Genomic DNA, 72089 nt, shown 5'->3' on the forward strand with positions numbered 1-72089 from the left:
TTGATGTATAAACTCAAGTTTAAACTTTTAAACAAATGGATAATTGTAATTGATTATGTTTCCTATTGATAATCATTTGAATTTTTAGATTTTATCATAGTATATATTATCTTTTCAATTTAATTTATATAGCTATACTTCTCTTCCAACATTAAAATTGTAACTAAATGATTTTATAAACATTGGGTTCCTGGTACTTCGGCAACATACTATTCTTCTATTGCAACCAGTCAGCCGGATGAGGTATGACACCTGATACTTTATTGAATGATATTAATTATTGGTGATTAATACAATTTTGTTTCCAAATAATAGCATAAATGATACATGATCATTTTGTTTCAATTAATAATATTTGTGAAAAATAAGAATGCATGCAATCATCAATGTTGTTGAGTCATTCAACTTCCTACATGCAGCATTGACAATATTCGAGTTCCAAAAAGTATGATTGTTGAAGAATTACATGGAATCTTTTATACTGTTGCTGGACATCTTTAGTGTAATAAATGAAAATCAACATTATAATACAGCATATTTCTGGTGTCAATAATGTAATCTATTTCTGCAGGATGACAGTATAGTGCTAACTCTCTGTGACACCAGTGAAGTTTAACAGGTACATTTTAAAATCAACTATTGTTAAAATGTTATATTTACTTAGAATGGTCGACTAAATCTTTAAATCTTTTACTAAAATATTCTTCAAGTGATTTACCTTTTCTGTGTTCTATGGATAACTTATGGTTGAAAGTCAACAATCAAACAACTTTACTTGTGAAAGTGTAATCTTTGTGATCAAAGAAGTTATCATTAAATTGTCTAACTTGTATCCAAGTTTCAATGAATGTGTTGTTATGTACAAGAAGTCTACTACTGAAGCAGTTGAGATGGAAGAGACACATGAACCAAAAGTATGCTAAGTAATACTGATAGTTATCCTTTATCATCTATTGTACCTTTAATGTAACTTAGATTGTGTGTGAAGTGTTTTTCATACTGAATGTTCTTGTTGTAATTGTATTTATGCTTCATGAAATGGATGAGTGTTATGGCTGTTTGTGACATCTTGTGAATGCTCTGTTACAGGTGAGTGATGAAATCAGCAACTCAAGATTGGCTGTAGTAAAGCACACTCGGAAAACAAGGGTAAATACCCTCAAGGTTGTCCAGTTTTTTTCAAAGTGGTTGTTTAGAAATTGTTTAATTGATATTACATTGTAGGTTAATATTCATATGTTCAGTAAGTGTGAAAGAAAGAATGCTTGTGTTTTTAATGTATTAGAGGCCTAGAAAGAAGAAGAGCAGGATGTCTCAGACTACACCACTAACAAATGATGTGGCTTGCCAAACCAATGTCAGTTGGGAGCAACTAATATTTGAAGTTGAGAATGCTCATCCCAAGGTACAGAGTTGGGATGCTGATGTCCAGTGGCCGGAATTTGAACTGAATATCACCTGTGAACCATGGAAAGTAATGATGGATCATTGTTACATCACACAATGCTTACAAGAACTGACAGACAACACAGAAGATGTTTTGTCATTCATTGAAGATCCTCTCACACAATCCACGCCCTGCAAACAATTTGAATCAAAGAAAGGCATCATTTTCCCTGTTACCTCAATACATTCAGAAAGTCTTGAAATATCACAGATTGAAATCACTGAAGCATCTTCTGAATTGATAGATGACTATGTTCATGACCCTGCCTTTACTATTCCCAGTGCAGAGGACTTATCCACCACCATAAAGTCGCAAACCACTGTACTGTAGGACAATTGGCTAAGGTAGCCAAGATACCTTTTATTTGACAGCTGCCTGCTATAGATTATACAAATGATTAAATGCAACTATAGGACACGTAGAAGGATTTCTGGAGAGCCATTGGTGAATTTTACCCAAGCAGACAAAGGCACCAACCTGAAGATCAATGGTAGCTGTGTCCACCAACATAACACAATTTCGTGGTCCACACAATCCATTTTTGGAAAAGTGCTTACTGGAAATGTACTTTGTTTTTCTGCTCTGTTATTCAGTGGATCAACGTTTATTAAAATTCCAAGTTTCTGTAAATTTGTAGGTCTTGAGTTCCTTTTTAAAACGGCATACTACAAATATCAGAGAAAGTTATTTTTCTGAGCTATTAGCCAGGCATGCAATTTCTAACAGCAGGGTAGAGGGGTCTGCTCCTGCAGAATCCCAGTCAACTCTTGCAGCATCTCGCCAGCATTTGCTGCTCCGCTTGCATCTGTCAGTATTCGAAACTCCCAGGTTCCTTGCTCCTGATCCTGCCTCCGCCTATCATCAACACCTGCAGTGCATGATGGCGGGGTGCTCCTCATGATTCTGGTGAGCCACTTTGTGGCAGTACTTGAAGGTGTAATCCATATGCTTCTGATGTTCTTCCTCGTCCTAGTCCTTCTTAGTTAGTTGGTCTCATCACTATGACAATAATACCTATGTTTGCTCTCTAAGGAAGCATTGGAGGTGGAGTGTGGGACTAGGGAATGTGTGGGAGTAATGGGATTTCCAGGGCTGCACCCCAAGTGGTTGTCCTTCTGCCCCGAGGCGGTGTTGCTCCCCATGAGTTCCTCCCACATTAAACTGCCCCTAGGGGAACTATAGAGGAAGCAGTCACACCTCCCTAGCCTCATGGGAAGGGGCTCCCACTTGGGGAGAAGTGACGACACCTTGTGACTCACCACAATCCCCAGAAGAAAAGCCATCAGGACACAGCTCTATGACCAGCCTTATCCTACATGACCAGAAAAAAATCATGCCACAGTGGCAGACAGGCAAGCAGCAGGTGTCTGGGGGTCCCTATGGCTGCTGGGCCCTGGTGAGCCACACACACTGCCCATGCCTCGGTGTGGCCCAGAGCACAGCTCTGTGTGGTGTCCATGCCTCACACTGCTCCAAGCTGCAGCTGCTGCAGTGGGTCAGAGCGGGGTGGGACAGGGCGCCTGGAGACCATGAAAATGGCAGCGCTGTGTGGTATAAATCACAATGGGCCTCATTACGACCCTGGCGGAAAGGGGGTTACGCCGGCGTAATGCATGGCGTACCTTTCCGCCCGACTACGAGTTCCCGTAGCGCCATGGTGATTTTTACGCCTGCTTTTTGCAAGCGGAAAAATCCATGGCGCTACGGGACTCGTTGTTAATTACGCCACCCATTATACCCTATGGGGCAGGGTAAATGGGGATTGGGGACTTACCGCCCCGCCAAGGTCGGAATGGGGCGGTAAGTCCGCCAACCCCCATGGCGGAGTTGGCAGCTTTGCGCCATGGACCATGGTGCAAATTGCACCATGGTCCTCCGCCAGGGTCGTAATGAGGGCCAATGACATAACATGGACAGTTTCTGGTGTGCTCCTGCTCAAATGGCAACGTAATTGGCAGAGGGACACCAAGCACCAAGCAGCCCCCTCCCAGTATGCCACTAGTTACTATTGTATTAAAGTCACATAAACCATGGATATAATTGTCATTGTTACTTTAGAACATTGAATTGGGTTGAAAGAAGTTAGTCGTTATTGATTGTACCCAAATAAATTTGATTCTGAAGAAAAGCTATAATCTGTTTGCATTGTAAAACTAGCTGACCGGATGAACACATTGATTAAGAATGTGTTTATCTATAGTAAAACAATATTTGCTGCTTTTGAAGAGTGAAAATATGTTCTTATTTTTACTGCACTGTTTGCAATTGAAACTGGAAGATAATAAAAGTTCATTTTTGTGGTATTTGTTCCCGAAAACGAAACCTTCCTTTGGCAATGTGACCACACAGTCTCTGTTATTTGTCTCTGAATGCCTTGTACTAACAATTTCAAGGACACAATGTGGCGAGTAACGAGATAGAAATCACTACAATGAAACATAACGTACACAAGTGAAGTTTCTATTCATAAGAGCTGTCAAATGAGAAGGTGCTTTTACTTTACATTGCTAGAATGAAAAATCAGCAAATTCTGTAGGTAACCTTTAAGTATTATCAAAATATATATGCAATTATATGGACATTGTAAATGTACATTTTACTGAAAATTTAATGAATTAAAATGTTGATTTATTGTCTAACTTATTTTTCAAATTAGGTACTGAAATATATTTTTGCTTTCCCAAATGTACATAGTTACCTCATTGGGATGTGCATGTGCCATGGTTATAATCTTTTCGTGTATGGGTTCTTTAACCAGAACTGTACAATAACTATCAATAACGGAACGGCAAAATCCATATTCTACGATGTTTGTGAGGCACCAGTTTGACCATTTGCATTGCCAGTGATCCGGAGCAACATGCCAGCCTTTAAAGTATGAAGACGTGAGGATGGCAAATGTTGCATTTCGACGTGAAAGGATAATTCAGAACAGGACTGAAAGACTTATCCTTGGTCTCAAGCGCAGGGACTGTATCTCTCCAGTCCTGAAATCTCTCCACTAGCTCCTGGTAGCTGCAAGGATCAAGTTCAAGACCCTTTCCATTGTCCACAAGGCTTTCTGTGGCCGGGCCTGCACTACATCCAATACACCTTCCTTCTCAAGACCTTTGCTCAGCTACCTCCAACTCTCTAATGGTTAATGCTTCTCCAGGTAGAGAGTGGGGGGAAGATCCCTCTCCTCTGCAGGTGCCTCCCTCTGGAATGACCTCCCTGCCCCTCTCTTTTTTATTTCTATTTCTGGCCCTCCCTGTCCCTCTCAAACTTGAGCTGGACCAGCTGAAGTTCCGGATGCAGCTCAAAACTTTTCTCTTCTCCTATGCGTTCTCTCTTTCCCTCCCAATCTGACCTACCTGACCTACTTGTCTGCTGTATCGACTGGTTGCTTGGCTACCCTAAGAGTCTCACTGGTTACCAGGCTCTTTCTTGACAGTCACCCTTGCACTGCCTCTGGGTCTATCATGCACTTAGTGGCTGTAACTGTAACCCTCTCTTGTTCTCCTTTCACAGCCCAGAGCCGTACTACCCTGGCTACACTTACTCAGAGCATTGCTGCCCTGTTTTCCCCTCCCCTCTCCCTTGCACTCCCCCTTGCCCTTCTCGTTCTCACACTTTCACGATCTGAATGACACAAGGCCTAATAAGATAATTTGTCTTGTCCTCCCTTTGTCTTCCCTCCACTGTCTTGTCGCACCTTGAAACACTTGTGTACAGGTGCGTTATAAATGACTTATGTACATGGCGTACATGTGCTTTTATAATAAATAGATGATAGAACACAATTGCATTCGATTTTAACACATATAACTTTGACTTGACAACTCAAGTACAAGGATTAAAAGATCGATGAACGCAATTTGAAAGATTTGATGGACTGTAACAGTCGACCTAAACATTGGAACTATGCCTTGCAGTAAACATGTTCTTGCTCTCATTATGTTCACAAAGGTTTTCAGTGATTCCTTGGATGTAATCTTCTATTTTTAACCTAAATTAAAAAATATAACAGCCAGGGATGTCATTTTACCAAAATGCCAGGGGTAGCGGAAGTGACATCACACAACCCTTTGTGAAAACAAAATCAAAATATCGAGGCTGAGTACCCCAAAAGGAAATACACCGAACACGGGTTACAAAGGAACATACAAAGTACTTTATTTTATACTGAACAGTTTTCCAAGAAAAGAAACAGATAGCTATCGGCCCTCAGTACAACACAACAAACTCCAGCGTGGTTCAGTGTGTTCAGTCAGAGACGCTGTACATTAGAATTCATTGCTCTTTTATATTATTTGCGAACACGATGTCCAACCCGACTTCGGGTTAATATTCCTCTAATACATTACTGATCTAGGGTTCATGCCGAGTTTGCATATCCACATGTAACTGGTTTGCTTTTAAGACATATATCAACAAGCCTACACGGCAACTGTGTTTTCTGGGATTTCCCATACAGGTCTTCTCAAACATTAATACAATGTAGCTAAACAAGTGTTCTACGTTCAGTATTTGAATGCATTGTTCTTAACATATTGGTCGTGGATTAGTTTCATTGCACAAGCAATCCTTTACACACAGGTCAACGAAGGACAAGGTCTCAGTTCACGACCTCAATAAGTGGCCTGCAGGCAAGTTACATATTAGCTACTTGCAGAGGTCAAGACGGCCATGTTGTATTTCGGAATGATATCGTCCACCATTTTAACTCACAGGGTGACTTTACAAAAGCAAACCTAAAGTGGCGGATTGACCTAAAATGGCGGCTTACATTGATTTTAAGGTCAGGACCTTGCAACATGGATTTCTTCGCAAGTGACTTACAAGCAGCTTGGCGTAGGCCAATATACATATATTCATTGCAAATAGGAGGCACAATATAATTTCTCATTTGACAAGCCCTCCTTTTGGCCTATGCCAAGTGCTAAACTACTTCGGATCTCCTTGCAAATAACTCCATGCATCATCGTCCATGCACCCTGAATCGCTGTCAGAAATATATATTGCCATTAGGTCATTCGCTAAAATTTCTTTCAACACATATTCTTTGGAAGTTTTATCTGGGGCATACACTTTATGTCCTATCGTATCTATCGCTTGTGCGCAATATCCCCCAAGCATGGATCATATACTAGGTAGACACTTCTAACCCCAAGATCGCAAGAAGTCCCAGAACCAAGCGCTAAGATCCCAGTTTCCCTCGGGAACATGCACTTCTGAACTAAGGACGTGCAGATTCTGTATTGCCTTGAAGATAGTAGGGGAGGAATCTGGCTCGAAAACACAGCAAGCAGACCCCACTAATTTACACACTGCACCACGTTCAGCCAGAATAACATCTAATGCCATCCGGTTCTGAAGTGCTACTAGTCTTATCGCTTTCTGTTCTAATGTCATATTATAGAGTATGTCCGTGGTCCGGTTGATGGTTCTCTCCAGTATTCTCGCTAGTCTTCTGATATCTTTGGAATTCGCTATCATCCCCCAAAATGGCACAACTGATTTTGCTATATCTTCCAAGATTTGTGCTGGAGTGCCACTGTTCTCGTCCCACCGTGGACGGGCCTTTGAAACTTCTATTGTACTAGCTATAAACACCCCAGGTAACAGGATCCCTAAATAACAGGTTCCCTGCCAATCCCTGGGCAACCATGGAAATGCTACATTACCGCAAACAAAAAGTAGACAGGTTCGCCTACATACAAAGGTCTGTTTTCCCCAGTCAAATTTGCAACGTTGGCAAAACCTTTAAAATCTCCCATTGACTGAGTACCATTCCTCTGTATGCAAAAAGAAACTGAATTGGGGCTATGGTTAACAGTGTAAGAAGGAGGCATGGCATCCTTATTGCCTATCAGAGCCATCTTGAAGGAAATCAAAGATTGGAAAGGACGGGACAGTCTGTCGGAAGGCCTAATAGAAGCAACGTTAGGTTTACTCCTGTTTGCGAAAAGCGAGCATCCCAGGGTAGTCAAAACACGTTTCTCAAAACTATTCAAATTAGTGCCATCAAAGTTCCCTGAGATGCTATTGTTCCAACGGCCAAAGAACAGTGCTCTAAGAGAAGCATAACAAGCAGTTGTCAAAGGTAAAGGATGAATATACCAACCTAGCCCCTTATCCCCATGTTGCGGTAAATTTGAGCAGACCCAACAGTTAGACTTATTAAAAATGGCATGCATAGCTTTCATGATAAGTAGCAGAGTATTATTGTGGTACCTTTGTCTATGCTAAGAGTCCCTAGGGGAAAGAGTATGCAAATGTACAAAGGGAGCAGGAACAGTAGGTACATTTTCAGTAGGCAACAGGGATTCTAAAGGATGCGTTTCCTCGAGGAACCACAATCCTAAGACAGTGACTATTATAAACCCAAATATCATTATAAAACACAGCAATACGTTTTCGGGGGCCAGGTGCATTGTCCATTGTCCCGGTTGGTCACACCATCATTTACAAGTCCCATACGAGCGGTAGCGGTGGCAGGCATTGTAGTCTTCAAACGGAAACCCCCAATGTTCGTTGCTGGCGACCTCCCGGCCGTGTGACTTCTTAGTCCTTCCACAACCCTAGCCAACAGAATCCCCTTTCTCAAATTTGGGCAAAAGGCAAGCCCTCGATGATCCTTTCCTTCTCCGACTGCACAGCCGAACCGTGCCGTAAGTCTATCAGATGCACAGCATAACCGTGCCGTAAGTCTATTTTCTCAGACACAGATTGTACCTTGCTTTTCCCGGTACTGATTGATCCAGAAACAATGTGTCGTCACTTCCCATTGGAAGCAATGTATCAGAGACAAGTGAAGATGCCGAATTTGAAACAGCAGTTTCCGGATGCAAAACTTCTGGAGAGTGTGGAGACAAAATGGCTGCTTCCCCAAGCCTCACAGGCTCAGAAAGATTCTCCGACACACTCTCGGCGCTATTTACTGCTTTGGGATCATTGGTTGCAGCGTTAGCGAGGGGTTCTATTTCTTCTGTATCGTGTGGCACAGGGCGAGGAAGTTTCTTGACGTGTGACGCGTGGATCCAGTTCTTTCTTCCAGAAACCCGCACCGCTGTTTGGGTGACCAACAGGACTTGGAATGGGGCCCGCCAGCGAGGTGCAAGGCAGGAAGAGCGCTCAAATGCCTTGATTAGCACCCAGATTCGAGGCCGTATGCTGTGGCCCGGGCCCTCATATCGCACAGGTAAAGCCTCTCGTACCTGGTGATAAATCAAATACAGGTTTGTAGTCAACTGGCTGCAATAATCTGAAAACAATACATTTTCAACATTTCTTAACGATCTGCATTTAGGAAGGTTCCAAATATCGGCAGGTCTCCCCATTACCACCTCAAATGGAGAGAGCCCAGTCTTAGTTTGAGGGGTTGTACGCATGGCTAATAACATGATCGGTAAGGCGTCCGGCCATTTTAATTTAGTGCCGGCACACATCTTAGCGAGCTTGTTCTTGATGATACCGTTGTGTCTTTCTACTAGTTCAGCGCTCTTAGCGTGTCTGGCCGAATGGAACCGTTTGTCGATCTGCAATGCCGCACATATCTGCAGAATTACAGCAGCGACAAAATGTGGACCATTGTCCGACCCGATGACTCTTGGTAGCCAGAACCGTGGGAAGTACTCCTTTAACATGGTTTTCGCAGTAGGCATGGCTGTAGCATCTTTGACAGGCAAGGCCTCAACCCATTTTCTAAAAGCACAGATGACCACCAGCACATACTTCTTATTGTTGCATCGTTCCATTTCAATAAAATCAAAGTGGATAACTTCAAAGGGGACAGAAGGTGGCCCAAAACTTCCCCTTGGAGTTGCTGTCCCCTTTCCCACATTGTGTTGTAGGCAAATCATGCAATCCTGGACATAGCGCTGGGCAATTTTCGAAATGTTGTAATTTACCCAAACTTTCTCTAACATTTTCATTACTTTCTGGGCACATACATGCGTAGGACTATGGGCCATGATGACCATCATCATTATATACGTGTCAGGGAGTAGCCATTTCCCTTCAACTATGTCCACCCAACACCCGTCATCATCAAGTTTCCCTAAGCCTTCAGCCCACCTCTTGGATTCTTCTAACGTGGCATCAGCTTGGATATCCTATACAGACCCAACACCCTCGTCCATTGCATAGGCATTTACAGTCTTCCTCCAAACATACATCTCCGTAAGGGGATCAGTAGCAGTTTGTCTAGCTATCTGATCAGGGAAAGCATTCCCTTTTCCTATGTCATCTGTAATCTTTCGATGTGCTGCACATTTCATAATGGCTAACTGAATAGGGAGCGCAAGCGCTGAGAGCAGTTGTACTATTAGGGAGCCATGTTGGATCTTGGTACCATGTGAAGTCAAGAACCCTCTCTCTGACCAAGTCTCCCAAAGTTGTGAACCACCCCAAAGGCATACTGACTATCAGTATATAAGTTTAGTGCAAGCCCTTCGGAAAGTTCACAAGCTCGGGTCAATGCTATAATGTCTGCGGCCTGCGCAGAGTTAAGCGTGATTCTCTTGGTTTCCACGACCGTGCTTAATGTGGTGATTGCATAAGCAGCTGTGGATGTACCATCCGCACGTTTAAAGCAGGAGCCATCACAAAACAGCTCTCCTTGAGGATTATCTAAAGGAGCGTCTTTCAAATCAATTCTACCCTTTGTCTCTTGTTCGGTAGTGTACAGACAGTCATGTGACTCTTCATCGCCGCAAGTAGTATCTTGCGGGAAAGGTAGGAGTTCAGCCGGATTAAGAACACAAAACCTCATAATTTGAATGTGACGAGCAAACAAGATCAATTCATATCTCGTCAACCGTGTGGAAGTGAGGTGTTGCGTTTAGGTTTGGTTCAGTAGAACATCTACAGAGTGAGGCACATCAGGGTTAGATCATGGCCTAGGACCATTCCCTCACTCTTTTTTACAGACGCAGCAGCAGCAACGACAGCTCGCAAACATCTTGGCAAAGCGCATGCTACAGGATCAAGGGTGGAAGAAAAGTAACCGCGCGGCCTATTCTTCCCTCAATGTTCCTGCATTAATACAGCCAAAGCACATCCATCACATGCATGCACAAACAACACAAAGGCCTTTTCATAGTTTGATGTGCCCAAAACTGGTGCAGAGCATAATGCAGTTTTGAGCAAAGCAAATGATTGCTGGTGTTCTGCACTCCACGGCAATGGCGAAGAAATGCCCTTCTTTGCCAAAGCCAACATCGGTTTGATCACTAGTGAAACATTTGGGATCCACAACCTACAGTAAGAAGACATACCTATCAAGGATCTAACTTCCTTCTGTGTATTTGGGACAGACATGCCAGAAATGTGTTTTTAACGTTCAGGGGTCAATCTTCTTCCCTCCTTTCACAGGAGATAGCCTAAATAGGCGACCTCCTGGCAACAATATTGAAACTTTTTAAGCGAAGCTTAGTGACCATGCTTAGCTAGATGGATAAGTAATAACACAGTGCCCTCTTTACAGGCGCTCTCAGAGTCAGCAGCTAAAAGCAAGTCATCAACATATTGAAGCAATGTACAAGTAGAGGGCAATTCAAGGGTATCAAGCTGTTCTTTCAAAGCCCTACTATAGATGCTAGGACTCTCTGTGTACCCTTGAGGTGCACGAGTAAATGTGAACGAGCGTCCCCCTAAGGTAAACGCGAACAAGTATCTACTATCCTTGTGTATAGGAATACTAAAGAAAGTATTCTTTAGATCCACAACACTAAAGTAAGTAGCTGTAGCTGGAATCATGGTTAATATTGTCGTCACATCAGGCACAATTGGAAATTGTGGAGCAGAGACTTTATTAATGGCACGTAGATCAATTATGAAACGGAATGGAATTGCATTATCGCCTTTCTTGTACACGGGTAAAATCGGACTATTGCACAAACTTCCTGAAATTTCCTCAATCACCCTGCGATGCACAAAATCGGAAACAATGCATTTCAAAGCTTGCTCGCCCTCAACTGAAATCTTATACTGGGGAATGCGTGGCAGCTCAATTCCATGTTTCAAAACTATCTTAACAGGCTCAATCTGTAAAACACTGACATCGTTGTCGTCAACAGCCCAGAAGCTCTCTGGTACATTAATGAATTCTGGCGGCAAAGGTTTAGTCAAGAATTGCGAGACAGAAAGTTGCTGTGGTGAAATCGTCAAGCGCACTCCATCAGAAGAACAATACATTACTGCATTTAATTCCCTTAATAGGTTCAACCCCAGCAAATTCTCTCCACAATTCGAAGTCAACAGAAATGGACAGTGGTCCGTAAAGGGACCCAAAGAAATAGGTACCGGCGATGTTTCCTATTTCCCAGCACCATTTCAACATAGGGACCTTTCTGATTGACGGGAATAGGTATAGGTTCCAAACCCTGCTTCGGGCAATCCTATTGAAACAGAATATCATCAAAAGGAAGATCTTCAGATAGATATGCAGCAGAAGGATGATCAAATATGTTCCTAGTGTCCACACTCGAAGTCTGATTATCCTGCGAAAAAGGTTGCTGAGGATCCTTTGAAAAACTGACCTCTACCAGGGCGCCCTACACCCGGGCGACCTCTGGATCATCTACCCATATTCCCAAATGTGTTGTTCGACCTCTTTCGAAGGATGGGGCATTGTGCATGCCAATGACCCTCTTGACGACAATAGGCACACTGGTTAATGTTCACATTACCCAAGGGCACATTCCCTTGCGGGACATACTGACCTCTAATCTGCGAACGACCTCCTCTGGGGCCTCTAACAATTTGCTGTAATAGTACTTTAGTCTTTAAATCACCTTTTCGTTTTTCAACTCTATCTTTTTCATTATTGACACGATTCTCCTAGTACTTAGCCATGTGCAGTACTTCTGAGGGACTTCGCCTGCCAAGCCCTCTCAGAAGACATAATTTGTGACTGGATCTCAGGCAGCAATCCACGCACAAATTTGTCCACAAATAACCTTTTCCCAGACTCTGTGCCTAAGTCTTGTCCGCTGAAATCAGAGAATACCTGTTCGAACCGATTAAAGAACTCGGTAGCACCCTCAGACTTCCCTTGGACACAGGCCGTAAGTTTGTCCCAAATAATTCTTTTCTCAGGAATTATGGTTTTCAATTTTGTAATGATTCTATCAGGCAAGGTTAGTATCACCTGAGGCGGTCTTTCACCAGCTGGCCTTTCTCCATCGAGTCTAGTTATATTCACCCATTTATCTCCCAACCCTGGCACATCGTCTGTAGTCCTAACTTGTTTCCACAAATCTACGGGCAGGAGTACAGGAAATAACAAATCGATATCGCCTAAGGTGAACACTGAGGACTGCAAGACGGACTCTATTTCTTTATAGAATCCTGTCAGATTTTTCCTAATATCAGGAATAGATTGTCTAATAGTATTCACTTCCTGTCTTGAGAACGGGACATGGACAAACTGTGAGACATAATGTGCAGGAATGTCCACAGCGACTATACCTCGTGCAGCAACGGCCGCAATCTCAACCTTCGGGGCAAATGTGGGAGGAACCTCTCTCATAGGCAACTGACAAGTAGTTGACTCCGAACGCTTACTGAGCAACAGAGCTAAGTCAAGCGCTAAAGCAGTCGAAGAAGTGTCAAGTGAAAAAGCTCTCATAAATACTCAATAACTCTGTGGGACAACTAATCTTTCTTTTTACACAATCATCCTGTAGGTACTCTATCTTTACCTGTATCACTTCCCTATGCATTTCTGGCATATACTGACTATATGTGTCCTATACCTCAACTGGAGTTATCGACATATCTGAAATCCATCTAAGCGCGTCCTTCGTACAAATTCGTGCTTCCTCAGATATCGATTTTCAACAAGGAAGGAACTGTTTCTGTACATACATACTTTCCCCCTCATCATCCTCATTCTGTAACCTTTCCAACTCTTTTCTATACTCAAATAACCTCTCGACATGCTCATCTACTTTCTCCATAGTGTCTCTTGAAAACGCTAAAGTATTTAGATTCCTTAACCCCTGTGGGAGATCTGTTTGATTCAATTTGCCCCACATTACACATAAATGAATCCCTAAACCTTCAATAAAAACATTTTTCTCAGCAAAATTATCCATATTATAAAGTGTGGCAAAAACATAAGCTTGATCATCCCTCTCCATACAATGTTTAGCCCATGCAATCAACTCACGTTTCTTCTCTGGTGGTACAGTATTGCGAGTGACAACCTTCGACCCCGCACCTTGATCGATACAAGCGGCACAGGACCACTTGGAAGAGAGGGGGCAGGCAAATTCAATGGAGGTACTGTTACAGGTGCGATAAGAAGAGGTAGAGGAGCTGGAGGAAGAGGAACATTAGGAGGAGAGGGAACAACGAGAACAACAGCAGGTAGAGCAGGAATAGCAGGAGGAAGAGGCAAAGCAGCAGGAAGAGGAACATACGGAGGTGGCGCAGAGGCACCAGGCCTTCGTTCCTTTAACAATTTGTCTATGAATTTGTCAGAAACATGAAGGTCTTTAGAAGGATACATTTTCTGAATTCCAAGTGAGAAAGCCCTATCCATATTCCTAGTCGATTCAGAATGTTTATCTTGGTCATACAATAATGCTTTTTCGCCGTTCGTCTTATGACAGCGCGCATGTTTTTCTCTACTTTTAAGTTGCTGCAACGCTTCTTTTTTCCAATTCTGCAAAACATCAAATGCTGCAGGTCTAGCCTTTTTCTTTAATAGAATTGACTCTAAATACTCAATACGAGGGATTTCAAAACTACCATTGATTGGCCACTGAAGTTCAGAGACATGTCTGGTTTGTCTGTGCCAAATATCATTAAATACTATACTTCCAATGCCATGCTTACAGTACATAGTACACGCCGGCGACCCCTCCTGTAGTGCGGGATGGCTAAATTCCAAAGATTTTCTATCGCTGCTGAACAACGCCCTGAAGCAGGTAGACAATTTCCCAGGCATATCAAATTATTGGTGTTACCTGGTCAATAATTGTGTCTGCAGATACAATACGCCAAAATCAAATGATCAGGATTATATTAAGAGTCAGGTCAGAACTCACCTGATCAAGCCTAAGGAGGTCCGATCGGATTTCAAAGAATCTTACCTCATGTGTGGTGATTTCGGCAAATCTGCCCGCCTCGATAAGTGGACGCTCGTCAAGATGCCGTTCTCGGACCACAAGCTAATCGTCCAGGGATCGGGTCGTGCAGCGCTGCTGAGGTGTCGCGTCTTGTTCAGTGGGGCCCCTTTTTGTGACACCGTCCGATCCCGGTCCGATAGCAAGGGTCAACCTTCGATAATCCGGCATCAATCTTGAGGGTCCCTATTCGGGTACCAACTGTGAAAACAATATCAAAATATCGAGGCTGAGTACCCAAAAGGAAATACACTGAACACGGGTTACAAAGGAACATACAAAGTACTTTATTTTATACTGAACAGTTTTCCAAGAAAAGAAACGGATAGCTATCGGCCCTCAGTACAACACAACAAACTCCAGCGTGATTCAGTGTGTTCAGTCAGAGACGCTGTACATTAGAATTCATTGCTCTTTTATACTATTTGCGAACACGATGTCCAACCCGACTTCGGGTTTATATTCCTCTAATACATTACTGATCTAGGGTTCATGCTGAGTTTGCATATCCACATGTAACTGGTTTGCTTTTAATACATATATCAACAAGCCTACACAGCAACTGTGTATTCTGGGATTTCCCATGCAAGTCTTCTCAAACATTAATACAATGTAATTAAACAAGTGTTCTACGTTCAGTATTTGAATACATTGTTCTTAACATATTGGTCGCGGATTAGTTTTATTGCACGAGTAATCCTTTACGCACAGGTCAACGAAGGACAAGGTCTCAGTTCATGACCTCAACAAGTGGCCTGCAGGCAAGTTACATATTAGCTACATGCAGAGGTCAAGACGGCCATGTTGTATTTCGGAATGACATCATCCACCATTTTAACTCACAGGGTGACTTTACAAAAGCGAACCTAAAATGGCGTATTGACCTAAAATGGCAGCTTACATTGATTTTAAGGTCAGGACCTTGCAACACGGATTTCTTTGCAAGTGACTTACAAGCAGCTTGGCGTAGGCCAATATACATATATTCATTGCAAATAGGAGGCACGATATAATTTCTCATTTGACACCTTGACTTCTGATAACATCAAATGAAGTGATGTCATTTGACCCAAACCCAAAGTGATATCACGAAAAGCGAAGGAACACAACCTTTCACCCCTTGACAAAACAGGAAGGGGCATCACATAGCATTGTTCGTAGGTACCCAGCGAAAAATATGGTTACGATATCACTATAGTGTGATATACATTTCATTCAACAATGGATCACCATATGTATAATTAATATCAGTGCATATAGGCCCATATTACCAAATGACTGAATGCAAGCAGATACGCAAGGCCAAATGACAATGATGTTTTATAATAACGCACTTACGCTTGAGTGTTTTATATAGGACAAATATATATACAATATCACCCAACCTCTGTTGGTACTCATTTATTGACATGAGAAGGATGAAAAGCTGAGATGAGGTGTTTAATAACAGACTTAATCAGGCACCCACCCCCTAAAGTGTGCCTGAAATAAACTTTTAATGAGTCTACCAATTATTGTATAGAATTCCAGAAAGACAAATGATTTGTTGTTCCTATTCTTTCTTATTTAGGGTCACTGCTCAAAGTTTTTTAGGTCTAGCAAGGGAGACCACAGGTGTCACAACTGCGACCCCCAAATGATGTCCTTGATAAAAGATTGATAAAGTCCTGACTAGTAGTATTTTGATAAGTGTAAGTTGCTTTCTTCTTTTTGTGAAACGAAAGTCACATTTTCTGCTGGGTTCATGTATTGATCTTCTGGGATTTGCGTTCAGTAACGTGATGACGTATGTGATGCCAAGGTACATTTGGCTATGCTCTGCACCAATGTCCTGAGAAGAGGTGTAGCATATCGGTTTGACATGTCGCGGGTCACCTTAAGAGGCGGATGATCTGATTTACTGCTGCAAGAGCACTTGAATTTAGGGCGTTGGATCAAGGGATAAGACTATGACAAGATGGCGATTTCCGAGCCGTGAGTTTCGCATCTGTAAATGTGAGAAAACTGAAGGTAAGATACAGATCAATCAATATATGTTCAAAAATACATGCCTGCTTCACTGATCTATTGGGCCAAAAAAGTCCTGAGAGAACTTCCCCATGTAGTACTCTTTTGGATGTGATGGGATGAACCTGTGGCTTATTTTCATCACCTGCATGGTGAAGGTAACACCACTGCCATTTTGAAGGAATAACTGCCTGTTTTTGGTGGTACTTCAGCAGTATTTCACTTTGTAATACGGTGGAATTACTGTTGCATTTTATGGTGGTAATTCTGCTGATGGAATTGGCAATGGAGGAATTACGACTGGTTATTCTGGTGAAATCTTCCCTGATGATAATTACGCTGTCAAAATTACTGCCGGAAGAAATTCTGCCTGTTTGGTCAGCTTGTAATTTAACGGTGCAGTAAAAGTGGCTATAATGGAATTACTGCCACTTTGTTGCCTCACCGCCAAACTCGGAATGAGCCCCGTAGTATGCTAAAAATCTTATTATTGAATGTTTTCACATTTTTTTTTCTCATGCATTCTTTTTAATTGAAGAACACCATGCTGATTTACAATTAGACATGTAAGCACAGAGCTAGGATAACCAGTGTGTGTGAAGAGCCATATAGAGAAGAAATAATGGAACAAAAGGACATGTGTGTTTAACAAACTAGTCACTGGTGTAAAAATATTGAACTAAATTAACTGGTCACTCATGGTGAATTGGAAAAGGTTAAATATTTGCCAAAATATGTATCCATTTGTTCAAAGTAAAAATGTGGGTGATGTGGTAAGTTTGCAGAACTCTCTGTCTTGTTGGTTTGGCCTCTAACTCATATGTATTCTGCAGAGTGGAAGAAGTGGGACCCTGCAGGTTCGTCACCAGCACCAAACCACTGTTTGACTTCCTTAAAAGGGACTAAAACACCACTACCAGCAGTAACCAAAAACCTAACTCCAAAACAGGGACATTCTGTATGAGCCCCACCAACAGCAACCCTAAAGTCAACACCCACACGAGAGCACTTTGGGGAATCTATACTCGGTACTGATCAAATAGGAAATGTAAAAAACAGTTCTCTGTTTTAGCAATGATCATGCTGAATTTGTGACCCCCTCATACGTAAAAGTCCCCAAATTTACCAACTCAGAACGAGGAAGAATCAAAACTGCATGACATTCAGTTAAGAAGAAACATAGCAGAGGACCACTGGTGAAACTACCAAGGGAAAAAGAATGCTACGGACCGCAGCCAAGCTCCAGGAGAGAATCCAAGATGGCAATGATGTTGCGACATGAATATAAAGCTGCAGAGAGAATATGTCAAACATATGTATTAATTTACCAATACAGATGGAGAAGGTAAGGCCTTAACAACTCCAGCCTATCACAGAGCTTATGCAAATAAGAAAAGTTCTTGAAGGACTCTAGAGTAGGCTTTCTAAACTCAGAAGGGAAGGAACAGAATGAGTGAACAGAATGAGGAACAAAATCAGTGGGAGCAGCATGCTGTAGCAGAAGAATAGGTTGGTTGTCACTTCCTGCCAAATCAGAGAACAGCCACTTTGCTGCTGGGGGAACATCAAGCTACTCAAGCCCTGATTCAAGGGTGCAAGACTGCCAAAGGTCCAGCAAGGGCCTAACCACTGATGATTAGGAAGCAAGTTATAGAGAGCGCCGACCAAATGAATCCTGAGAAGTCAGATCATGAAGCCTACTAACAAAGTGAACAATGAGAAACTGTTCCTAGAGAGACCTCACAAAAACAACCCTGAGAAATCAGGTCACAAAAATACCTAACAAATGGAATCCTGATGAGCAGGTCATGCAGAGACCTTAGCAATCGAATCCTGAGAAGCCAGGTAAGGATGAGTACTGACCCAAGTAAACCAAAGAAACAAGGTCTGGGAAGGCCAATCCAAGCATATGCGGAGAACCAAGGTCATGGAGAGACCTGAATCTTCAAATGCCAAAAAAGTAAAGTTTGAGGAAGAAAGACCTGTCCTGGAGTTTAATGTCTGGGAAAGGACTATTTGTTCAAGAGAGATACCAGAAGTTGGAGATAAATCCAACAACAGTGCAAAGTGTGCTGATGACCAAACCGGTTTAAGATGGCTGATAATAAAGCCTAAGAAGCCAGAAGTCTGACAGAAGGAGACTGAAAGGAGGAAGAACAACTGAGGTTCCAGACTGAGTAAGCCCCAGGGGAGCACTCCCAAGTGAAAACTTTCTTTTATGCTTTATAAAATATGAATATGGATTAGCCTGGAGGCTAAGGGCTTATTTAGTATAAGTTTGGAACTTCAGATGGCCATCTACTTTGGACATTGTGGTGTAGGCTAGGGGCCCCTTGAGGTACAAGGCCTTGTTTGTTTGCTTATTTTAATTCTATAACGATTTAAGTGAAAGCACTTTTACAATAAATTAATTAAATGGAACACAACAAGGAATGATGGCATAATAGCACAGATAAGACAGGAAAGCAAGAACAAGAGCAAAAGATAACCAAACAGAATGAAAAATGAACATGATCATCCAGAAGAGAAATATGATGAAGGTCCAACGAGTGAACATTGCAGGACACAATAAAGTCACCCCATCCCCATAAATCTGATCACCAGATTGTGGTTGGGAGGCAAATTCTAAAACAGTCATTAATATAAGGCAGCTAACTGGAGAACTAAGATGAACACAAGCAAGTTGATACCAAGCTCAAATCCACAGTCCACCTGGGCTGTGCCTTTCAGTTACCCCAAAATGCCATATAAAGACAAATCCCAGAAGGGACTTCATCACTTCTGCCTCCAGGCTCCTCACTACATGCCCAAATAACCAGATTTCAGGCTCCTCACTACATGCTCCATTGTAGTTCCTACCATGCTAAGCACCAGCCGCCAGATAGCATAGAGTCCCGGTGCCTCCACAGTCCATGGAACAGGACATACTCCAGCTACAGCTCCAAGCCGATCGATCCACTATGGCTGAGTGGCTCCAACAGCACCACATCAGCATTGGTCCAATGCGTGACCAACCCGAGCTGACAGGACCACAGGGCATCACCAACAATTCCACAGCATGAATCAGGCAACACAGCACCATCAACACAGCTCTTCCAATGGCGCCTCCAACGGTTCCACCATGCACAGTGCCTCACGCAGTTCTTCTTGTAAGGTTAGGTTTGAACTTTTATGATTTGGTGGAACACCACTGCAGGTTTTGAACACCAGAGATAAATATACCATTTTGAATTGACACATAGGGGACACTGTCTTATTGTAGGAACTCTGTAGTTCCGCTATGTGTTTTTTATCCAATCCATTCTCCAATATATCTCAGAATAAAAACTTGTTTGACCCACTTTTCTTGCCTCACTTGCACAATTTCAATGATGTTCCTATAGTGGTGAAAGCATTTTCACATGTTTTGGATGGCTAAAGAGGACAGCCTTCTTGCCACTCTTGTTTCCCCACCACGTTATCAACCAAACACTGACATGGACATGATTTTATTCTGTTTCTTCCTTGATTTTGGCGATGTGTCTTTATACCAGCCTTTGTTATATGCTTCTTCAAATATGGGCAATAAGCTTTACAACCTTTGGAACTTTCATTAAACCCCACCTGCCTTTGGCAATATTTGTTGGTTTTAAATTGCCTTATTTTTACTTTCTTTAGGCTAGGCAATGTCTGTCTGTGCACGGCTTTAAAGAAGTACCCCCTCTTGTTGCTGGGTCCTCAATAAACTTGTATGTTTAAAGACACAGTCATTTGGTTTTGGAAAATAATGTTTTCTTTGGTTTCTGATAGTTTGATATCCAACATTGCTTTCAATGTCACTTTTCATACGCAAGTATTTTCTATGCTGAAAACCCTGCATTTAGCACGCAAGTGGTCTGGGAGCGCACCAATGTCACTTTCAGCTAGTGTACTCACCGGGTGAGGCGTGCGCGTACGATTCCCTTGTTGCTCACAGGTCGTATGCTTCATTAGCTCCTCTTGACACGGCAATCTGCTACGTTTAGTCCACTTTCTCCCATGCCACTAGTGAACAGAGCTCTCTTGGTGCCAGAGGCTTCCTGGTGCTCACTGGGCACTGGGGACAGTCTCTTGGGGAATAAAGCTTTCTGCACTTTCGCTTTCTGCTGGGCATCCTCTGTAAATAAGACACCTGCAGGCAAGACCCTCTCAGGACCGGCTACTGTTCTCTGCTAACAGTGGTCCCACCATCTTCTCCCTCCTCCAGTTTCTGCATCGGCTGCTTAAACTGCTCACACTGCTCTTCCTGCTAACTAATGGCCTTCACCTGAGGGGACCTTTTAAGCCCTCCCCAGGCGTGGGTCATTCCTATCAACAAGCTGACAGTTTCTGCAGTTGTGTTCCTCTTTAGTCCTATACCTTGTCGCAGTAGTTCGGGAATTATGGGACTTGAAGTCCCTAATGACAAAGTTAGTTTTTTTCACTTGATTTTCAGTCTCCAACTCATGTCTGTTCCTCATAATATTCATTAAAGGAATATCAATATGATCAATCACAGGACTGGATTGTATAGAAAAATACAGTTCTTTAGAGTTTGAATTATTAATCGCAGACTTCCTTTCACTGTACGTTTGGGAGCTAGGGGAGCTTCTAGCTTTATAAGGTACCAGGGTTTATAAGGGTTTTTATTTCTCTCAATGCCTAAGGGTTTCTGATTGTTTTTACCCAAATTAAGGATGTTCAACTTGTGGAACAAGAAGATTGCTATGGCAACAAGCCATTACATTCTTTGGCATTGAGGCGCTATCCTCCCTAGAGTATGACAAATGCTGCTTTCTCCCCCCACGGAGTCCTTTTATTCCCCCTGGGCCCTTTCTCCTTCCCGGTGATCCTCCCGCAAAACACCACCCCCAAGGTCAGGATTAGAAAGTGTCTGCCTTTCTCTGGCCACCTGGGAGGAGACTTTAGGCACAGTTTTAGTGAGGAGTCTATAGGATGCATCACAAGAGACAGAAGAAGCTGAAGTTATTTGATTGGGTCAGGTGTTTGTAGGCTGATTAGAGGATTGGGGTGTAAGAGTGGGGCACTGTGATGTTCTGTTTCTATAGAAACAGGCCTCTAGGGGATACTCTGTCTTGGCGGTTGTTTACCACAATTAGTACAGACTGCTACAAGGAGTATTGGGAACAGGATATGTTGGCTTTAAGCCAATGAATGTTTGGATTGAGTAATTTCAATTAGAGATGGAAAGATACACATCTATATCACAATTTAAACCCATCCATTCCCCCCGCCATGTATTGGTTCAGCCACCATACCTTTCCAGCTCAATGTTCTCTTTACATTGAAGTGCAATAATATGCATACATGCCTATGTCCTGGGCTCCCACTAATAACAATATACATGGCAGATTGCAATGGCTGTGAACAACCCTGCAAGTAATGTACTTGTCACAGGCTCATTATGACATCACTCCTGCCTTTCAGTAAGGACATTACATGACTATCGTGACTGTAATTAGTTATTACATTTGAGTTGTAACATCACACTCTTCATCCAGCACACAGCAGAATGTCAGCTGTCAGTGTAGCACTTAAAGAGGTGACAAGCCTTTCAAATTCCCTTTTTCTAAAACATCTCTCTGTGACTCTCTGTCATTAATTGATTAGCAACTATTTATGGATGGATGTTTATTGTGTGCACTGCTGGAGTTTAACAAGGGCGGGCAAAGCATCTAGCTGCATGTTATCATTAGTTTTACAAACAAAAACCATTTTGGGATGGAGTCAGGTATTTACAAATATGAAGTCTCTTTATTGTTACAGGGTTGGCATAGGAAAAGGAGGTATGGAGCTATTGTATGTAAATCCTTTCATGTAGCTCTCCCATCCTGCCTGTCCCCAACTGCCACTGTTGGAACCTTGAGAGAACATCAGGTTCCAGCCCAGGTAACATTCTGTGGTTTGCATTGATATACCAATGCATGCCCCATGCTACAGATGTTTTCTAATAAACAGTCTAAACTCTCTCTGCAATACATTACAAGATGCCTAAAAGTGATTTTTTTAATCCAAACAAATTATATATTGATTATACGTACCAAGAGCTGAAATATCTCTTACATTAGAATAAGCAAAGTGGGGAGGTATTGAAGAGAATGACAGAGTGTGTGGCTATGTCTTGTAAGGTACAAAATAGCCCACCCACATGTAGAAAGGATATTACAATTCACCTTATAAAAGAACTTGGCCTTCAGCTTTCATCCTCTGTTTGGTCACCGAACTCTGCCGTGACTTGTAATGTTCTAATAACATACAGTAGGTGTTACGTTAGCCCACATCTATTTAACAAGTATCAAACTATTGAACACCTTATTTTCATATCGAGGATATTAAGTAGTGCTAGAAGGCATATCAATCACACTCATATAGAACTGCTTTGGATACTAACAATATACAGGGTGTCCTAACCATTAAAGCGGAATAACAGGACCTGTGATGTAACCATGCCTAATTGGGAAAAGATGTAATGCACAATGATGCAGCATTACCTGCAACTGATTGCACAGCTATGTGGGAAGAAGAAACACTGGGCCTCGATATGCGTTCGACAATGTGGCCAAAAACTGTGGTCATGTTGTGGTAACAGAATTACCATTGCATTACTGCCGCATTACAGCACCGCCGAACTATAGGTTTGGAGGAAGGGTGGAGGAAAAACCTCCAGCAAAATGCTGCATGCAATTCCACCATCCTACTATCAAAGAAATTGCCAATTTCGGTGGAATTATTGCCGGCGGAATTACCGCCTATGGTCATTCCACCAAAATCCCCATGGAGTCTTATGGACTCCATAAATGGGGACTAAGACTGCAATACTGACACTTGTAACCCAACAGTAATTTCACCAGACCAAGTGGTGGAAATGGTAAATCCATTTGGTGGTATCTAGGCAGATTTACCACTGAGATACCACCAAACTCACACATGAGCCGAGTCTTCAGTTCAGAGATAATGAAGTATGTGCAGAGCAAGGATCAATTTTGTTAACACATTATAGTTTTGTTTGCCACAAGATGGATTCCTCTTTTTGAAATCCTTTCTTAACAGGAGCAGAGGAGTACAACTTAGGGGAGGCTGGTAAAACCTTAGCAAGCTTGAGTATGGGACACAGCCTACCTTTTGCTCTGGACTAATAAAAATGCATGACTGAGTAGCCCAGTTCCATGACTGGTGGACCCACAATTATACTGAAAGCCCCCTTTCCTGTGGGCTGACTTCAACTATCAGTCTGACTCTTGAAAGTTGCTTTTTGTAGTCAGAACGCCAAGAGACTTTGGTTGGTGGCTGTCAGTCAACCCTATGGTTTTCATCAGAAGTATTACACACTCATGGCAGTTTCCTAATTCTTTGCTCATAGCATGCTTTTCTGAGTCATATAAAAATGATTTATTAGGACCCACTTATTTTTGTGTCTTTGCAGTAAGGACCCTAGAATGATATAGCACCAACCGCCCAGAGCACTGACAATAGCCAGTCAATACTTTGGAGGTGGGAACTGATTGGGTGGCTTGTCAGATGAGCAAGAGGCCTTGGAAAGGATATAGTGGTGTGTGGCCAAGTGCATTCGAGTGCATTCGGCAGAGCAGTGACTCTAAAGCAAGTGTGCGTGGTCAAATGCATTTGGCAACCTGCTGATGGCTCGCGGCTCGTGAAATTGTTAATCTTATTTGAGAAACGTTATGACTATCATTATTGTGTTCTCGTTTAACTGCTATTAATAGCCCATATCTCGCTGTGTGCCGCATCTGCTATGACAGGAAGACAAAATAAACCCTATCATTTATGTAATGTCTCTCGCTCTCTACAGCCTAAAGAGGTGTCAGGTAATATTATCCCCACCAAAAATATCGCCGTACATATGGTCGTCGGGAACGGCCATAGGTGATATTTTTGGTGGGGATAATTTTAGGGGTAAATGGATGGGGGGCTTGCGGGGGTGTCCCCTGATCCCTTTTAAAATATATGGGGGTTGCCGGGGTGTCCCCCGCAGGTTCCATGGGGTAATATCACCGCAAAAATATAGCGAAATTTTTGTATGGCGATATTTTTGCGGCGATATTATCACATGGAACCCCTAAAGACACAGCTAAATCAAAAAGATTTGCCGGCACAAATACCAAATGCACTAGTGCGGATGGCATAATAAATAATATGGACTTGAAATGGGGGGAAACACTGAATGTTTCTGTACAAGGCAGAATGAGCTGTTGCGTCATTCTGATTAGGCAATCAAGCCAGAGACTCTGGCCATTCCCCAAGCTCTGGCATTTCTCAGCCGATTGATAACAATTCCTTGCTGAACCCATGTTTTACTCTACAGAGTGGATTGATTGTCCTCCTGCCTTCTGTTCCTCAATTTATTGTACTGATGCAAGGTCAAATATTACAGGTTCTGATTTAACAGCGACCCGAATATGAACAGATATTCAGGTGGATCAAATCACGAATCCAGCCTCAGTAGTGAGGCAGTATGCGGCGAATCATTTGGAAAGACAAACTCTTTACTTTTACTTAAGGTTATCCTTGTGGCATGTGCAGAAATCCATTAAGAACAAAGGGAATTATAGAAAATTGCATCAAAAATTCTTGACTCTGTTGTTAAACAGCCTACATTAATGAATGAGAACCCCATGAAGGATACCAACTATTTTGGCTAAAATCCAAAACGCATCGAGGCTACTTATAGAAACTCAAAATTATTCTGTTGAGCAAGGAAATCAACCAGTTATGGTGGATTCATCACTTAATGTGTAACCTTTGGTTGAAGTGGAAGACATATCTGTGGTTAATACATCTTCATCAAGGACAAAAAAAAAAAAACCTAAGACACATCGTAGAAAGGGCATGAGGAAACATTAAGCTATGGACTGTAAGAAATTAAAACAAAAACTTACAATATGAATCAATAAAAAAGTAAGAATAAAAAGAAGAATTATTATGCTTTGGCTGTTTAATTACGCCACATGTCACCTTCCTCTCCACGATCATAATTATGAAATCATTGAGCTACCTGACAACAAGAAAAAGTAAAAGAAAAGATGTATCCGCTCTTATAGAGTACAATACTCCCACTCATCGTCATATATTATTGAGACTAACATTCCTACTGAGAAAGTAGATTTGGTTGAGACTACCTCAACTCAAGAAAAGATCACCAGTAATAATAAAGATACAGGCTACTGGGGTTAGGAATGCAATATCTCCAAGTAGTCGACATTTTATGAATAAAGATAATTTACAGACAATGATAATAAAGGACTCATTTGCTACTAATATGAGTCTGTTTTTAAACAGAGGAAACATTTTGAGTTTATTTTATCAAATTCCCAAATTAAGGGTTATTACATCTAAAGACTCAGAATTTGTATTGTTACCAGACTTGTGTAGTGAGACTAACTGGGCATGTGTATAATTTTATTCACCCTTTAGAATAGATCTTATTTTTACCATTTGCTCATTTCCTTTGAAAGCTGAGCTTTGAAATGGAAATAAGCAGTATTAATCTGCCTTCGTTGATAATCAGTCAATACCCAATAAGCCGTTATTTAGTCATATAAGAACAACAACTTATCGAAGTAGTAGAAAGATACATGTAGTGTAGACTAATAGCACCAGCAGCCGACGTCTAAGTAGCTGTCACAATTGGTCATGGTTACCCTCTGCACTTCTTACCAATAGGAAATGAAATACTGATAGCTATTGCCCCTTTCATCTGTTTTCTTCACCATGGTATTGTGGAATGCAATAGGTTACTTTTCTCATTTGACATTTCACTTTTCTCTTTTGACATTTCTCACTCATTTTTCAAGTGATGCCATAACCTGGGTACAATCCTTCCTTGCAAACCGGACAATGAGAGTCTTCTCCCCCCTAGTCAGCCGCTGATCCCACACAAGTTTCATGCGGTGTCCCTCAAGGATCATGTGTATCTCTGACGATGTATAACATCTTTACTAAGCCCTTGTTTTACAAGTTGGACAGATTGGGTATCATCTACACTAATTACGCAGATGACACTCAAATCCTTATCCCCCTTTCGGGCAACTTCTTGGAAGACACGGCCTTAGTAAATAAGATATATCTCCTCATTCAGGCATGCATGGCATCTCACGGCCTCTGCTTGAATGACGACAAAACTGAGTTACTGATCCTCGGCTCGGAGCTGGCCATCAAAAAACTTGACCCAAATTATGCCTCATTCAACATCGACAATAATGTCATCAAAGTGATGCCTGCAGTAAAAACCCTCGGGGTCTATCTCGACTTAGCGCTCACCTTCAAGAAACAAACTAATTCACTAGCATCTTCCACTGCATATACTTGTAAATTGATCCGAGCATGCAGACCATTTCTAACTGAGACTAGTTGCATTACATTAACTAATGCACTCATCATATCCAAGTTAGATTACTGTAATGCCCTATATGCAGGATCTAACAAGTATATCCTTGATAAACTCCAAACTCTCCAAAACAACGCTATTAGAGTAGCTTTAAATATTCCTAATAGAGCGCATATCTCCACCTCTAGGAAAAATATCCACTGGCTAAAAATCAAAGACAGGATTACCCTCAAAACACTCTCCCTTACCTCCAAATGTCTTAACAATATAGCTCCCCCTTACCTGGTAAACATAGTCAACAAGAGATCCTCTAACCGCCCTACTCGAATGACTAACGCCTATACGTTAATGGTGCCTAGATATAAAAAGAGTACAGCTGGCGGCTCCAGTTTTCCGGTCATAGCTGCGCAAACTTGGAACAAACTCCCCCTGGATCTTAGAATGGACCAACCTTACCATAGCGTCAGGCGGAAAGTCCTCACCTGGATACGTTCCAACGACACTTAGCTTACCGTTCCATTGCCACCTGCTCTAGAGACCCAGATGCCTGTAACTATATGATCTGATTAACCAACCTGAACTGTTGTTTTTGCATTTTCTTGTACATGCAACTTTGTTAGTAATATAAACTGTATAACTGTATTTTTCCTGTAACCAAGTTCTCAAGTATCCTTGTACTGTCTGCGCCCAGCTACCCTTCGGGTTTGGTTTTGTGCTATACCAAATAAATAAACAAACAAACAAACAATACAGATGGACATCACATATTGACCTCTTGTGATATGTTTGTATTACATGGCACTTGGTTCAATATTGCTTTAGATGGATATACTATTGTTAGCAGGCACACTACTAGACATACTATGGCTAGACCTTCAGGGGGTTTAATTATAGGAACAGAATTGCACTACCAATTTACTGAATACTTACCATTCATCCATTCTCCAAATGTTTTATGTGCCACACTGTGTAGTGATGAGTATTTCAATTTAACAAAAATCATTTTCATTGTGAATGTTAATGGCACTCCAAGTGTTGAAAGGATTGCCTCCATTATATTACTAGAATTTTGATAGAGTGAGATTGAACTGATCCTAGTAATGAGGTCATTTTATGTGGTGATTTTAATTCTTACTTTGAAATTGCCAAATTGAGAAGTAAGGAAATCAATACCCTTAATGATACTCTGATTAGAACCCTGTTTAAATCTCAGCAAAGAATGCTGGGGAGTAAATGGTTACAATTTCTGGAGGGCTATGGCCTTGATTATATAAATAATTTGATTTCAACCAAACAAAATAAGAATTACACCTGGACAAATAGCCGATCCTCCAGTAGAATCGATTGTATTTTAACATCCAATAATATTAAGGATATTATTCATTCCTTTAACACCATACATAATGAATATAATGATAATTCTATATTAGCGTTGACTGTTAACCTAAAAATAGCAGGCACCCATTCTAAACTGATCAGTAATTATACAGTAAATTCTCAAGGAAATAGAAAAGTCTCTAACAAATGTAATAGTTATAATTACAATAACAGATAAAAGTATGATAAGGGTTTTATTACAGAAGCAAAGTTTACAGGTTCTGACACTCATTAACATATAAACTTCCAAATGTAAGGAACTGGCTTATTTACTCAAGGGGATTGCCATCACAAAAATGGGTATGAATCTGACATCTGATCCTGCCATTGCTGGTAAAATTAGAGCATTGAAGTATAATAGTCAAACTATTACGCAAACACATAAATTGGGTCCTTGTGAAAAAACACGTGTGATTAAGAATTTGAAAACTAGGTACAAAAATTGGATTATTAACTATAGAGTCTCTATAAGAACTGTGCAATGGCAGATTCATACCAACAATAGCAAGAGGTTTTGGCAAATGTATCATCAACATTCTAGTTGCTTGAATGAAAAAAGTAAATGTGTGGTGGAAGCAAGCTGGTCTAAACATATACGATCATTTCATTATGTTGAAAATTACTTTTCTTATAGTTTCAAAGGTCGTTTTGACAATTGCGTACCTTAGGAGTACACTTTAGAAGCTCATAATGTTTGTGAGACTATCAGAAAAATAAAGCCCTGCAGGGCACCTGGCCTGACCGGTTTGGCAAATGCAGTCTTAAAAAAAGCATTGCATTTGTAGTCTCATATTTTGAATGCACTCTTTCGTAAAGTCTCAAATGAAAGTAGAATACCGAACTCTTGGCAACAATCTACAGTGATAGGAGTTCACAAAAAGGGAGCCCAAGATGACACCACACATTTTTTACTGGCCATAACTAATTTGCCACGCAAAATATTTTGTAATATCCTCTTGGATGAAATCTGAGCCTGGATTAGAAATTTTAAAAAATCTCGATAAGCACCAGAAAGGTTCAGAAAGCGTATTGGTACAACTTATAAAATTTGGACGCTCCAATCTTTGATGGGGTCAACTCCAGGCACCAATCTTTATTTGACTTGTATTGACTATTCAGCAGCGTTCGATTGTGTTCATTGTTGTACACTATGGGCAAAGCTACAAAATTGCAACCTTCCGCCTTCTATTCTGAATCATACAAAACAGCTGCATCAATGTATTATAGTGTGAATTATACTTAATAATGGCAAATTGTCTGCTCCTATCAACACCAATAATTGTCTAAAACAGAGGGGTGTTTTACCACCTGTTTTATATAAATTATATGTGGCAAAAATGAAGATTGCCTTAACTCACTCTAATAACGTCCTCCCGCATACTGACAATCATTTTGTCACTTCTATGCAGATAATACTGCCATCTTGGATAGGACCAACATTGGCTTACAAAGAGTATTACATGCATTAAATAAATACTCAGAAGACAATTTCCTCAAGATTACCTACTCAAGAATGTTTTATGGTATATTAACTCTTATCCTATAGAGGTGGTTGATAATTTAATTTAGGTGTACCTCTTGGTACTACGCTTAGTAGTTTACATCTGGAAAATTGTATCTTTCCTAAATCCTTGAGCAAATTCAGAGTACCTAAAAACATTCTTTCATACTAAAGGGGGCATTTCCATAGAAGGCTTATTGTAAATGTAGCCTATTATTGTCACTGGCATCACATACGGAATGGAATGCTTACCTGAGAGCCAACTTCGCTGGACAAAATAATTGGAGGGGAAACTAAAGCTTGGAGGGGAAACTATGGTGTTCTGAAGTAGGCTTACCCCCTCTCTTCCAGTGGAGGCCATTTGGATGGAATAAGTCTAACATCTTCTTCCACCTTAATAAAAGTCAGAAAAGATCATCTATATTTGAAGATTTTCGTGGACCATGATAATGATTATTCATTGTTCAGTCTTTTTTCCAGGCTGATCAAAAATTGTGAATTGTCCAATTGTACTGTTAGAGTATGTGTACGTGCTTGCCACACATTCCTCAAGGATATTGATTGGATCGTGAAGAAAGATATCAATTTTGGCCTTGCAAAAGAACACATTGTTAAGAAGGCGTGAGTTGTGATCATTCTACTAATTTGGAATATTTGTCCACTAAGAAAATGTATGGAGAATATGTTAGACAACGTTTTCCCTTCTTGAATCCCTTTAAGGAAATTACAAGAGATAATGATCCCAGTTTCAGGGGATTCCAGATGAGATTAAGATTTCATTTGTTACCCTCTCTGTTCATCTTCGGGTCGTGGGGGAAGACTCCTCGTGGACTAAGAATGTGTTGCCTCTGTTTCTCGGAAGAAGAAACTACACATCATCTGTTAAACCACTGCACTTCTCTACCTCCCCTTTATAGTTCTGGTTAAATGAAATTTGTGAAAGACACAAGAAGAGTTCAAATTGATCAGTTGTAGTTGTTTTTTAATTCTGGGAACTCCATGATTCTTTCCAAGTCGGTACATTTCTTATGGACTCTCATTCATGTTTTATTTGTTACAAAAGAACAATTAATTATGTACACAAACTGGAGGATTTTTTTAATGATGAGTTTATTATATTATTTTATTATGTATTTTCTTTTAGCTGTTAGATTGATTATTTAATATGGTTATATGTGAAATTGCTTAAATGTATTTTTTTATTATTGTGCAGTCACATAAAATTACCTTTTACACATTTACCATCTGACAATTTAACTAACAAGTCCTTAGTGTAGAAAGCATATGTAAAAACAGCAAAGAGTATTTAGAATATAAAAAAGATAAACAGAGATACATAAAAGGAAAATTCCATACTTACACATTTTCCATCCAAGAATGCAACTAATAAAAATCTCTAGTATAAAAAGCATATGTAAAAAACAAAGACAAATACTTAGGATCAGAAAGTAGAGCAGAAAGACATATAAGGAAAGTTCCATACTTACATTCCTTGCAATATTTTTCAGTTACAGAGAAATGTTTATGAAATTCAATTTATTTAGAAGTTTGAACAGTGCAAGTGACAGTGGTATCTACTTTCCAGCTGAGACCCTATGCCAAAGGTCCTGGGTAGAGATCCAGTCTATATTGTGAACAAAGTAGGAGAAATATTTATTTCTGAGTGCGAGAGTAGAGGTACATGATATCAACAGGTATATTGCGTCCTGTAGAAACCCTTCATCGCACAGGGTGCATTCGCCTTCGGAGGGTTCCAGTTTTTGCCAAATGCATTGCATTTCATTGGTTTTAATCAGATTTATGCAGAAATAGTATTGTTTAAATGTATGTGTGAGGATATAAAGAGTGTAAAATATTTCTTATTTTGTTTCTTCTGGATGACAAAAAAGGGATTAGATTTTGCTGATGCTGGTAAATGTTTGTGCAATGATGTCATTGGATTTTCATATAAGAGTTCAATCTTTTTTAGTGCTTGAGCCGTTTAGAAAGCCCATTGAACATCCTGAGGACTGACCAGGGTACAGCTTTTAGGAGGCAAGCAGATCTTGGAGTTTTGAAGAACATTATTTATTTAGCCGCTAGACATTTGGTTAATTTGTCACTGGGTTATGAACTGGATCTAGCAAGAAGAAAACAACTCACTAGGCAAAGGGTACTCCGGGAACCAGGGTATTGTCATACCAAAAATGCTCATTGATAAAAACAAAATCCCTTCTAGAAGCCTCAGATTTCAGCTTTTAAATATATCCCAATAATTCTTAAAATGTATCATCTTTTGGTACGTAGTTGCAATCTTTTACGTAGTTAGTGATGAGATGTTTGGGTTACACTGGCAGGAGATCTATCTGGTCTAGCTGTGCACCTGCCTTTCCACTGGCAGAGCTTGCACGTGGCAGCAGCTGCACTTTGCACAATACGAGTTGGTAGGTAAGAGAAATGTGTCATTTACTTGGGCTTTCACTCCGCTATATATATAAAGACTGCATCACGCTTAAAACGACAACATAAAGTTTGCGCTGCCTCATTTGTTGTTACAGAAAGGTCACTGCTCTCTGCTGTAATTGCCCTTATGTATTCGGTGCACCAGTTAGCTAAAAAAAAGGGCCTAAAGGCAAGTTGCCCTACTTCTGAACTCCCCACGGTGTGGCTCTACAGTTAGAAACCCCACTGCCTTTACAAAAGGTTTTAGCCTTACCTACCATAAGGTATTACCCACGGTCCTGCAGATTAAGCACACAATGCCATCCCCAGGATGGTACTTAGGGCATAGATGCATGCCATTCAGAGCCTTAAACTTATATATGCTTGTACATTCCTCACGAGCACACCATTATCAGTGCAGAGGATTGGACACTCAGCTTGAAAAGGGTTACAGTAGGAGTTGTGGTTGAACCGCTCATTCAATTCCTTTTGTTAATGTGAACAGTTATGGCCTGAAAATACCCAATATTGGCATCCATTTAAAAATATTATAATAATATGATCAGAATATTTGCTCAATTATTTATTTTGTAATACCTTAACTGTCACTCTACCATAGCCTATGAGTAAAACACGCTGTTTGATCAAAATGTGATCTACTGCTAGTAAAGGATATCCTGGAGGGACCAAACCTCTCCAGTGGAACTTTCTATGATGGGATTTATTTAGGACGGCATGCAGTGAACTGAAACCCCACACTGCAGAGGTGCTTAGTCTGGTGCTATAAGAAGAGTCAAGCCACACCCAATTCTGCAGACAAACGGCCAGTAAAACTAACTGTGCTACTGATAGGTTGAAAAGAGCCAATTGCAAGGAGGTGCTCTAATGAAGGTGCTCAAATGACCATCTATCAAGTGGCTGCATTTATGTAGGGCTCGCAAAGTTAACAAGGGGAAAAAAAGGAAGGAGGGAAAACAAATAAAATGGCATTGGTCATCCAGGAGGTCCACACGTCAGGTTTACAACACTTGGAAGGGTATCCGGCTAGGCCATCAGCGGATCTCACCATCTAAAAAACATCAGCTTCCAAAGCCTCAGTACCATGTCAATATTTCTTAACTAAAATAGAGTCAACCATATAAGAAGCATGTTGGCTTTGCTTTTGCCTAATTCCCAGGCTATGTCTAGCCCTGTCGACATCCCTGCAAAAGCTGACAAAACACAGCGGGAGAGGCAGAATACATCCCTCACAATAAACATACAATAGAAATGGTTCCTCGGTACCGGTGTGTTCAGAGGTTGCACCTCTGCCCCCACAGCAACCATTCACAGTGCAATAGAGAGTTTACAAGTGCTGATGCAGTTACTGTAGATGGATCTCGCTACACAGTGACACACCCTGCTGAGCTTTACGCTTGCGTACACTTCCACCTGCTTGATGAGCATGGCATGGTAATGTAGAGGTTGCAATCCTCCACCTTTATGAGGAGCATCAATGGAAGCTGGGTTCAAACCTCTTGATCAGTGTCTTCTCTTCTCTGAAATGTTGTAACCTACAATGGCCAATAATGTCCTTCGGTTAAAACCAAACAATAATACGATTAGTTGTACAAAATATAGTTTTCCTTCGAAAATGACCTGTAATGGCCTCCAGTCAATCAACCACCCTGTGCTGAACACACTATTTTAATATTAAACGGGACACCTCACTAACATGGAATCTTTGTTACCCTCCTGCTAGGTGAGGTTTGATTCATATGTTTCAGGTGCAGATTTCCTTCTACTTGACATGACAATTGTCATTGTTTATTAATGTGAAATCGAAACTCAGCCTGGTACTATACTAAATAATTAAGTTCCAGACTTTGCAATGCTTCGTGACTCTCCTCCAACCCAATTAGTCCTGTAAAAGTGTAACGCTCACCTGATTCCCGCAGAGGCGCCGGTCTTGACTGGGTGAATGCCGTATCTTCAAAGGTGATGTGTAACACACGGTTGGCTCTTTGGGCTGGACCTCTGTGCACTGTATGTCTGACTCGAAGAGTAAGATGTCTTAGGTAAGTGAACGCCGAGCTCTCCATCTGCCTCGGGGCAGGGTGCCGTAACCAGTTTCTTCACTGGATAAGGGTGCAGGCCTCTTGACCTCAGAGGACTGCTGTCCGTCGTTAACTGCACGAACGGTAAGTTCTGGGCACTTCAAATGTCTTAAAAGTCTTTTGTAATGATATCTCTTGTTTTGCAGGGTTCCGGCGATGGCGGATGGTGGGCTGATGAGAGTTGAGGATCGAACCCGCGTGAGGAATGGAAGCGCCTGGAAGCACGTAAGTAAGCGCTTGTAGCCTGCTCCACGATGCGCACTAACTGTCCCTTTTATCTTGCAGGTACAAGTTCGTAGCTTTAGAGAAGCTGAAGGGTGCTGGAATACCCACTGGATTCGGCGTGGGAAGGAGTAATGGCACGTGAGTAATAAAGTTGCCCAATGTCTTTAAACGCACCTTCTTTTGTCTTTCAGGTGCGGGATGCAGCGCCGAAGGCCTCCGGAGCGTGCGAAGAGCTGGTAAGCTTTTGTCTTTCAGATGCCGGAATGCAGTGCAAAGACCTCCGGAGCATGCGAAGAGTAGGTAAGCCTTTGTCTTTCAGATGCCGGAATGCAGCGCGAGGCGTTGGTGACAGCCGATGGACCAGGTAAGAGATGCGCTGCCACTGAAGACCGTAGTGCTAACCTGTTCTTTCTTTGTCTTTACAGGTGCTGCTGAAGACTGGATTCCAGGATGGTAAGCCTTTGTTCCCTTAGGCCCAGGATCAGAAGCAGAAGACACGATGAGCGTTCTGCTGCAGAGAATGCAGAATAACGCAAAGCAAGATTCATCCATCGGGTGTGGTTTAAATAGCCTCCTGTAGTGCTTAGGTGTCTCCTTCCACAGCCACGCCTAGGTAAGAAAAGAGTTCCTGCTTTCCAGAAGAGTTCCAGTGTTCTGAACCTAGGGAGTGGCTCCTGCCCCACCCAACAGGAAAAGTAGTCCCAAACAGAAGAGGATCAGGGGTTCAACTGGCAGGTAAGTAAGCAGCATGGTCTGCTGCAGGTAAGTCCACCCAAGCATTATGAGCCCGGCGCTTCCAGCGCTGGGACTGGGCATCTTTATGAGCCTGGTGCCTCTGGCGCCAGGACAGGGTCCAAAAGGTCCCAATTGGGACTGGCTGGCACTCGGCACCGGGGTTATGGGTCTGCTTCCAAGGGAGTCGGGCAAGTCCTGATCTTTTGGAAGCAGAGATCATGACAAAAAGGCCCCTTTTGAAGACTATACTCATTCTTTGTGCACTGCAACTTGAGGACTACTTCACCTGTCAATAGTCTTTAGGTTTTGTGGTGTTACACAATGCCTAAATAAATTGGTTCAGGGATGAGCCCCAACCTGCAGGAGATTTTTGGCATTGGGTATGCCATTAAAATATATTAAGAAGTAAATGTGAAACATGGACTACTCCTGTCTCCTGTTTTTTGTCTAAGTATAGGCCACACACTATGACATATAAATGACTTATATCATTATAAAATTCCCAGACTCAAAACTTTTGTAATTATTTCAAGGAAACGTATCGGTTAATTTATTTTACAACAGTAGTTTTCTCATTATAACATTTCATATATAAAAACATAATAATCACAGTACAAAAAACATGTTTCAAGGGTTAATATATACACAGACTGGCTTTCTTATTGTGCCATCTGGTCACAAATTCTACATTCATTTATTGAAGGGTCTTTCCTAACAAATTTCCTAAGTTCTAAATAATTATTTTTCAGAGTAATATATCTTCAGGATGATGTGTCAACGCGTTTCAGCCTATTATCGTGGAATAAACCCCATCCTTGAGTAGGTTTTTCCAGTGTTGTTTAGAAGGCCTTTGTCAGGACAGGTGATGGTTCTATTTTGATAAAGCTTATTAGTCTTCTAACCCACAATATGTCGTATTCTACAAATATTAAAAACAAAAACACTGAGTCAGTGGGCTGGTCAACTTAGTTAAAAATTGCAGTGGGTCTAGACTACTAACCTTATTTAGTGGACTTGAGCAGGGACAGCTTTCTTACACAGGTCTCATTTGACGGGGCCAATTATTTGGCTGTTGAAAAAATCATACAGGGTATGGACCTCATTACGAGTCCGGCGGTAACCGAGTCAGTAAAACCACCTGGTTACCGCCGGACTCGTATTAACATTCCGCCTCCGTGATTCCCGGAATTACCGGGGCATTACAACCCCGGTTTTCTGGGAATCACGGAGGCGGAATGGTGTTAATCCCCATTCCCATTGAGTCCTATGGGACTCAATGGGAATGGGGATCATGGAAACACCGGCAGCATCTCGTAATCCTGCCGGTGTTTCCTCGTCCGCCTGCAGGTGGGCGGTGTTAAACCCACCAGGTCAGACCTGGCGGGAACATCACCTCCCGCCTGCAGGAGTTGTGATTGCCCGGCATGCAAACAACGGTGGCGGCGGGTTTACTGCCACCGGTGTTTCCATACCGGGCGATTTGTAATGAGGCCCTATCTCTTTTAGTTGTCATATAGATACATTTCTTTTATAGATGAGTCTGCCTTATGTCTGTTGGCAGGTTAACATACCTTATTAGATCGATGAGCATCCAACTGTCACTAAGCGTGTCATGCTGGCTTGCTTCTTTTCGGGTTGGGTTCCTATTAGTGGGACAAAGACTCATCTATAGAAGAAATGTATCTATGTTTTTATATGTGAAATGTTATAATGAGGAAACTACTGTTTTAAAATAAATTAACCAATACATTTCCTTGATATAATTACAAAGGTTTTGAGTCTGGGAATTTTATAATGATATAAGTCATTTGTATGTCATAGTGTGTGGTCCATACTTTGACAAAAAACAGGAGACAGAGGTAGTCCGTGTTTCACATTAATTTCATATTGCCCCAGCCCTACTATAACACGGATCCCCGTAAACAAAAAATACTGGGTGTGACCTACTATATATACCATTAAATATATTAAGCAAAGATTCTTAACACATATACTTTCCGTCAAGCAGTCTTCCATCTATTACCACACTGAGGGGATAGGGAGCCCATCAATGGAAGAGGATAATTAAGCATCAGGGTAAGGAATCCAGTGGGGGTGCTGTGCTTACTTTTCTGGGTATACTCTACATTTGCATTGGCAGTCCATGTGTGGTTCTGAACGATAACATTTCCTTTCCTTTGCTGTACCGCCAGGAAACTGTGTGAGATCACTGACTTTCTGCTGAGGGAGAGTTTCGAAAGAACTGCCTCTGGTCAAAACTCTGCGGTCTTCAATACATGGAATTAAAGTTACGTTCGGTTTGGTGTGGTTTGATAATGGCAAAGTGCAAAATAACTCACACTTTAAAGATGTCCTGGCAGACTAAGGGGGAAACCTTGGTTGTGTGCTCTGTTTATGTGAAGAGTTTATGGTTATATGCAGTAAGGTAATGGTGTGTTGCTGAGAAGTCATATGGTCCCGCTGCATTGAAGGGGTCGTATGTAATTGCATGTTCTGGGAAGTAGCATGTTCCTCTTGCATGAAGGGCTGTTTTAGGTCTATAATCTGAATGGGTAAAAAGTCAACCTTACTTGTGTTCAGTGCTTATATACTTCGCTTATTGTAAGGTTGTGGAAGGAGTAAATTGACACACAGGTGGCATGCTTTTGGGCAAAGACTTCTACTAATAAAAAGAAGAAAAACATACATATCCCTAACTCTAAAAGGGGACTTCCCTGCCTGAACAAAATACTAAGAAACAGTAGCATGTCCATAGCTAAAAACCCTGCCATCCTGTGTCAAAATCCTACCTCTTCCCCTTAAACGTAAAACTAAACTTAACAGGACTTCTCCCTTCTTTATTCCAAAGAATGACTCCCTTCTTCTGGACTGATATAGTTCACAAAGTAGGGGGAATGTCACCCTCCCCCTGGCATTTCTTAGACTAGCATTTATAGTTCCATAAAGAAAGGGTAATGACCCCCTACCGAGGGCCTTTTCAGGCTGGTTTTCACAGTTCCACAAAGTAGGGGGAATGTCTCCCTTCCCCTGGCCTTTCCAAGGCTTCTCTTGGCAGTTCAACAAAGGTGGGGGAGTGTCTCCCTTCCCCTGGCCGTTCCCAGGTTTCTCTTGGCAGTTCAACAAAGGTGAGGGAATGTCTCCCTTCCGCTAGCCTTTCTCAGGCTTCTCTTCGTGGTTCAACAAAGATAGGTGAATGGCCCCCTTCCCCTCACCTTTCGCAAGCTTCTCTTGGCAGTTGAACAAAGGTGGGGGAATGTCTCCCTTCCGCTGGCCTTTCCCAAGGTGGAGCCCTTTCATTGGCTCAGTGGACAGTCCTGTTATAATCCCCTGACAGGTACTGCCTAGTGTCCCAGACCCCTTTACTTTGGCTTCCCTCGCTCGGGTTCTAGACCCCTTCAGTATGGTTTCTCTTACTTTGGTCCCAGACTCCTTCAATATCGTTTCTCGTGCTTGGGGTCCAGACCCCTTCACATACCCAGGCAGCCTCTGTACCGTTTTGTTGGCCGCCTGCTCTGTAGTGTTGGTCTCAGGCATCTCCGAGTCTTCCGATGGCTTTTCTTGCCTCCTTCTATTTTCGTGGTGCTTCCAGTGGCTCTGCTGCACTTCATCCGGCCCGGGTGCGTGTCTCTGCTTGTCAGCATCCCAAGGAATTCTTGCTTTTATGAACTTCCTTCTCCTGCCAGTCTTGGTCTGCCGGTCCTCAGCAGAGCAGATAGGGCTCACTAAAAAATCGCCACTGTCTATCTCCCACTCAGCAGCTTCACCCCAGCCATCACCATCTGTGGTGCTGAGCTCTCAACCGCGGTCCCTCCAAGAGGGACTGACACTTTGGTTAGACCCTCTTCCATCTTCTAGTTGCTTGGGTTCTGATGACTAAAATGTTCAATCTTGTTCACAAAGCAGTTGTTCCGGGCTCCTTGTCTTTTCTTCGTCACAGTATCTTGGCAGAGGTATTCAGTATAGTCAACCTTGTTCTTCTTCGTCACAGTATTTTGAGATGGCAGTTCAGGGGAGTCAACCCTACTCTTCCTCATCCCAGTACTACTAATACTATTGGTGTGGCATAAGTACATGGAGCTTATGGGGTAAGAGGAATGTAAAGAAGGAGAGGGAAGAAAGATGGGTGAGGGTTGGTAATACTACATTGGACCATGATGTTCCCCCTGTATCCAAGAAGGGGAAACCCTTCCCGTGTGATCCACAAACTGAGTACCACCCCCAGGGGGGGCTATGGGTAGCTGCCTCACCTCTCTGGCCTCATGGAAAGCGCCCTCCCCCGAGGAGAAGGGACAACATCATATGATTTGTCACATGTAAAGTACAGTAATGGTGTGTTCATGAGAAGTCATATGGTCCTGGTGCATTAAGGGGATTGGGGATGTGTTTGTATGTTCTGGGAATTAGTATGTTTCTCCTGCACCGATGGCTCTTTAGGGCTATAATCTGAGTTAGTAAAGAGTCAACCTTACTTTTGTTCAGTGTTTATATACCTTGTTTATGTACAATATAGTAATGGTGGACTTTTCTAGGCTATCACCAAGCCATTATTCTTTTTATTCCATGACCTGAATAAGAAGTGGGTGTTGCATGCAATACAGTGGATCAAAAGAGGATGGGGCTTTCCAGACATGTTGCACACCGAGGAACCATCCATTCCATCAGAATAGTTTAACAGGCAGTTTATCAGAAGAGAGGAAAACAACCTAGTAAGATGCTCCCAAACCAGCCGGTGAAGAACCATGCCTGGGGAGACATTTCGAAGCATGGGCAGGACCGAGAGCCATCATCGAAGGCTAGAAGTGCAATGTGTTTTGGAGGAGCACACCTGTATGTCAAAAGGTTTTATGCCCAGGATATTTGAAAATTCTGGATAATAAAGGACAACAATGCAAAACATCCTCCAGCTGCGATATCCATTGAGCGCAAAGGGTTTATCTGGGCCAGGACTCATCCTTAATTGCCGTACCTAAATCCTATAGAAGTGGTATGAACACAGCTCAATGGCATCACAACATTTTTGTCAAATGTTTTTTCAAAAGCCATTTACCCCAGGACAATTGCCCATGTTATATAGGTCTTACCATTGGCCATTGAACGGAATGATGAAGAGACAAATATGCCATCCTGCATCCGCAAGCAAGTATTTGAATTGGTAAATTGTCATTATTACCAATGGTTTTCCAAGTGAATAGAAGATAATAAATCAAATATTATGTTGGCTTTTCTGCTCAGTCATGCAATGACAACTGCCTCGAGCACAGAACAAGAATCCATGATAAACACTGGATCCATTAAACACATCTCAGCTTTCAATGCACAGAAATTACATCACAAGTTTCCACATCTGGCTCCCAAGCACTGTTTTGATCAGTGATCGAAGTGAGCGGGAACGGTTGGGAGCAGTGTTCCACTACTTCTATTTTTTTCTGTTTACCATTCGTCTACTTTTTACGACCATATTCACCGTTCTATATAGAGGATTTGTCCATTCATGTCCCTGTGCTAGTGTAAAGTTGTAATAGGCGAATTAGGTACTAGTCACTTAGACTATTGCAATGCCCTGGATGCAACACCTTGTCACATGTTGCACTGTGCTTCCACCTACCCTCTCCCCTGCTGCCGAGACCACAGTTCCGCTACTTTTATCTGTACACTTCTACCACTGATTTGGATGTTGTAGCTCCTAGGCCACTTTACGGCACTGTTACTGTGTTCCATTCAGAGGTTCAAATCATTAAGAAAGTGCACTGATCTCACCTATTAGTTTAGAAAATCCCCTTTGTGCCTTCAGTCGACGAAGGGTAATTTTAAGATGTAAAAATGGCTGATCAAACTTCACTTTTTGACCCCATTTATTCTATTGCATGATCTGAATGACACACAGCCTAGTAAGATCGTTGTCTTGTCCCCCCTCTGTCTTCCCTCACTTGTCTTGTCACGCCTAGAAACACTTGTATACAGGTGTGTTATAAATTACTTCTCGTATCATAACATAGAATTGATCGAAACCGACTAAATGTTTTAAAAGAATGCAAGTTATCTGGCCTGGGGGTATTTGCTGGTGCTTACAATGAAAAAACAGAGCGAAAGGGGCGGCACACGAGCCAGCACACTCCACTCAAAAGTATAAAATGTCCATTGCAATTGGCAATTATCTTCAATGCACAGCCTTGTTCATTCATTTTTCTGTATGTTGCAGTCTGTCTCCTTCATCTTTATCAATACAATGCAAAAGTGCATCAAGTATAAAGTGCACAAGAACAAAGTACAAAAAAACAGCACTATAAAGTGTAAGTGCCAATTCAAAAAGTGCCTCTGCATAGATCTTACACAAATATGCCCTTCTTTAGGGCTAAAAGCGCCTCCTCCTGTTCAAGATTCAGCAATGCGATGAACACCTTCCATTGCAATAGAAGTAATAGCTATCCATGTGCAGTAGGGCAATGTGTCATTGGCGGAGAAGATATATCTCTGCTTCCACGGGCAGGAGCCAGCACAGGGTATCTGCCATACCAGGGGGCGCTATTGTGTGGGCATTTATCATGGGGAACACCGTCAAGGGAAGATGTGCCGTTAGTGGATGTGAGATTGGCAGGGTGTGGACGGGAAGTGGTGCACATTAGGATTACGGCTAAAGGCGTGGCGGGGAAGCCAGTCCATGGAGCAGTGGTAGTGATATTTGATAGTGCTAGAGTGGAAGACATGAACAACTAGGGCCAAAGCCATGGGGGTTTGACTTAATATATTTATCAAATGAGATGACTCCCTACCAGTGCCCTTTGTGTTTCCCCCCAACCGCTTAATCATTGGACCACCTTCCTGTACTCTGGAAATGCCTCCTCCAAGAAGTGGTACCTGTGGTGCTTGTAAGTAAACATGTAGCATAGTAATACCACCGATGGGCTATCACTGTTGGACATGATATGATATGATACGATATGATATGGCATTTATAACGCGCCTCTACACAAGTGTTTCAAGGCGCGACGAGGCAAAGGAGGGGAACAAAGGGAGGACAGACAATGATCCTACTAGGCCAGGTGTCATTCGGATCGCGCAAGTGCGTGGGAAAGAGGCAGGCACAGTGCAGTACATGGGAATAGATAATAGCAATAGCAGCATGTGGCAAGCATGGGTAAGTGCAGACACCAGGTGTCAAAGGGTTGTAGGGGACTGTAGGGATACAGAAACAGTCCCCAAGTGTGGGGTTAGCCAGGCGGGCAGTGCAGTTGTGTGACGCTGGCGGGGGAGGGACCTGGGCCAGAGATCAGAGGGTGTCCTTGTCGCCAGTGCAGTTCCAGTGACAGCCAGGAGGTCAGTAGAGGAGAGGAGAAGAAAAAGCAGAAGCAAAGAGAAAGATTTTGAGGTGTTTCCAGAACCGGAGATGGTTCTCCTCAAGTTTAAGGGAGGCAGGGAGGCTGTTCCAGAGGGAGGCACCAGCCGAAGAAAGTGATCTACCACCAACTCGTTGCTTGGGGAAGCGACTGACCCTGAGGGAGTTGGAGGCGGATGAGCGAAGAGCTCGAGAAGGAAGATATTTAGGAAGCGAGAGTTGAAGGTATTGAGGCCCCAGGTCCCAAATGCCTTGTGGAGGATGCAGAGGGTTTTGAACTTAATCCTTGCAGCCACTGGGAGCCAGTGCAGAGATTTCAGTCCTGGAAAGATACGATCCCTGGGCTTGAGGCCAAGGACAAGTCTTGCAAGTCTGGATAAAGTACAGCAGTGCAGGGAGTCATAAAACAAAGTCAGTCACACCCTTGCAAACACTTGTAAACCGGAAAGAACACATCACACAAGACTGTACCCCCATATTATTGACCTCTCTCAAACTCCCTGGCTCACCTCCATTTGCAGCTCTTATCATGGAAATGGAGAAAGGACTTAATGCGCGAGGCCACCATGTGTTTGTTGCCCAGCGTCAATTCTCAATTTCTTTTTTTTTATTCCATCCTCTCACTGAACTCTGCCTAGCACCCAGCCTGAGAGCCATGTGCTAATAACAAATCTGTTCACTGATGCAGGGCAATAGGGTCTCTGATAAGGCCTTCAGGCTCCTTATGTGCCCCTACGTCTCATCATTAGCCCATAAATCGAGCTTACAGGCTCCTATGAACCTGCATTGGCCACATCTGTGGGCATTATTGCTTAAATAGTGGGTATTTAGAATCTTCATTCTAAACATGAAGTAGGGACTGGATAAGCTACAGTAGATACACAGGAGTAGAAGGGCAGCCACTGGCACAACCCCCTCTCACAGGCACCTATCAGCATTTGTCACACAGACCACTCAGCAGCTCAGACTCTCAACATTCCACACATGGAACGCCCACAGAATCACACACCCTGGCAAGCACTCAGTTCACCCTACAGAGGAGACGGAAGAGACGGGAGAACATCACTGCACATTACAGGATTCATTTATAAAAATGGACATTCGCTGTCAACAAAAGCGAGCAACAGGCTCAGCGCTCAAGTATCACTCAGGGCTCAAGCCTCAAGTCGAGGGTACTCGCGTGTGGACAGAGTCCCCCTGCTTTTTCCAGAAGTGCCCCCAACTTTTTACAGAGGGCACCTCGATATGTTTATTTCTTGTGACACCACGTTCAATTGGTATGTTAATGAGTCCCCACACTTTTATTTTAGAACGTGTCCACTGGTCTCACTGTTTACAATAACATGACATGTTATTTCTCTGCTGTCAAAGCTGTGCACTGGCTTCCTTTCATCAGGTAGACAGGTAGGCATCCCTGCAAAGGTTGGGGCCCACACACGTGCCTCTTTTGACATCCAGCGACGGTATTTTATCCTTTGCTATGTAGCATACGTGTGTGAGAAAAGACAGGGCTAAACAACCTGTTCAATGGCAGCCTCGCCGCTCAGGAGGGTCTACTGGCACATGTCAGCTCTCTGTGCCAAAGCAGAGAAGAAATATTTATTTTCACATCATTCTGGTGCCAGCCACAAGATCATTCCAGCGGCATTATGCAGAGCTTTAAGCGGGATAGAGGTTTGCTCAGGCAATCTCCAAAAACTGCCCACTTGCCAGGTCTATGCATTGGCTGCCCAAACTAACTTCTCTGACCTGTAAAAGTTGATGAGTGATAGATAATGCTGCTTTCCCCCAGTAGAGGACACTATCTGCCATGTTTACAATCACTTCATCAGTTACAGACACTTGAAATGTGAATATGTGTTTTCTAACATGGAAGTAAAGGGGAAGTATGATCTAGAGCAGGTGTCTGAATCCTGTGGCTTGCCAGATTATGTAGACTACAACTCTCGCGATCCCTTATAATTGACTAAAGTGGCTAGGGCTGATGGAAGTTGTAGTCAAAATCATCTGGAGAGCCAAAGGTTGCAGACCTCTGATCTAGAGAAAAAGTTGTTTGATTTGCAACAAATTATATTGAATTCGTATCATTAAAATGAATCAATAAAATGAATAGATCATGGATTTCCTTCAAAAGACGTTAGCAGTAGGAACGTGTATTGATTTCCATTTGCATGCCTTTATGCTAGTCTCCACATTCATTATATTTAAAGCATATTTTACTCCCTTCAATTCCAGGTATGAGGACTCGAGCGTAGCCATTAGGCCGCTCTGCTAATTACACAGGCATCACATCTTTTAAAGGTTCCTTCGCTACTTTGGATTCTGGGACCATGTCAGAAGCCTCTTAGGCCAAGCCTCGTTTTAGTGCTCTCCGTGTAAACTCGATTTCTTATCCAATTTATAGCACTGCCGGTTATGCCAGCCAAGTCTCTTCTGAACAAGACAAGCATCCTCAATCGCAGGCACGTGATCCATTCATATTCTGGTTCATTAAGGGACTTATGTTCATGCATGTATGATGCAGAAAAGCATCTCACAAGTCACTGAATGCAAAGCAAATAACAGGAATGGCTAAAATAATCTCACCTGAGATGGAACTACCTCATAGCTCGGTACTATGCGCTGTTCATCCTCCTTTCCCCCCAACCTTTTCTTCTCATGACACATATCTCTGCTTTTCCTACACCTAGAACTTTGCAGACGTTTCGAACTACAACTCCCACAATTCATCGCCTTTAACTGTGATGGCTAGCCCTGTTGGGAGTTGTAGTCCAATATATAAGGCGAGCCACTGCTTGCAAACCATTCCCTGTGCTATACATGAGGTAATCAGTAATCTATGCAGCAACATCTGACTGAATTGCTATTAAGATGGCAAATCATATGTGACAATATTTACACATTGTTTCGTCTCCGGAAGTAAGAATGATGGTTCAGACCTGCTGGCATTTGTATCGTGAATCCTATGTGTTGCTTGGCGCCTCCTCAAATCACTAATCTTTGGGGGTGACCGATCGCATCATGATTAGTAAGGGGACAACATCGATAAATATAACAAAGGAAGTCTACATACCCTATCAGCAGTTCTATACTAGCCTGTAAATGGCAAGTAACTGCTAATTTCCGAATGGACTGTAGGTGGCGGTATTGCCATATCTACATGTTTAATGATCGGCAGTAAATTGTGCATCTGGCTTGGCAGCACGCCCACACCAACATTGGGCCAATAGACAGAATCTTACAGCGTGAAAATGCTCATGTGCCGATAAGTCTAGTCAAAAAATGCCTTCTGTGTAAATTTGTCAAGATGCATTGCGTGCCTTTGTTCCGAAAATTGTATGTTTAGAAAAACAATTGCCAGAGAGCATGACACAACTTGGCTAAAACAGACGGTGGTTGTAATGTGTACATAATACAAGTGTTGCGCAAAAGGTTGAAAAAACCAGGACGTCTCTTACGTAGAAATTCTGGTGGGTCATTAGGTGGCAATGGAGCCCTCAGCAGTAACCAGTGGCAGATTTAAGCCAAAGGTACCCCTTGGGAAAAATGACAGAGGGCCCCAGGTGGCTATGGAGGTGGAGCCTAGAGTGGGCGGAGGTGCACAATGCTGAACTTTCTGTGTTTGGGAGCCTGACCCTAGCTAGAGACAGATGGGCTTCTTCGCCGGCTTTTGCTGTTAATGGTGGCAATATTGAATGATGAAGCCTAAATTAATGTTGGAAATGATAGGGTTCAAAGCAATGGGCAATAAATAACATGGGCAATGGGAAGGGACATTGCAGAAGGCGATATCACAGGATAATTCTTACAGCATGTAGAAGCATTTTCTGCATGTCCCCGGTGTCCTTATGCCACACACCTAAAATGTCATTGAACATTACAGACTTACAGGAGTTCACATTTCAATCTCAAAATATGAGGAAGACCCCCTTAACTCCAACCCACCACCTCCATGTCTCCTCCAGCTCCTTAGATGTAGCCCAGATGAAACCGGAGGGCTGGGTATGTCTGTAGGGTGGGCAACATCCTGCGGGATGCCCCAATTTCGTGGGCCTTGTCTCGCACACAGCCAGCTTGGGACAGGAATAATGCCTGACTTTTCTCCTCTGAAACAGGATCAGCTGTCCAAAGTCTTCCCAGTTCACACGTTTCATGTGACAGTTAAAATGTGCAAGGAAGCACAGTGCATTTCCAAACCAATTAGAAATTGATGACCAATACACAGGGCACCTGGGTAAAGACTGTTGCCCCTTAGAAGGTGCAATTGGTGGGTGATGATAAATGGAAGGGAAGCGTAACACTGCATGCTGTGTAGACTAATGGTTTAAGAAGATTACATTATATTAAATTCTCTTTCACTGTGAATACCTTTTTTTTTAAACAAATGATATTGTTTTTAGGTCCACATTCATTTGCAGGCTGCTACTGCAATCATACATTCATGGTGGTGAAAATAAAGCAATATGAGTCTTTTTGCTTGACCTATTTCTACAATGTATATAATGGCAGGTTGGTTTCTTTTGTGATGTGAGCACTTTTTCAAGGCATTGATCGATCAACTAATTATTTTGGTTTTGGGAACCCAAACCGTAAACATTTTTGTGACCCTATCACTGGGAAGATATGTAGACAAGTGCTTAAATCACAGCCTGAGTCCAAATACTGATTTCACCACTTTAACGAATTGTGTGATCCTGGTTAAATCATGTAATCTCACTGTGCCTCATCAGCTGACATTGGGTGTTGCTAGAAGTTATTTAGCTTTCAATTTTTCCTATGTAGAAAAATCATTATGGTTTACTAAACTCTTGAGTTGTTGCATTTTAATAAAAGTGAATATTTATATGTGCATTGCACATCATTTTCATGGCTGACACGTGAGCACTTCTTTTAATGTTTTTACCAATGGTGTCCTAAGGTACCGAAGATTGATGCCACTGCTTGTAATGATTTTTACTGTGATTTCGCTTCTGATGATGTCAATCCATATCGCGCAAATTAGGGTTCTGCATATCGTTTGCTGGACAGATCCAGAAGACACATTACAACGTATCAGTTCATTGTATGCCCAGGAGTCCCACAATGTTGTGATTGTGTAGTTCTGTGTATGTGTTCAAGAGGCCCAAGAAAGTTGGGGAGGGGGAGAAGTGAAGCAGCTGTCCCTAGTTGAACTACTGAGCAGCATATATTTCTCACTTTACATGGCATTAAATGTGCACTTTGCCTTGTGTGCATGTTACATTCTGCTCTTTGCTGGCTGTTGTCAACTTAACTGGAGACTTGAAATGTTTGCTTTGCAGCAGGTTACAGGCTGGCTTGGATAACACCCAGCATCCAGCAGTGACACCTTTGACTTTACTCTGGTTTCATCTGCGAAGCACCTTGCTGACAGAGAAATTATTCACTTTTCAGTGACAGTTTAGTGTTTCAGCACCTCTCTGGCTGCCTGCCCCTTGAGATTAAATAGCATTCCTTTGTATCCATACTCATTTAAGCACCCCACCCGCCCTAAATGTAAGGAGGGGGGGAAATCCTATTTAAATGGGCCCCCCATGAGCCCTTACAAATGTTTAGCCTGACCCTGTGAGTGAGCGCTAAGACTGCTCTTTGTCATTCCAATGTGTCTTTGGGGATGAGGGCATGTGTGTTGTGGTAGGTGTGTAGAGAATGGGAAGGTGTCGGACCAGGACACCGCAGGACCCACTTGCCCTTTGTCCGTCATCCGAGTGCTAAATCCGCATCTGACAGTAACCATGTGATAAATTCAAGTAATACTTCTGGCTGCTGCCATTGTGCACCTGTCAGTGAGATTGCACTTACATGGGTCATGCGCTTCTAAAAGGTGTGCCTTCCACCCCCTTCACTGTCAGTCCACTATGTGAGGTAATATATAAAGGACCATTGAGTGGGATGTCACTGGGACATCCTATATTAATTCCTGCTCTTCCCAGTTCTTATCGTAGGTAAGCTGTGCTCAAGTCCAATGTGTTCAGTTGAAGATATGCATGACTACAACTCCCACAATACATTAATTTTTTTAATTAAAAATGAAGACAAAGATAAGAACATGTTTTGCCAGTGACAAGGAGACATCATATCCCTCGAACTTTGCAATACTTTCAGCAAAGTACTATAAGACCACAAACTGGATGTGCATGGGGAGGGGAGTTGGCAGAGGGGTGGGAGAATATTTTTATGACATCCTTGCCTTTCTTTCCGATGACAGTGATGTGAGTATTGCCCCATGACTCAGACAACTACCCTCTGCCAACCTTCCAAGAAAAGTAATTGCTAAAGCAATAGGATCTCCCCTTTTAAAAGCATAAAAAGGGCATTACAAATAAGGGTGCAGTGGTAGCAGAGAAGCAAGGAAGGAAATGGGGAGCAGGGGAGGAGAGAGGCCCAGAGTGGGAGAATTAGGGTTAAGTGTTCAGTGGCAAGTGACAAGGCATCAATTGTCTTTCAAAATTTGATTAGCAGAGTTTGCTAATTAAAATTACTTTCATTAGCAAACACACCCATTTGATTAGAAATGTTGTACCAATATTTACTAATGTCACCAAAAGGTTTTTGTACCCAAGTCATAAAATGAGCAACAGTAACACATTTTTGTATGCCACTTAAGACATTAGTGAGATGAGTCAGGCCTTACAAATTCTTTAAATTCCACTGGATCTGTAGGTCGAGCTGTAGGTCGAGTAACTTGGTTTACCTACTTGACCTATGAGAAATGCACTTGACCCATATCAACGGATGGAAATATGCAAATGCACTTTTTGTAAAATTGTGGGATGTCACCACAAACCGACTTTGGCACACTGATGCCACCCAGAGGGTAGCCATGCAAAGTAAATGTTAAATGTTAAATAAAATTGTCAAACATCCCCTGCAAATGGTAATTGCCCTAAAAAAAATCTATTCTACTATGCAAGTGGGCGAGTAGACTTTGCAAGCCCTCGATGAGCATCTGTAAAATGTAAAAGGTTAGCTGCATGAATGCAGGGATCAAAATTAGAATTGGAGAGGGATGAGCTAAACATAGCTCCTCGGTATCGTGCACTAGGCAGTGTCCAGGAGCTACCACTGGGAAATGAGCCAATACATCGCATTCTGCAAATCTAAATTCCACAAAATATGCAAATATTACATTTTGTCCATTATTTATGACCCCTTATGCTTTAAATGTTGCATAGATGTATCCTAATGTTTATTTATAGATCATCCCAAATGCACAGAGTTAAATTTGCATAGGTGTGTTTGTGCGTCATCAGTTGTTCTGAGGAGCCAAAAGTAGCACCTGGTAGATGTTGGTATGGGGATGACCAGGCCCCCCTAGGCAAATAGCCCCCAGCTCCACTCATTTCAGACCCTGTAAATGGACACACATAAAAAGATATGATAAAAAGGCTCAGAAAACAGTTTGGTCTCCTCTCTCCCACAGTTGCACATATATAATGTAATCATAGAGCAAAGCGAGCTGTAGAGGCTAACTACAGTGTATGGTATTGTGGATCTGTAGATGTACAGACTGAGTGGAACTATTGATTACTAATTTACATAAACATCTAGTTAGCGTTGTGTATTAAATTATTTAGAAGGAAAGAAAGGAAGAGACTCATCAGAATAGATGGCGTAGCAGGTAGAGAACTGGGCAAAGAAGGCGAATATTGTAGTTTGCAGCCATCTCACGTTCAAGGTAGCTGACATAAAGCGACAGTGTGATAAGATGGAATGTCAAGGAGTATGGTCCAGCTTATGGGTTGAGCATGAGATGCACAAATGTATCTAAACAGCAGTGTGATCCTGTACTTTTTCAAGTGTTCACTCGTCACTATGATGCATCTTCCTCAAAATTTCATATTTTTGACACTGATATTTAGATACACTAACCTAAACTTTAAAGTAAAGCATGGAGACAATGATGTGTTTACAGTAGCAGTACTGTAATTATGCATTATGTAACAACTTACATTTTTAGGAATGGATTTCTGCTGCACTCTCTCCACATTGGCTCCTTTGAACTTGCTGTGAACAGAGAAAAGAAGGGGGAGAGAGCCCTGAAAGCAAGAGAAGAATTCAGGGTGAGCTGTGCTTTCATTGAAAAGGGTAACTTAAATAGCTAGCTTTGTTGCACAAGTGTCCATTTAATTAATAAACCTACAGAATTGCATAGCAAATTGCTATACAACACTGCTTATTTTATTCCTTGAAGTGATGTGATCAGTGATTGCTGAGCTGTTTTCTGAAGTGTAGAGTCGTCAAGTCCTTCCTCAAGTGAAGGTTGGGTTGGGGGAAAGGGGGAGAGGGGTGATTCCAGTTTAATCCGTGTTGGTAACTTGTCCCAGAGGCAGTCTGCATAGCAGGAAAGGGCTGTGTTCCCTGTTTTATCCCTCTTGCAGCCTGGTGATATTGTGGCTTCTGTTAGTGTGGTGGCCTCCCGGAGATAGAACATTTCACAGCCAGGTAGAGTGGTGTTTTGATTCTGAGAGCTCTGAGGGTGATGCAGGCCTTCATGAACATGATGTGGGCTTGGACAGGTATCGATGCAGCTCCTTGAGAATTGTGTGCAATACATTCCCCAATTTTTTGACCTTGCTCCAGAAGGTGGTCCTGATAATTGCGAAATGTAGAATTAATATCGTAAAACCATGTAACTGTGGGAGTGGGTGAAGCCTATAATGATTTCCTATAAGAATGTAGGACTAACATACACACCCTTAGCACTTAAAGGGTTACAGAGGGTTTCCTGAAGGATTAAATAAAAGTGGAATGTTCAAATAAATATATAACAATGTAGTCACAGCAACGGCGAGGAAACTCACCCTTTATAATATGCATAAACTCTATATGCCAGTACTGATCATGTCCACTTCAGTGATAAACAAATTGTGCCCTCGCAAGGTGTAGCCACTGCCAAAAATCAGCCAGGTCAAAACAAAACATCAAACTTCTTATCAAATTGTGGGTTTCTGTCTTCAAAATGCACGTCCTTCTTTTTGTACGGTCAAAAGCTGGATCTAGCACTAGATTGAAACCTCCATGAAGATATAAAGAATATGGGCAGGCTTCCAACTTCAATGATAGTTTGTCATAAAATTATAGATCATCTTCATTGGTGGAGTAAATTAAAGCCCATCATCCACATTTATCAAAAATGAATCTCAAAATGTTCATTGTAGGATTGGATTAAAAATCAGGAGCCACTAGATACCTTATTCCAGCAAAACAATACTGAGTAAGAAATAGCATGTCCCCTTAAAAGTGAATTCTCTGTAAACAGGCTATAGCATGTTAAGGATGTGACACAAAGTCAATCACATCATCATACTACATTTATGTACAAGTCCTGGAACATGTACATCAGGTACTTGACCAGGCACACGTCGGCTTCAGACCCATGAAAGGAACAGTGTGAGGAATTCGACCATGTGCACTCGCCTGGAATTCTTTTGAAATGTTTAATTAAATAGAATGATGGTAGACCAACCTCAGGAAAATATGTGGGGCTAATCCACAGACATTTTCCTATGCTCACACAACGACAAACTCATAGACCTGTGTACTCTGGGTGGACACAGCCTTCAGGCATAGTCCACCCTGTCATTTAGTTGGAATGTGACAGACAGGAGTACACTATCTCCTCTACAAGAAGGGGGAGGACCAAGCTTACCCCGGCACGACCAGCCTGATTAACTAAGAAATAAAGGCTCCATGGATCCACCCTGTTCTTTTGTTCTGCTCTTCAGCTGGAGGCATCAATTAACATACCAATTAGAAGGTACTTTAAACAGGCCCACATGGGACCTGTCTGTAGAGGTTAACAATTAGACAGGAAACTGCAACAACCTTTCATATGTAACTGTGTCAACCTGAAGCCAACTCACACCATCAGTGTCATTAACAGTGAACTGTCATGTCTGGGAATTAGTGTGTACAGTAAGCCTCCCCGGTAGGTGGACCCCATTCATCAGGTAAAAGAATGTGGTTTGCTGGTCCTTTGTGGGAGACCTGCCGCTTTAAACAGGAACCACAGAGAGACCCATAAACCAGAGAGACTCTTTGATCAACAACAGACAGGAAGATGGGTGGGACTTAGTATCACATGTTTTCACCCCTTTGCCTTTGCAGTTGAAAAGCACTTTGGGTATGACCTCATGCATACATGAGATTGTTGATGGGGACCCCAGTATTGGTTCATTAAGGTGGGCTGAGCCTACACCAATCACTGAAGCCCATTTGGGTTTATCAGAGGGCTGAGCCCCTCTTTTGTGAGGTCTTCACTTTGCAAGGAGTACCGAGAAGAACTCAGCATTGGACCCTTACTGGAGGTACAGTCTGCCTTACATCTTCTGCCACTGAAGGAAGGGCAGGATTTCCAAAGAGGGAAGAAAAATTCCTACCCTAAACATCTTCCAGCGAACAGAGGGTGATACCAAATCCAGAGTACCCTCTAGTCGCTCCAGTACTGGTACTAAGCCAGCTCAAAGGGTGCTGTACTAGGCTGTGCAGCAAGCTTCCTAAGTATGAAGCGGCAGAAGGTCTTTGAACCTACAACTAAGGACAAGGCAGCTACCTGCAACACACTACGCAACTTGGGCCGTCCATCTTAAAGTACGACACAAGCCCGTTGAAGAAGCTCGGAGAAGTGCCTCAAGAAGCATCTAATGACGTTCACCTTAAAGGACATTTTTGAGCCAGTTGAGTTTCTCGAGCTGCAACCGACTGCAACGCTGACTGTTGTCAAGCCGCAGTCACTTAAGGACATCTGAGAAGTCTTGACTAGTGCTTCAGAACCGGATTTCAGCACTGAGGCAACGATTCTTGACCCTGAGCTGCCGTGTAGGCAGCCTGCTGCCGTTCATCCTGCCTCATTTGCGGAACCACAGCTGACTCCCATTCCATACAGAATGTGTTGCATTTAGAAGTGTTGCTAGAACTGTCTGTTGTGCTAAAAATGAAGTAGATATTTGTGATACAACCTTGACTTGACAGTCCCCTTTATCATTAGGTAATAATTGTATTTTCACTGTGTTGAAACTAACCAACAATCCACAACCTTTTGGCGATAAGCCTGCCGTTCCATCCAAGTTACCAAAATTGGACAAGGTAGTTTATAAATTACTTGTTATTCCAATTTGTTCAGAGCCAAAATGTTGTATTAGAGGTGTGGGGCTGATTGATGGTTTAGAAACCGATATTCATCCCTGGAACACTGGTACCACGGAAGTTGATTCGTCAAAAACAGAAACAGCATTTCTATCGATATGGGATGATCTAAAAGCCAACACAGACTCCAACGTCAAATTGACTCTAATACACTAAGCAGCCTTCGACACAGTCCAATATGAAGCACTCATCAAAAGACTCTAAGATATGGGAATCGGCAACACAGTGTTGCTTTGGATAAAATCCTTCATAACAGTGTAGAGGAGCAGCTGTATACATCTGCAGGAGATCCCGCCCTCTTAGCTCCCCTGTATTGGAGACATGAGACTGTGCCTTGACTGACACAGCTATCGTACCAATATCGCAGCAAGTATTTGGAGGGAGATATCCATTGGACAACCCTATCGAACGTACCCTTGAAGCGACGACAACCTGCAGGAAGTACTCCCTGAAGAAATATGAGAAGTAGCTAATAAAATGAACTGATGACATCATAAGAAAGTGTGCACGGCGACCCATGATAACTGATTGAGGACAAGGTATGGACCCTAAAGCACAAATGACAATGTATATAGTAGAGTAAACTATCAACGTGTAAAAGAAGATTACTTGTTAACAAAGTGCTGCAGACAACAGAAGCTCATTAAGTGTACAGACGCTGAAATGCAAGGTAGAACAAGTCATCATAGAGGCTAGCTATAAATTGTGAATAGAATGCAGACAAAGCCGCCATTTTGCAGAAACTGGACATTGGCATCATGAATTAAGTAAACCTGAAACCATGAAGTGGTGTAAGAGGATTCAATTCAACACTACAGCTAAGTCAACGCCTAGTCTATAATACTGAATGAAAACCCTTATTGATATAACTTTAGGTCCAGTTCATGCGATCTGGATGACTACCCCTATATAACACCCCTCTCTTGGAATCCTCCTGACCCCACTGAGCCAAGAAGTAGTTCTGTTTTGCAAGTTAAAAGGTTTAATTGATAATTTAAACTATATATATATATATATATATCACGCTTTATAATAAATTAATAATTGAATAGCACACTTAATCTGATATGATAAAGATTAACAACGGAGAATCTGGCACTAGCACACTTCTTGATAATCACTAAGGAGTTGACATGAAATGGATAAGGTAGCAACAATACTTTTATGGTTTCAAATGGATGCAATGTGGAATGAAATGCAGTACAGAAAATACTTGATAGGATTTCAGCAAAAGACAATGTAATCACTTTCTTGGATAATTCACCCCCCCCCCCTTTATGCAATGCAAGGAAATGGAAGGGAGGCACACAGTTCTCAGAAATGCAATCAAATGTGATTCAGTTCACCCAGCAACTTAGACTACAGAAGTTGAAAACACAGGCAAAATGCTTTTAAATGTGCTGGCAATGAAGAAAAAAAAATATACTAAAATGCTTTTAATTCCCTCTAGAGGTTCAGGGTGAGTGGTGTCAAGTTAATATTAGTCCAGGCTCACTTTAGCAAGGATCTAGGGTGTAACTAGCAGGTTAAACGAATTTCTGGCAAATGGAAGGCAAGCAGCAGCAGATTTTTACACGTGAAGAAATTTGCAAATCGCGGTAAAATGTCAAATCGCGGCTAAATTTGCGAATGCGCCGAGCGCGATTACAGAGGAACTACAAGGACTATCACTATCGTTTTGGGGTCCTAGGAAAGCCTAGGATCTCAGCTTCCAGATGAAAGTTACTGCAAGTCTCTAGCACAAACGGTCACGGAGATATGAGCGATTAAATAAAGGTCGTTTTTCAGATTTGAAATTTTAAAGTTCAAAAAGACAAGTGCAGCTTGCAACTAGAAAATGACAAGTGACAGCTTTACAAATGACAGGTGACAGTTAGGAGACAGTTCTACTTAGATTAAAATAGGATTGAATTATATTATTTTAACTAGGAGATTGGTTCTGCACAGTTCTGCTATGTACTCACAATATATTTAGAAATATGCCTTGCCACGGATCTGGACAGGTTTTGGACTGCACTCCGGTTCAGCTCTCTCTGGTTTTGGATACTTGATAGATTTGAAGTCTCTATGTCTGCTCTCTGAAGGTTGAGGGAGGTAAAGTATGGATTTTCCGGCAGAGCTTCCAGCTGCAAATGGATTTGAAGGTCCCTATCTGTCCTGTCTCTCTGTTTTTATGTGTTTTTAAAATGGGTGTGTGTGAGCAGCATCACTAGTCAGCCCCTCTCCACTTATCATTGGCCAAGCTTTCATTTCTCCCCTGATTGGGGGGAGCTAAGTTGTGTCAGATTGATGTCATTTTACAGCCTGCAGAAAGTCCACTCCTCCTGTCAACTTACACACAAATCTAGATTTGAACCAAATACATATTTGCAGAGGTACATATTGTTTAAAATTACATGCACCCATCATGCATTACAGGAGGTATACCCTGTTCAAACTCTGCTCTTCCTGGGAGCTTGCATTCAGAAATGGCAATATTTTGCACTTTTTAACTGGTTTGCAATACCGGACATTACCCCAAATTTACACACATGTGCGCAAGGAGTATGGACATTAGTTGATGAAGTGTCAGATTTTTCACATGCACACATTTTGAGTAATATCCTCTTTTCCGCTAAAACCCCCCTGAACATGCCACCGGTTCTAAAAACCTCTTAAAATGTGGGCAGAAAAATCACAAGAATTATGGTGTCATTTAAATAATTTTCACAAGTCCGTACTACGAGTTATTCATCTTTTTAGAGTTATGTTCTGGCCCCAAAGGGGTGTGGTTTTCCTCCAGCACAAGGTTGAATTTCTGGTTTTTCCAGTTCTGCCAAGCCAGCTTGCTCTCACAGGCAGTGCCCCTCCCCTTTGCTTCAGGAGGAAGCTACTTTTACGACATCTGCAATAAACCATCTGCCTGAGTCAGGAGAGGGCTTTGTTCAGAGCTCCTGTATTCTGTGGGGGCCCCCCTTAATTCAATTATCAGAGAGATGGCATATCCTTAGTGTGGCCAGCAAAAGGCAGATAGGCCTGGGAACACAGCTGTGACTCAAGTTTCACTCCTGATGGGGGTAGTTGCCAGGCAGAATTCAGTTCCTTAAGCCAGGTTTCAGATAAAATGTCACTTTTTGTTACCCAGTTTAAGTCAAGACAATGTTTACATATGCAGCTAGAATGCTGATTCTAAGTTTAAAACTATGACATTTAAACAACTGCAACCTATGTGACACTCAGAAGTAGGTCACTCAGTCAATTTAAACATTTAGATTTTTAATGTCTTTCAGTCCAAATTTACTTAAACTGCTGAAATCCACAGCTCAGCCAGTCTTGTTATAAACCTTCAAGTCACTTCAGAATATAACTTTACATTGGATCCACTTCTCAGTAAGTCTTTCTTTGGCCTGCTTTGGGTTCATTTATTCAGTTTTATAAAAAGTAAAATCTGGTGTTGTTTTAAAATGCCGGCTTTTGGATAGTGGTGAGTACTGGTACTGCACCCTTTTTGGGATTTAAGAAAATGAATTCCCAACAGTTATGGGTTTGCTTTTGGCAATCAGTATTGCCACTCCCAATGGTTTCAGACTACTGTGTGGGTAGTCCAATGGTGGTTTTAGGCAGTGTCCTTCTGTGCCCATAACATCGGCAAAAATGAGTGGCAGCCTATTCTTCATGCATTTCCCTGGGCATTTTCTGGGAAGCTCTGGCCATCATGATGTTTTCCATGTCAGTACTGCACAGTTTTGAGGTAGGGCTTGGATGCGTGGATAAAAACATCCCACAGTGGGAATGGACAAACTGTGTTGCAGCAGAATAATAGGCTCATGGAGCTGTGTGGCAAGGTTGTCCGGCCTGAAGTCAATATCCTAGAAATCGAGGTCAGCTATCTGCTCTGAAGAAGAATGAGTGTACAGAGGATGACTCTTCTCACATTAAGGTGCAAGTAAGAACCCAAAGGATGCCAAGTTGTAATTCATTTAGAGCATTTAAAAGCTGCAAAATGGACAAGATTGTGGTCTCCTGTCGCATGAGCCAAGTATGGAAATAAAGTTTGAACTTGGAGTTTCAGACACGATAGCAAGTGCCCTCACTCCCGTGCATTCCTAAAGATGAGAATACTCTGCAGGCCAAACTACAAAGACAATTTTGTGGCAGAAGGCATGGGTGATAAGAGATGATAGGTTAATTGGGTGATGAAGTAGCTTCATGACCTATCTCCCTGCACCTGGCTCTGGGCTTACGTGCTGCTGAATGAACCAAATGTTCCAGACATGGCACAAGTGTGTCAACCAATTGTATTAGTCCGTATAACGAAGGACCTTATATCTTGTAAGAACAATGAGAAACCATGTATCTAATGTTTCTGAAATGACATGTTTTAAGAGATAGGCATAAGTTGCCCACCTGATATCGGACAGCCAATAACAATCCTAGCTCCTATAGAAGTGTATGTCTAGATGCTTCCCTTAACCAATCCCGACCCTTGATAGGTTTTTCATTATTGCCACATAGTATGACGTCGCTCTGATGCATATTTGTGTATAAGGACTGTATTTTGTGTGGAGATCATTGAGAGACGGAGCGTATGTCCGTTGATGTTCGTTGTAACCGCCCTGTTTTAGATACTTGTTAATAAAACAGTAACTTGCCATATTCGTGAGTTTGTCCGGTTATTTGGGCTCAGAATTATTCTGATATAACCCCATCCATTACCATATGCATGTTCCAAAGGGCCATAAACTCAACAGAAAGAACTGAAACAACTTGGCAAAACCCCTTCAACTCAACCACCACACAACAACTTTCAGAGTCCCACAAGGCTCGTCCCTCTCTCTACTAATATTCAACATATACATGACCCTCTCATGAACCTCATCAGGCGACATGGACTCACCTGCTACAATTATGCAAATGATACACAAATCATCTACAAAATCCATGCTGGCAAAGAATAAAACCCAACCCTTACCAACTACCTCATATAAATAAATCATTGGATGATTACCAACAGCCTTAAACTTCACCTGGACAAAACCAAAATCCATGATTTTACCCAATGACCCACCGAACCATTGCCACATATCATGGTGACTGAATTGGGAAACCGACCAGAAGCATCCAAAGTGGTAAAACATCTCTGCATATTAATGGACACCGACTTAACAATTGAACCGCAAGTCAACTCAGTAGAAAAAAAATGCTTCTTGCACTTACACACAAATGGATGCTTCCCTTTTTCAACTACCCACATAGAACACTTGCAATCATTTGTCAGGAATAGATTTCGCCAACAACATCTGTCTCAGAATGCTAGACTACCTTATAAAAAACTACAATGAATATTGAACACTGCAGCAAGACTACTCCTTAGACTCACTAAGAGAGAACACGTCATACCAGAACTGAGAACCCTACAATGATTCTGGTCAAGAAACACATGTTCTTCACGCCTGCATAACACACAGAGCAATCCACGGCCAAGGAGCAGAATTCATACAGCGAAACAGTTTAATCTACAAACCAAACTGAATACTAATGTCCAGCCATGACATTCGGCTCAAACCTAAACAATACTCAAAGCTGAAATTTGAGGGAACAGCATTCTCCTGCATAGAGGAGAGACTTTGGAACTCACTCTCAAAGGAAATACAAACAACCGAAGATCACCTAAAGTTCACAAAATAGAACTCTATAACTTACCAAGCTGAATAGCAAACACCATCGAAGGGAAACTGCCAGCATATCACAATAGAAACACTCAAAACAACTGAAACCTGATGAACTGAAACAGGTCTACCAAAATAAATAAAGCATTCTGCTGCAAATCACCACAGAATAATATTAACTCGACAGATCAGCATAACCTCGCACACATGGACATGGACCCCTCCCCAATAACCCTGCTAAAAACTCTCTAATATTCTGCATACTCATCATCAAACACTCAACAAATCACACCTACACCTCTGCCGGAAGAGAAAAAACTGAAACCATCACAAATGCCATATACTTCACAACACCCAACAGGAAACTAAACCAATCACACACAAATCACAGCATACACACTCATGCACCAAACACCACATATAGGGCCCGAGTCATGGAAAAGTATGCATTTCCCCCGCAATTGCTGCATACCGAGAACGACACTGCGTGAACCTGCGCGCAGAATGATAAATGGACACCCTGCAAATTCATAGAATTGTCTGGGCAAAGTAACCGTAGACACAAGTCGCGCCCAGAACACCCCAACAGACCCTCAAGCAAAGCAAAAATACCAGAATAGCTACCTTTCTGTGCACCCCCAGGTGTGAATACACACACCCTTTAAACAGTGCAAATACATGCACCCTTCAAACAGTGCCTGGGGTCCTGCCCTAGCAGGCCTGCGTCTCAGGGACCCTTCACGGGGTCCCCCGTAATTGTAACGGGCACCCTGGGGACATGCGTACCATTTCACAGAAAGCATGTATATACCCTGTCAAACTGCATAAAAACCCCTGTCAAAAGTCCCAGAACCCCACTAGGCTGCATATGCACACCCCTAAGTATGACCAGAACCCCGTCTGCACGCAGGCACCCCTAAATCCGACATGCAAACTCACCTCCAGAGTTGCAATTACTCAATTCCATATGCCTGCTTCGGGTGGCAGAGATTTCGAAGGCACTGTGTTGGCATTTTGCAGGTGAGAAGTTGCCCGGTCACATCCATGAATACGCTTTGTCATGCGCATTTGTGGGCATGTTATGTACCGTTTGCGGTCCGTCCCTCGTAACGCCCACTTTCTTGCTTGTTCTTGCCCATTTTGTGTGTTCTGCCCACTATTCCGGCCCCTATGCAGGCCATGTCCCCCCCTGCATGGGGTCTAGCGCACAGTACTCCGCAACTCGCAGATCCATGCCGAGCCTGTGCAAACTCCATGCAAGTTCCGGAGACGTCCTGCGCAGTCGTTTCCATTAATTGACAAGCAGTGTTTCTCACACAGTTTGACGTGCAATTTCCCAATTTTACATGCAAATAATTCCATGAATTGAGCCCATAATCTACCAACTAAAAACAAACCAACATACAGTGACCGTTTTGTTTCAAACTGAAGCAACCAACAGCACATGAAAACTCTCTTGCACTTGTCCCTTTCAGTCCCACTAACTAAGCCCTCCCAACCCTGCTTCCTTTTGAGAACCGCCAAAGCGCCTGGAGACCATGGGCATGGCACTGGTGCATGGTATAAATCACAATAACCTAACATAACATCTCTTTTAATTCTATGATTTAGGCCATTCCAACCTCTGTCATATCATAGTCATGGCTCCATTAGCAAAAACATACTATGCAATTTCAGGATTTTCATTTTTTCCCTCCACTTCCTAAACTCAAACCCTTCCACCGCCTACTCCCTTTAGCATCCAACCCCATCCTCCTATGGAACCTCAATCACCCAACATCTCCAGTGAGAGATGTTAAGCCGGGGATAGCGCCTATCAGATTCTGTCCTGGCAGCACTTGTACTCACCATAAACTTCAGCCTTAACCTGATTTTAACCTACAGAACAAGGTAAAAACTATTAAGGGTGGCACCATACGCAAATATGTTCTTTTTTTGGAAAATCGGAGGCTTGGCACGGGATCAGGTGACTGAATACAAGTACCTGAGTATGTCTGTTAGGGCCTCTAGTTCACAAGGTCATGTGGGCAAGATTGTCTCCTCCAAGGCCTGAACCAAATGGCTCACCCTTAGGAGGATTGTTGACAGATTTGGGGGGGGCGGGGTCTCTATTGAGGCCACGTTCAACGTGTACAAGAACTCGATTACACCTGGGATATTATATGCACTGGAGGTTCTTCTGGAGAGTTCAGTGGGTTGGCTGAGGTGCTTGGAGGCAAAAAGATTGCGCTCACTGCTGGGCTTACCCAGTTCGATACCAGTCCAGGCAATTAGGCTTGAACTTGGCCTAAAGTCATTGAACTCACTGAGACTCTTATCACCCAAGCCTCTTGAAACTTACAGTGGGCTAGTCATGTAGGTTTTCTAGGAGTTCTTGGTTCAGAGAGATGGAACGATGCTGAGACATTTCTCGGACATTGGTGTGAGTGAAGTACCTAAGTCTGATGTTGAATTCCATCTTGCCAGAATTGAGGTCAAAACTAGGTAGCAAGACTGCATACTATCCCTAGCCCATTGGGCATTGCGTCCCAGTTATGGTCAATACTCTCATCAAGGTTCTTTGGGGATATAGCTCGCAGATACGTCACTAAGCTGCATTGCCCTCTGCTGATTCATTTTATTCTCCTTCTAAGGTTTGACTTATTGCCGGTCTTGGGTTACACTGGAGTCTGGGAAGGTCTGCCTAGAGAGACGAGACTCTGATGGATCTGTGGAGAAGCTGTTGAGACTGGTCGACATATACTGACCCAATGCCTCAAGCTTCAGTGTTTATGCGATAAAGGATATGCTAAGTTTGGAATGTCGAACATGATGCATTCTGGAGCTTGCTATATGGGGCTGAATCACTTGTTGTAGCCTCAGAGGCGTACCATGTTTGGAACATTGTTAAAATCAGATTGTTGGATTGAATGGGTCTATAATGCTGTTTTAACTTTGTAATATCGTATATTCTATTAAGGAACTGTGTTGAATTGAAAACATTTTAGATATGTATTTTATGTTTTTATTAATGTCATTTTTATATTGTGGTGTGAAAGGTTAAATAAACCAAATGCAGATACAAATGTAGGGCTTCCACACATCATTACACTTAGTGCTGCAGCAGCACCTGTTATCTCCTCCCTTACTTCTTCTTAACCCATTGCATATAGCCTGAAGAACCCCAATGGCATTGCTCATCAGTAGACAGAATATTCTTTTAAATGTCATTGGTTGAAAAGAAGCGCACTTCCTACTATCTAAACCAGTGCATCAATGGGTGCAGCCTAGGCTCTGTAGTCAAGCTGGTTTAGCCCAAACTTCCCAAGTTCAAGTAAAAACAGTATCTGAAGATTTCTATCTAGCGTAACTTCATGGAGTGCCAAAGGATAATATCACAATACTGAATCGGAGATTAAGTGTAGAAGTGCCTTAAACTAACTAACTTGCCTTAAGTGCCGTGACACCTCCGGGTCTGGGCGCTACCAACAAATGAAATAAATAAATAACATGCCCGGAGATGCCTGAAAGTATCAACATTTAAAGAACTAGCAAAGTACATTCTTGTTCTTTAAACCTGCAACTTAGCCTTCATTGGTTGTAAAAGTAGTGGCTAATGCAGCCATGATCATACCTAGTAAAGCAAGAGTTACTTAAACCATAAGCCGTCAACAGGATGGACATTTTAACTACCCCGGGAAGCCCCGGATCTTTGCTCCCTCATTCATCAAGGGCGTAAACTCAGTCTCAAAATCTCAGCAGTTGGCAAGAAACACTTCACACTTGGTAGTTAAAAACCTTTCTCCAAGACAACTTTAACTCTGCCTGATTTCTGGTTAAAAAAACATTGCACCATTCGTGCTGAAACTCATTAGCCATGGATTTGAGCCCCACCTCTTTTGAGGGGCGTGGATGGTTCTGGTTTCTGAAATGAAATACAATATAGAACCCGTTGCAGTATTTTCCCTGTCCTTGAACATTTCCAAACTTTTTTTTACAAACTGATAAAATAAACACATTCGGCCTCATTACACGGATGGCGGAGAACCATGGCGCCATTAGCGCCATGGTTCATGCCGGTAAAATACCGGCACCGCCTTGGCGGAAAGGGGAATTACCACCCCATTCCAAGGTTGGCAAGCGGTAATTCCCCCTTCCACCATTGCCCTTCCCCATTCCCATTTTTGCCCCATAGGGCTCAATTGGAATGGGGAAGGCGCTAATTACGGTACCGCAAATTGCGGTACCGTAATTAGCTCCCTGGGTCCCTTTGCGGGTTGGTTGTTAACGCCTGCAAAAAGCAGGCGTTAAATCCCCCAACCCGCAAAGGGACCTCGTAGTAAGGCGGTAAGGATTTACCGGTACCGGTATTTTACCGGTACCTGTAAATCCTTACTGCCATCCGTGTAATGAGGCCCATTCACTACTATTGGGCAAAGCTTCTCTCTCTTGTGGTCTTTATTTCTGGGGACTCTATGTTGCATTTCTCCTTCCTTGAAAAGGTCTACCTCAAATTCCACCTCTCACTTAACACACAAGGGAGTTTAGTGACACATTCTTTTAATATGGTAGCCAACCTTCTGTGCTCTTCCAATACATAACGGGCCTCATTACGACCCTGGCGGAAGACCATGGTGCTATTAGCACCTTGGTCCATGCCGGTAAATTACCGACTCGGCCGTGGAGAAAAGGGGAATTACCACCTCATTACAAGGTTGGTGGGGCGGTAATTCCCCCTTCCTCCATGGCCCTTCCCCATTCCCATTTTTGCCCCATAGGGCTCAATGGGAATGGGGAAGGCGCTAAGTACGGTGCCGCAAATTGTGGCACCGTAATTAGCACCAAGGTCCCTTTGCGGGTCCCTACTTTAACGGCTGGTCTACACCAGCCGTTAAGGTCGGGTCCCGCAAAAGGACCTCGTAATTAGGCGCTAATAGGTTAATGGCGCAGCAGCCTTTTACGGCGCCGTTAACCCATTAGCACCTGGCTCGTAATGAGGCCCAACAAGTTGACATTGGGCCTCATTACACGGTAGGCAGTGAGCCATGGCGCTATTAGCGCCATGGCTCATGCCGGTAAAATACCGGCACCGCCTTGGCGGAAAGGGGATTTACCGCCCCATTCCAAGGTTGGAGGGGCGGTAAATCCCCTTTCCGCCATTGCCCTTCCCCATTCCCATTTCTGCCCCATAGGGCTCTATGGGACTGGGGAAGGCGCTAATTACGGCACCGCAATTTTGCGGTGCCGTAATTAGCTCCGAGGTCCCTTAGCGGGTTGGATTTTAACGCCTGCAAGAAGCAGGCGTTAAATCCTCCAACCCGCAAAGGGACCTCGTAGTACGGCGGTAAGGGTTAACGGTCACCGTTGCCATTAACGGTGACCGTTAACCCTTACCGCCGTCCGTGTAATGAGGCCCATTGTGGGCCTCATTACAACCCTGGCGTTAAGGGGTTAACGGCTCCGTAAAAGGCTGCAGCGCCGTTAAACCCTTAACGCCAGATTCACACTTTAACGCCTGCTTTTTGCAGGCGTTAAAGTCCAAGGCGCTAAGCGACCCTGGTGCTAATTACGGCACCGTAATTTACAGTGCCTTAATTAGTGCCTTCCCCATCCCCATTGAGCCCTATGGGGCAAAAATGGGAATGGGGAAGGGGCAATGGTGAATGGGGATTTACCGCCCCGCCAACCTTGGAATGGGGCGGTAAATCCGCCATCCACCATGGTGGAATCCGGCATGGACCATGGTGCTAAAAGCACCATGGTCCAACGCCAGGGTTGTAATGAAGCCCTCTGTCTTGCTTCACTTCCACCATGTACCAAACGCAGCTCTAACTGCATGTGTGCGAAATGACCATATCACAGTCTGCATTGCTGCTGATGTTTCAGTGGCTATTCTTCACCTCCTGTTCCTCACTCAACCCTCCACTCGGTCTTCACCTCCTATACCTCACTCAACCCTCTCCTCAGTCTTCACCTCCTATCCCTCACTCACCGCCCTCCTCGGTCTTCACCTCCTATGCCTCACTCAACCCTCTCCCTCACTCAACCCTCTCCTCAGACATTACCTCCTATCCCTCTCAACCCTCTCCCTCACTCAACCCTCTCCTCAGAATTTACCTTCTATCCCTCTCAACCCTCCCCCTCACTCAACCCTCTCCTCGGTCTTCACCTCCTATCCCTCACTCAACCCTCTCCTCAGTCTTCACCTCCTATCCTTCACTCACCACCCTCCTTGGTCTTCACCTCCTATCCCTCACTCAACCCTCTCCCTCACTCAACCCTCTCCTCAGACTTTACCTCCTATCCCTCTCAACCCTCTCCCTCACTCAACCCTCTCCTCAGACTTTACCTCCTATCCCTCTCAACCATCTCCCTCACTCAACCCTCCCCTCGGTCTTCACCTCCTATACCTCACTCAACCCTCCCCTCGGTCTTCACCTCCTATACCTCACTCAACCCTCTCCTCAGTCTTCACCTCCTATCCTTCACTCACCACCCTCCTCGGTCTTCACCTCCTATCCCTCACTCAACCCTCTCCCTCACTCAACCCTCTCATCAGACTTTACCTCCTATCCCTCTCAACCCTCTCCCTCACTCAACCCTCTCCTCAGACTTTACCTCCTCTCCCTCTCGACCCTCTCCCTCACTCAACCCTCTCCTCGGTCTGCACCTCCTATCTCTCACTCAACCCTCTCCTCGTTCTCCAACTCCTATCCCTCACTCGACCCTCTCCTCAGTCTTCAATTCCTATCCCTCACTCACTGCCCTACTCGGTCTTCACCTCCTATCCCTCACTCAACCCTCTCCTCGGTCTTTACCTCCTATCCCTCTCAACCCTCTCCCTCACTAACCCTCTCCTCGGTCTTCACCTCCTATCCCTCACTCAAACCTCTCCTCGGTCTTCACCTCCTATCTCTCACTCAACCCTTTCCTCACTCAACCCTCTCCTGGGTCTTCACCTCCTGTCCCTCAATTAACCCTCTCCCTCACTCAACCCTCTCATCGGTCTTTACCTCCTATCCCTCACTCAACCCTAACCTCAGTGTTCGCCTCCTATCACTCACTCAACCCTCTCCACAGGGACAGCTAAATCTTCTGTACGATGTATCCCTGTGCCCCCCACGGTTTTACAAACACTCATATTTAGTTATGAAGAATAAAGCAGATATTGTGGGATATGGGGCCATTTAGGGTTCACGCTAAACTGTTTATCAGTTTACTACTCTGAGTAGGATTGAGGAATACACTTGTCCCCACCTTGGAGTACACCACTCCATCATTATTCTTTTCACACAAGCACGCTAATGCAATTCTATGAGTCTTCCCACCCACAACATCACCTGCCTCCACCATTTTAGCAATTCCTGTTCCAATATGGTCCATGTTTGTAAAGTGGCTGAGGGGGGAAGGTAGTTAGCGTATTCTCCCATTTTATCTCTACTTTTATTGGGTCAAACTGATTCTGCTACCTGGCTACAAGCAGAGGTTGTATGATCCAGTGTTTCTCAGAGACCTTATACATAAGAGTGGGCCTTTTAGGGTCTTCACCAAATCTCCAGGCAGCTGTATTCCCCCCCCATCTCCATAAATTGGAATGTCTCCAGCTTTGTAAAGAGGAGAGCATGTGACTGGCCTGAAAAGAGAAGCCTAAAGCTTTCATTTGTCTTTTGGTTAGATTAACGTCTGGTTGCTGCACTGCTCCTTTCTCTTGACTTTGGTGATAGAGGGCAGAATGGCTTGCCTTTGCAATAATGAGGCAATATGAGTCAACGGGGTGGAACAACACTGCTGGTAATGGCCTGCCTCCCAAGTTAAAGACCTGAGCGCAGCGAGGGTCCCTTAATGCTGGCACCGTGTCATTACCATAAGGCACCACTGTATCTATCCGCCTCTGTCCAACTCTACATATCTTCTCGTAATCTCCGATCTGCCTCCGCGACTACGGTTGTGGCTGCTCGCCCCCACCCTGTGCTTCCTCTCGCTTCTGCTCCTTCTCTCTTCTTGCTCCATTTGCATGGAATTCTCTTCCCCGGACATCTGAGAAACAGTCCTCATGCATTTGTTCAAAACCAAACTAAAAGCTTGCCTCCAAGTTAACCCTCTTAACCTACTTCTCATCTGCCTATTAGCAAACATGTTTACCTCGCCTCTAAACCCCCTCTTTCCCTCACTTCCTCTGCCTCCACTCCAGTACTTTACCTATCATTGTCACATCCTAAGCACAACTGGCCTTACCGACTACTTGCACTTAAAAATAGCCATGGTTCATTGTCCGTAATCTATGTATATCCACCTATGTATTCTCCCCAGTGACCATTCCTTTTTCTCGACTCCACAACCTGGTCAGAATGTACCTCAAACTCTCCTGATTATATGCAGCACACCTTTTCCCATCAAATTTGATTTGTTATCTATTGTACATTCTTTTGTGATCAGAAGAGCATTGTTCCTCCTGTACATAAATGAATAAATAACAATAAATACATTACCAGCAGGGTCGGTCCTCCACAGAGTGTTATATCGCCATTCGAACCCACAAGTAACCACACACAGGCACAAATGGCTAAAGAAACAGAATAAAAGGAAAATGTACCTTTCTCTAGTCCTCCGACACCACGTCCGGAAAGGGAGTCCATTTTCAGTGTCGACTACAATGAAATAATCAACACTAATGGTGGACTTCTGTATCAGATGAGGCATTGCAGGACTGCAGAAAGATAAGTTCCCCCCTTACCCTTTGGCACTGGTGTGTGGTTACTCACGGGTGCTAAGGGTCGATTGGGGGATGTAGGCGGGAGCAAGGGAGGCACAGTGCAGGGGATGCGCTGCAGTCGAGGAGCTTGGAATGCAGGCTTATGCCAGAAAAAAACAGCCAATGTTCTGAGCTCACTGGTTGGCTGGCCCCCTTCCCAGGGTGTTAACAGTTTATATTTGCCAGAACTGCACTCCATTAGCTGGGGAGTACCTGAACAGGCTTCCTCCCCCTTGCAATAGCCCCACCAAGGAGCTACATTGCTGAGACCGTCAGGGTGTCACCAGTGGAAGTCAATGAGGCTGCCTCTAATCGAAAGAGAGCAAGCGCTTTAGAGAATTGTAAGATATCAAGAAGTGCTTGTTAGTCTAACTGTTCTACCATTCTGTTTGACATCTGTCAACCCTTGGTGCTGATTCGTCACTATCTTGGCAAGGAAACTCTGCTGCCCTCCACAGCAGGGCATATATACATGGCGTCCTTGGTCTCTCATGAGTCTCCAACACCTGCACAAGCCCTACAAAGAAAGCCGATACTTTCTCCAGCTAAGACGTGACCAGTGTAGAGTCAAACAGTGCATATCATGGAGGGAGAGCAGTTCCAAATGCAGGGCACATATATAAGGAAGAGAGAGGTGGAGGGAGTGAGGAATAACAGCTCAAAACTAAGCTTAAGCTGCAGGTGGAAACTGTATATTGTGCTGAGTCATGCTTGATCACCGCTTCCATCCTCCATGAGGGAAGCAGGCAGCATGACACAGTGATCTCACCAAGCAGAGGGGAGGAAAACTAGAGTATTGACAGCCAGCCTCAGACTGCTGCCACCATGGTCCCTACCTCTGCCGTTGTCTTCTAAAGAAATATTGTCCTTTGTCAGCTCTTCTCTCTGTCTATTTTTATCTTTGCCTGTTCAAGTTTCACAGGCTTGCAGTTGAGGATTACAGGAACAGTAGGTAGGTGAGAAGAAGATATGCAATTGGAATATTTTCTGTAATGCCCACAGTGATGACATCGATTGACTTTTGCCCCCAAAGAGTAATTGGTGCAGCAAAATAATATTCCTTTCTGGTAAAGTTCATAACCATAATTTTATAAATCTTCAATGACAATTAAACACAAACGCGGCCTTTTCCAAATGAGCATGTATTGTATTGTATATTGTGTATTTATGCATGTTCACAAACTGCACATTTCTCATTGCTACATGTTTAGAAATTATATTAAGGCTCATTATGAGTTTGTTTTGTTAAGTGGCAAAAAAAAGTGTTCCTGAACCCGTTGCATCACTTTTGTTGGTGTTAATGGATTCGCTGCCACTTTTACTGCACCATCAAACATCAATAATGCAAGATTTGCCACGGGCAGAATTACCAAATCCTCCAAAATTCCTGTGAAGTCGTACACAATCCAAACATGGATATTAAGACCACATTGCTGCAACCCACAATCGGGTAGATGCCCTCTTGTGAATGGCTTTAACATTGAGTGTGGCAGAGTTTCTACCAGAACTGACACTAGGCGTGTAATGATAATATTTATATATTAATGAAATGCAAGATTCATAATAAAGATGTGAACACATTGAGTCTCACTTCTAAGTCATTCTCAGAACCAGAAATGATGATTCGTGCAGCTGACTTTGGTTCCTCTGCTTGATCTTCTTTACCACTCACTACATCTTGTTCATCTGAATTGTGTTAATAAGGAGTCCGTTTTGTCATATAGCAATCGACAATTTGTATAATTCCTGCAGTAGTTCACAAATGGGATATCCATGAATACAAAAACAACCCTAGGGTCCTAAACATTTGCAAATGTGGAATGTTTATGATATCCCCGGAAGTAAGGAGGATAATCCTGTAGAAGAAAATGTGGCACAGATAGGGCCTCATTACAAGTGAGGCAAAACGGGTTAACGGGACCCGCTAAAGGAGGTGGACCCGTTAAACCCGTTCCGCCTCATTACATTAAGTAACGCCTGGTCAAACCTGGCGTGCTTACAGGGTCCCGTGAGGGGAAGAGGGAGCAAACAACGGGCCGCTCGTAATCGGGCCGTTGTTTGCTCCCTCCCCCATTCCCATTCAGCCCTATGGGGCTGAAATGGGTATGGGGAAGGTCCGGGCCCGGGTTCCTGGAGGGAGGAATTACCGGGCCCTCCAAACTCAGAATGGCCCGGTAATTCCCCACCTGGGAACCCGGACCGGACACGATTTTGGCGGCAGCCATGCCGCCAATAGCGGCATGGCTACCGCCAAGATCGTAGTGAGGCCCATAGTGTTCTTAAAGTGAACAGACAACAGAAAGTCTTTCTGAAAGAGTATGAGGCGCTATTCACAAAAGTATGCTTTCGGTGGATTGTGCATCTTACTCGTTGCTTTGATGAAAAAGCATGCTCCTGTGAAATGTGAGGTTCAAATGACTGTATGCGTACCTGAGAGTCAAACTTTAAGCATTTCTAAGAAACTAGAGACTGGTGCTAAAGACATGCTGAGAACAGTACTTATGTAAATGTGAACCTTTTACTTGTACAAGTACAAAAAATCCGGATTCCCCATTTTAAACACACTAATGCAATGTGTGTGTGTGTATTCAATTATTGCCTGATCCGTCTGTAAGCACATGTAGAAAAGTGACATGTAAAAAGAGTGTATTTGCCACATCAAAGGAAATGAGCAGGCCTTAAGAAAGTGGGCGCGGAGCTTTAGAACCAAGATGAACAATTCCAGGATTTCTTCGCAGTGTAATGTTCCTGGGTCCCAAGCATGCGGAAGAAAATGCAATTGGGATTATAATAACCTCTGTCAGTATTCATTGATTGTATTTTGCTGAATATTATTTTTGACTAAAAATGATGTGAAGCTTAATGGAGAAAGTAGTCATCATCTGAAGTTCCACTGTTTTATACCATGCAATTCACCACACATTGAATAATTCTGTGTTTTTATTTAACTTGAACTGCAACATACCTGAACATGTAGCTTAGTGTTGACTATAGTTGACCTAGGATTCACCTCGCCCCAGCCCCATAACCACATCACAAGACATGCGGCCATAGTAAGGCCCTTCATTGGGTTCAAACTGGTTTCCAAGTACAGGCCTCATAAACAGGGCCAGATGCTGGCTAATATATGAAGTATAAAGAGAATTGACCAGCCATCTCTTCAGGCCCCTCAAAAAAAAAATCCATTTAGCTAAAGTCATGGGATGGCCTATTTGATGTCAGTGAAAAGCAAAAGAAGCTAGCCTTGACATGCATTAATATCATGAAGGAAAATGTGCCGGGATGTACCAACAGTGGCCAAAGTCAGCATTTCTTCACTTATAAATCGAATAATAAAGATGCATGTTGCATTTCAACCCGAAAATATATTCATGTAAAAATTCATATCTTTATAGCGAAAGTGCCTACTGTCAAGACTCACAGGAGGAGAGAATATCAACACTCTCCCCCGAACTACAGAAGCTGAACAGATCGACCCTCCCAGCGTGGTTGGCACGGGCACCTGGATTTTAGATTAACAGGTAGCCATGTGGCAGCCAATGGGAGGGAAGAGGGATTAGGGAGAGGTTGTGGATAGGGAGGGGGATTTGAGGAAAACCGGAAAGAGGATAACGGGAAACGTAGTTGGATAGGTTTGGAGGAAGTTAGGAAAAGCAAACACGTATATACCAACACTCCTGACCTACTCTTCACACTACATATGCATGCCATTAGTACCTAGAACCTGAACCTGAATACTCCTACACCAACCTAATAACCTACCACTGGAGAATGTGAAACACATACAACATGGAAAATAAAGCAGAAAGAGGGCACATAATATGGACCTTCACTGTAGCATGGCAGAACATGACATAGAACTTACTTCAGCATGGAAGCACATGACATAAAACTTACTGCTGCATGGAAACACAGGACATT

The sequence above is a fragment of the Ambystoma mexicanum genome, chromosome 12 (genome assembly GCF_040938575.1).
Source record: "Ambystoma mexicanum isolate Mex_15411 chromosome 12, UKY_AmexF1_1, whole genome shotgun sequence".
Lineage (NCBI taxonomy): Eukaryota > Metazoa > Chordata > Amphibia > Caudata > Ambystomatidae > Ambystoma > Ambystoma mexicanum.